This window comes from Eleutherodactylus coqui, chromosome 2 (assembly GCF_035609145.1).
Source record: "Eleutherodactylus coqui strain aEleCoq1 chromosome 2, aEleCoq1.hap1, whole genome shotgun sequence".
Lineage (NCBI taxonomy): Eukaryota > Metazoa > Chordata > Amphibia > Anura > Eleutherodactylidae > Eleutherodactylus > Eleutherodactylus coqui.
In genome coordinates this window covers 294,604,913-294,677,001 of record NC_089838.1, presented here as the reverse complement: position 1 = coordinate 294,677,001, position 72,089 = coordinate 294,604,913, and the positions used below count along the sequence as shown (strand labels likewise).

At 45.7% G+C, this 72,089-nt stretch overlaps 1 protein-coding gene across 2 annotated transcripts; it reads right to left on the bottom strand.

Annotated features, from left to right (window-relative positions):
* Positions 1–31,785: 31,785 nt before the first annotated feature.
* Positions 31,786–70,337, bottom strand: LOC136612725 (A-kinase anchor protein 8-like). Of its 2 annotated transcripts, none has more exons than XM_066593338.1 (12): positions 70,270–70,337; positions 61,018–61,135; positions 60,147–60,234; positions 59,203–59,290; positions 51,055–51,116; positions 49,570–49,633; positions 49,424–49,490; positions 46,445–46,628; positions 46,285–46,360; positions 38,240–38,370; positions 34,999–35,094; positions 31,786–33,625 (listed from the first exon to the last, which is right to left on the bottom strand). In XM_066593338.1, exons 1-12 carry the CDS (start codon positions 70,286–70,288, stop codon positions 33,266–33,268), a joined length of 1,353 nt encoding a protein of 450 aa, XP_066449435.1. In that variant the 5' UTR covers positions 70,289–70,337; the 3' UTR covers positions 31,786–33,265. The 2 variants fall into 2 exon arrangements, with proteins under 2 accessions (XP_066449435.1, XP_066449436.1); XM_066593339.1 differs by having other exon boundaries at positions 49,570–49,630.
* Positions 70,338–72,089: the final 1,752 nt, after the last annotated feature.

Sequence of the window (72,089 nt, the reverse complement as noted above, 5' to 3'; positions counted from 1 at the left end):
CAAAAGAATTAGCGTCCAAATTTTACGTGCGGAATGTAATTTTTTCACTTTCCGGTGTCATAGAAACGGGAAATTTGGCAGGAGCATTGATTATGTCATAAATAGGAAAAGCTAATGGGTCCCAACTCGATTATTCAATTCTATGTGCAAAAGAATTGACGTCGAAATTTTACGTGCGGAATGTAATTTTCTCACTTTCCGGTGTCATAGAAACAGGAAATTTGGCACGAGCATTGATTATGTCATAAATAGTAAAAGCTAATGGGTCCCAACTCCATTATTCAATTCTAGCGCAAAAGAATTAGCGTCCAAATTTTACGTACGGAATCTAATTTTCTCACTTTCCGGTGTCATAGAAACGGGAAATTTGGCACGAGCATTGATTATGTCATAAATAGGAAAAGCTAATGGGTCCCAACTCGATTATTCAATTCTATGTGCAAAAGAATTAGCGTCCAAATTTTACGTGCGGAATGTAATTTTTTCACTTTCCGGTGTCATAGAAACAGGAAATTTGGCACGAGCATTGATTATGTCATAAATAGTAAAAGCTAATGGGTCCCAACTCGATTATTCAATTATATGCGCAAAAGAATTAGCGTCCAAATTTTACGTACGGAATCTAATTTTCTCACTTTCCGGTGTCATAGAAACGGGAAATTTGGCACGAGCATTGATTATGTCATAAATAGGAAAAGCAAATGGGTCCCAACTCCATTATTCAATTCTATGCGCAAAAGAATTAGCGTCCAAATTTTACGTGCGGTATGTAATTTTCTCACTTTCCGGTATCATAGAAACGGGAAATTTGGCATGAGCATTGATTACGTCATAAATAGTAAAAGCTAATGGGTCCCAACTCCATTATTCAATTCTATGCGCAAAAGAATTAGCATCCAAATTTTACGTACGGAATGTAATTTTCTCACTTTCCGGTGTCATAGAAACAGGAAATTGGGTACGAGCATTGATTATGTCATAAAAAGGAAAAGCTAATGGGTCCCAACTCGATTATTCAATTCTAGCGCAAAAGAATTGGCGTCAAAATTTTACATAGTAACATAGTAACATAGTATGTAAGGCTGAATGAAGACAATGTCCATCTAGTCCAGCCTGTCTATCCTACTGTGTTGATCCAGAGGAAGGCAAAAAAACCCAAGGCCAGAAGCCAATTAGCCCTTTTGGGGGAAAAATTCCTTCCCGACTCCCGAATGGCAATCAGACTGTTCCCTGGATCAACCCCTAATAGTTCCTACCTGCCTATATACCAGGATTGACACTTAACCTAATATTTATATCCTGTAATATCCTTCTTCTCCAGAAAGACATCAAGTCCCCTTTTAAACTCCTCTATGGATTTTGCCATCACCACTTCCTCCGGTAGAGAGTTCCACAGTCTAACTGCTCTTACAGTAAAGAATCCCCTTCTATGTTGGTGATGAAACCTACTTTCCTCTAATCGTAGCGGATGTCCTCTTGTTACCGTCATGGTCCTGGGTGTAAACAGATCGCGGGAGAAATCCATGTGTTGTCCCCTCATGTACTTATACATGGTTATTTGGTCGCCTCTTAACCTTCTTTTTTCTAGAGTAAATAGTCCCAATTTGGATAGCCTCTCTGGGTATTCCAGTCCCGTCATTCCATGTATTAGTTTAGTTGCCCTTCTTTGAACCCCTTCAAGCACTGTGACATCTTTCCTGAGCACCGGTGTCCAGAATTGTACGCAGTATTCCATGTGAGGCCTGACAAGTGCCTTATATAGTGGGAGGATAATGTTCTCGTCCTTCGCCCCTATACCTCTTTTAATGCACCCCAAGACTTTATTTGCCTTTGCAGCAGCTGACTGGCATTGGTTACTCCAGTTTAGTCTATTATCCACTAATACCCCCAGATCCTTTTCCATATCACTTTTCCCTAGTGGTACCCCATTAAGTGAATATTTGTGACATCCGTTCCTCCTGCCCGTGTGCATAGTCTTACATTTTTCAACATTGAACTTCATTTGCCATTTTCCTGCCCAAGCCCCCAGCTTATCCAGGTCTGTTTGTAGCCGCACATTGTCCTCTGTTGCATTAATTATATTGTATAATTTTGTGTCATCTGCAAATATTGATATTTTGCTGTGCAGCCCCTTTATCAGGTCATTGATAAATATGTTGAACAGAGTGGGGCCTAGTACTGAGCCCTGTGGCACCCCGCTAGCGACTGTAGTCCAACCAGAGTATGAGCCATTTATTACCACCCTCTGCTTTCTATCATTGAGCCAATTTTTTACCCACTTACACACGTTTTCGCCCAGTCCGAGCTGCCTCATTTTGTATATTAGCCTATTATGTGGCACGGTGTCAAAGGCTTTAGAGAAGTCCAGATATACAAGATCAATAGATTCTCCCTGGTCCAGCTTAGAGCTTACTTCATCGTAGAAACTGATCAGATTTGTTTGACAGATTTGTTTTACGTGCGGAATGTAAATTTCTCACTTTCCGGTGTCATAGAAACGGGAAATTTGGCACGAGCATTGATTATGTCATAAATAGGAAAAGCTAATGGGTCCCAACTCTATTATTCAATTCTTTGCGCAAAAGTATTAGCGTCCAAATTTTACGTACGGAATCTAATTTTCTCACTATCCGGTGTCATAGAAACAGGAAATTTGGCAGGAGCATTGATTATGTCATAAATAGGAAAAGCTAATGGGTCCCAACTCGATTATTCAATTCTTTGCGCAAAAGAATTAGCGTCCAAATTTTACGTGCGGAATGTAATTTTTTCACTTTCCGGTGTCATAGAAACGGGAAATTTGGCAGGAGCATTGATTATGTTATAAATAGGAAAAGCTAATGGGTCCCAACTCGATTATTCAATTCTATGCGCAAAAGAATTAGCGTCCAAATTTTACGTACATAATCCAAATCTCTCACTTCCCAATGTCATAGAAACGGGAAATTTGGCACAAGCATTGATTGTGTCATAAATATGAAAAGTTAATAGGTCCCAACTCGATTATTCAATTCTAAGCGCAAAAGAATTAGTGTCCAAATTTTATGTACGTAATCTAATTCTCTCACTTCTTGATGTCATTTTATATGAAGGAAACGTCGCATGGTTACCTCCACGTGGTGTTTCCTGGGTAACGCAGAGAACTATGCAAAATGGTGAACATATGTTTTTCCTCAGTATCTCTAAAGTAACTATGACTTCATAAGATTTTCTGTGTGAACACCAGATAAACACCAGTACCAAATTAACTCGGGCGAAGCCGGGTATATCAGCTAGTATATACATATATATATAAAATATATAAAACATGTCTTACAGTTCATTTGTTCCAGCCGGCGTCCTCCGGAGCGGGTAGTATGGGCGGGATTGGGGGCGTGCCACACTCCGGCATCATCCCGGCGGTCATGTGACACTGGGGCGTCATCACGGCGATCATGTGATGCTCCGGCATCATCACGGCAGTCATGTGATGCTCCGGCGTCACTGCGGCGGTCATGTGGCGCTCCGGGTCATCATGGCAGTCACGTGATACCCCTTCGTCTTTTTGGAGTGCACGTTGCGTTGCACTGCCGGCACTATAGACAGTGCATGGTGTATCTAAATGATGCATCATATAATGTGCATTAAACCTAATGGAGCGCATGCAGCTGTCCACTCACAACAAATAAAACGTTTAGTGTGCACACTCTTTAAGTACAATCACTCAGCCAGTTGTGAACTCACCCAACAGTTGCCTTGTCAATTCCATATTTGGTCATCTTTTCAATAAGTATGGTATGAGATACTTTGTCAAATGCTTTACTAAAGTCAAGATATAAGAGATATACCAAATTTTCCTGATCAACCTAGTCGGTGATTCTGTCACAGAAAGAAATTAGATTTGTCTGGCATGACTTGTTTGTCACAAACCCATGCTGGCTCTGGTTAATTACTCCATTTTTATCCAAGTACTTGCATACATGCTGTTTAATAATTTGTTCAAAGATCTTTCACGGTATAGAAGTCAGGCTTACAGGCCTATAGTTTTCTGGATCCACCTTCTTCCCTTTTTTGAAAATAGGGAAAACATTTTCCCTTTTCCAATCTTCTGGGTCTTTTTCTGTTCTCTAGGAATTTTCAAAGATTATTGCGAGTGGTTCAGCAATAACCTCTGCTGCTTCCTTTAGTATCCTAGGATTTAATTCATCTGGAGACTTGAATTCATTTAAGTCAGTCAAGTGTTCCCTCACCATCTCTCTGCTTATAGGTAGCCTGTATTCTTTTATTCCCCCAATTGCCCAGGGAAGATCAGTTGATGTTCCATCTACTTTTTGAGAGAAAACAGATACAAAATATGAATTTAAAAGTTCGGCCTTCTCAACATCATTCTTAACCAATTCAACATTTTCATCTTGTAAGTATCCAATAGCATCTTTGACTTTTTTTTTGCTTGCTTTTGGCCTCTGTTGAAAGCTTCAACATTCATCATTGTTAACTTTAGCTTTTTTGACACTTGCCCTACAGTTTCTGCAGACCACATTATATTCTTCTTTAGATATTCCCCCCTCTTTCCATTTGATAAACATAATTTTTCTTCCTTTTTAACATGTGTGCAAGTTCTTTGTTCATCCATCCTGGTCTCTTAAAATGCTTCCCATTCTTCCTTCTTTTAGGGATTGTTAATGATTGTGCTTTCAGAATCTCATTTTGCAATATTTCCCAACCTTCTTGGACATTTCTGTCCTTATTAACATCCGGCCATTGGATTCTTCCTAACATCTTTCTGAGTTCATTGAAATCTGCCTTTCTAAAATACAACCTGAGGTCGGTGTCTTCTCAGGTCTACCTCCCCTTGTTATCCAAAATTCAATAGCGTGGTTACTGCCTACTAACGTGTCAGCCAACCTAACTTCCTCAATCATTCTCTCCCTGTTGGTACGAATTAGGTCCAAGATAGCAGATCCCCTTGTTTTCTCTTCTACCTTTTGGAAGATAAAGTTGTCAGTAACTAGTCTCCTCTGTAAATCAGGTCAGTGTGATGTTCTTCAGTTCTGAACATAGGAACTATATGCAATATGCTATACATTTATGGGAATTATGGTTGGTCCTATGATCATCCTATAGTTTATGGGAATTATTGTTGGATCTATGGTTGGTCCTATATTTTATGTGATCTATAGTCTGAATTACTATGTGCCTGGCCTTATATTTTCTTGTCACTAGCACTGGTCTTAGATCTGTTCATATATATTATATGAGATATGGCTGGTTCTATAGTTTATGGAAGCCAGGGATGCTTCCTTGAGTGGTACTTTTTATGCGAATTATAGATTGCCCTATCTCTAGTCCATTAGCTTACCGTCAATAATGCATAATTATTGATTCCAATAGAACAACTTTATGACTTTTCAGGGGTCTCTCACACACACTTCTTATACATGTCCTTACTGTGTTTTTTAATTTCTTTCGACCCAACAATTTACTTACATAATTCTTTCCATTTTTGAAACTTGGGTTTTGAGAATAGTGTTTCCAGCTCTTGAAAGTGTAGCCACGCCACACTGCAGTAGTGTAGATCTATGTAGAATACTAGCAATTTTACAGAACACAGGGTAGCAGTTCAGAGCATAATTGGACCAGTGTTATTACAATAATGTCAATATTTTTCTACCAGCTAATTAATATTCATCCCAGATGCTAGATAAATTTTTCAAAATGCAACTATTTCTCATAATCTACCACAATACATAAAAAGATTGAAAAACTCAACGCCTGATACATTTTTGTAGATGGTCTGTACATCTACACAGACTTTGTGTCAAGTCCCGCCATGGTTTTATTCCTGTAGACAAAGTCTAAAAAAGTTGTGAAGCAACAGATGGGTTAGGCACTCAAAGAACTGAAAAATCACACAAGGTTTCTCACGATTGAGGATGATGATTATTATTATAAGTCTTAGGAAACAATTCAATGACACCTGAATAAGTCTTTATGGCAAGAGGATTCTTTAACAAAGTTATTGATGTTCTATTTCAAACAATGAATTTAAAACTGACCTGCATGATAGTCATCATCAGCTCCTTATTAGAGCCCTCAAACATGTACAAGGTTATGTTATGAGATTTTTTTAACCTTAGGACTTTATGCGACCATCTGAATTTAAAATGTGTTTATGAAACATACAAAAATGTTAAATTGTAGATCTTCTGACATAGTCCTGTGGTTGTCAAGATTTTCTATTGATCCTTTAATCAGGTTGTATGGACAAGGACGTCTTTCTACGAACAACTATTTCTATTAGCAGTGTTATACTGCACAGTCATTCCATAGTCTAGAAACATGGGCAGCAATTATCAAATTAAATGTAGAAGATGATAAAAAAAGTTAGATTAGATTTACGGGTAATCCTTTTTTCAAAAAGTCTCCACGACAGCACCAGCTAAGATTATCTATCCTTAAAAGGACAGGAAGCACACCAAGAGATTTAAGGCTGGGTTCATACTGAGCGGAATTGCTGCGGAATTTCCATGTGGAATGCCCACACGGCCATTCCACCTATGGCTCCTAGTCCTGGAATTAGCCTGCCAAGTGGACGAGATTTTGCAAAAATCTCATCCACATGCTGCAGCCAATCCGTTATGGCCAAGCCACACAAAATAAAGACGCAGCATGTCGATTAGAGATGAGCGAGCGTACTCGGATAAGCACTACTCGCTCGAGTAATTGGCTTTATCCGAGTATCGCTGTGCTCGGGGCTAAAGATTCGGGTGCCGGCACAGAGCGGGGAGCTGCAGGGGAGAGCGGGGAGGAACGGAGGTAAGATCTTTCTCTCCCGCCCGCTCTCCCCTGCTCCCCGCTGCGACTCACCTGTCAGCCGCAGCGGCACCCGAATCTTTAGTCCCGAGCACAGCGATACTCGGATAAAGCCAATTACTCGAGCGAGTAGTGCTTATCCGAGTATGCTCGCTCATCTCTAATGTCGATTCTTTTTTCATTTTCGAAGCGGCCTCTCTCCTCTCTATTGGGAGAGATGGCCGCAGCGGAAATGCAGGTGGCAAAACCGCTCCAAAACCCATGGCTAAAGGCTGCACATATCTGGTGGAAATCTCATGATTTTTGGGGGGAAATATTCCGCAAGATTTCCGTCCCGTGTGACCCCAGCCTAAAGCTTCATACCTTCCACAGTATTTATAACTAACTGGTAGGAGGTAGGAACTTGGTTAAAAAAACTAATTTAATTAAATTATTCTCTATTTGAGAGAAGAAAACTTCAAAAGGAAAAAATGGGAGGGAATACATTGGTGCTGTGCTGGAGACTTCCTGAAAAAAGGATTACCGGTAAATCTAATCTAACCTTCCCTATCATCTCCACGACAGCACCAGCTGAGACATAGGATAGAGATACTACTTTAGGTAAGAAAAAGGGATCTAACCTGAACACAATCTTATTGCCCCTGTCTCTGAAAAAATGAGTTCGAATTGACAATGCCTGAATCTCACCAACTCTACGAGCTGTAGTGATGGCTACTGAAAACATAAATTCCAGGTTAAAAACCTAATGGATATGGACCCTACTGGTTCCAACAGGGGTCCTGATAGTACCAAAAGCACCAAGTTTAGGTCCCAAGGAGGAACCAGATTTGCTGCCTTCAAAAATCTAGCGACCCAACTGACCTCTGACAACTTAGCATCATAAAAAATACTAAGCTCTGCCACCTGTACCTTAAGAGTATTAGGTGAGAGTCCCAAATTCAATCCTTCGTGCAAAAAATCCAAGATTACTACCAAATCTGGAAATGCAAAATTCAAATGCCTAATCTCGCACCAGGAAGATAATTTTTTCCAGACTTTTAAATAAATCTTATTTGTCGTTTCTTTCCTACTTGCTAATAATGTATTCCATACTTTATTTAACCCTTGTTTAGACGGAGGGATTTTTCAATAGCCATACATCCAGATGCAGCAGCCCACCCCTTGATGCCTCAGGGAACCCTGTGTTAGGAGGTCTCTGCAAGATGGCAGCAATATGGGATCGCTGATGCTTAGGTTCCTTAGCAGGGAGAACCAACTCCTTTTGGGCCAAAAGGATTGCTATCAAAATTAACATGCATTATTCACGCCTGAACTTTTGCAAAACCCTGGGAATTAGGGGGAAGGCATAAACCAGCCCCAGTCCCCAATCCTGTACTAGTGCATCTGTGCCCCCTGGGTGGTCTCTGCGGTGGAGTGAGAAAAAATCCTTTACTTTCGATTTACTCTATTCGGAGAACCCCCAACTTGCGCACTATGTCCTGGAAAGGAGGAAACTCTGATGCCCCGCTTTCCCAATCCACCGATCAACCAAGAGTCCCTGAATACAGCCCGCTGTGACATCTTGTTCTAATACAACCCACAGTTTGGATGGCCCCTCATAGCCCAGATCCAAAACCGCCTTGCAAATAGCAGCTCTAATAGAGAGGCAGGTCAGCTAGTTCCGCCCCTCCCCTCTCCTTTGGTTCGGTGAGTAGTCTAAAGCTGAGGCATGGCTTAGCCCCACCCCATACAAAGGGCGTCACTGCTTTTTGGAGCTTAACAAAGTAGTTCCGCGGGATCTATGTGGGCAGTGTTTGAAAAAGATAGAGGAGTTTAGGGAGTGAATTCATTTTAATGGTGTTGATTCTGCCAAACCATGAAAGGGTCAGCAGTGTCCATCTCTCGAAATCTTTCACTATAGCACAGTACATGGGTTCATAGTTTAGGCCGAATATTTTCCCCGGATCGGGAGAAAGGACTACCCCCAGGTACTTAATATAATCCTCGCACCAGCTCAAAGGGAACAGGGATTTACGCTGCAAAATTTTCCGACGTCGGAAGTGATATTCAGGATTTCCGATTTATTCAAGTTAACCTTGAAGTTGCTGACCCAGCTATATCTATCGAGCTCTTGCAGAATGGCAGGGAACGCCTGGCTGGGGTTAGTAACATACACCAGCAGGTCGTCAGCAAACAAGGCCACTTTATGCTCACATGTAGCTGTTTTATAGCCCTGTATATCTTTGTTTTCCCTCAAGTGCGTATAATGCCGGGGATAATGGACAGCCCTACCGGGTGCCGTTCCTAATGTTAATTGGGTTAGTTTTCCGTTTACACGAACCTGCACTGTGGAGTTATTATAAAGAGCCATTACCCAGCTTACTATCCTACTGCCCAGCCCAATCTTCCTTAGCGTGGCTTCTAGAAACGCCCAGTTTACTCGGTCGAAAGCCTTTTCGGTGTCGACCGAGAGAAGACATAGTGGGCTGTTCGCCTCTTGCATCCTTCCTATCAATGATAGGGTCCGTATCGTGTTGTCCCTGGCTTCACGCCCTGGGACAAATCCCACCTGGTCTCTATGGATAAGCCCAGAGATGAGGGGACGCAGGCGCGCAGCTATCGTTTTAGCAATGATTTTCGCGTCGACGTTCAGTAAGGAGATTGGCCGGTAATTCCCACATGACATAGGGTCTCTGCCTGGTTTCGGGATGAATTATAATGGCTTGCAGAGCTTGATATGGGAAAGGGCAGCTCCTTGAAACTGCATTAAAGGCTTTACTTAAGAGAGGAACTATAAGATTCCCACATGTTTTATAGAACCTGAGGGTGAATGCCTATCTTCAGGTTTTTAATTTCCCCTAGTATCTCTTGATCCAGCAAGTCCTCCTCTAACATTTCCCCATTCTCCGCCCGTGATCGTTGTTGGGGCATATTTTTGTAAATATTGGTCGATCGCTGATGTTTCTGCTGTCCCCTCAATGTTATATAACTCGCTGTAAAGTTTCCTGAAACATTCCAGGATGTCATTTGTCAAGTATACCTTGCCTTTTTCTGTTGAATTCATTGCAAAAACATATGACTGACTTTCCCATGGGTTTAGTGCTTTGGCTAACCAGGACCTTCATTTACTGCCAAATTCGTAGAACCCCCCCTTTATTCTATCTCTCAAGTATATATAGGCCTGATCCATGCTCCCCAAGATTTGCTGGCGCAAGGTTGAGATCTCCATGTTTAAAGATGGAGAGGCGTTAGATTTATTAGCCTGCTCCGCCTTGTCCAGCTGAGATATTAAGTCTGTCAACTTGGCCGCCCTGTCTCTCTTGAGTCTTGCCCCGTGGGAGATAAAGACTCCCCTCAGGACGCATTTCAGAGCCTCCCATTGAGTAGTCGGTGAAGTTGTGTCCGTCTTATGGATTTCAGTAAAGGTTTTGTCTGCCTCATCACCTGAAGACAGCAATCATTGCCCAGGAGGTTGTCATTGAGTCTGCATGTGTTTAGTCCCTTTGGTGTCTCCCCTCCCAGTAGAGCCCCATAGACAGGTGCATGGTCCGACCATATAAAATTACCTATAGAACTTCTAGGGGCCAAATCCAGAAGACCGTAGGATACAAATATATAATCCAATCGTCCATAACTATTGTGGGCGACAGAGTGATGGCTGTAGTCCTTGACAGCTGGATGGAGTGTCCTCCAGAGATCAATGAGTCACAGCTCAGATAACCATCTCCGCAATCTATGCAGGGCCGCCAGGTAAGGGCTGGACTTACCCGAGGATGCATCCAGGCCAGAATCCAAAAGCAAGGTTGAGGTCACCTCAGAGGACAACATGGGAATCTGAGGTGAACCGTGCCAACTTGCCCAGCACATGGCATCCATATGAGATCTGACCAATGTTGGAAAAATAGACATTAGCTACTGTTGAGATACTGCATCCCAGGTCTATTTTAAAAAAGATATACCTGCCCTCATTGTCCACTCTGGAAGCAAGAATTCTATGAGGAAGGCTCTTATGGATTGCTATAGACGCTCCGCAGACCCTGCTTTCTGGATGCACGCTATGATACCAGCTTGTATAGTATGTGTTGTTACCTTTGGGAAGGTGGTCCTTTCTATAATGAGTCTCCTGAAACAAGGCTACCAAGATCCTTTTTTTGTGCATATGTGCCAAAATCTGGCCCCGCTTAGCAGGAGCGTTCAAACCCCTGGCATTATATGTACAAAAAGAAAGACTAGCGGAAGAAAGGGGTGTTTTCATAACACATAGCTCTTGGGATGGTAATGAGACAAAGAAAAGAGAAAGCTGTGAGAACAGATAAAGATGGAAAAAATAGGAAGTCGAGTGACAGAGAGCAAACATTCTGTCGACTGGGAAGTAGAGTGGGAAAACCAACCAAGTCAATTGTAGACGACACTAGAATGGCGTCAACCCAGTAGAGGGGGGGGTCACAAGCACCAAAGCAGCCCAGCCCCTCCCGCCACCCCCTCCGGCAAGCCATGTGATCGATCACTTACAGCACAAGGAGCAACAATAATAGTAAAGCGCGTACTGTTTATCAAGTAGTTTAGTACCGCTGCAATAAAATGGTCAGAAGCCAGCTATATTAGGCACTGTTGACAACTAAATATTCGTGCAAAACCCGACAATTCGCGGAAGGTCACAAAAGACCAGGAAGGACAGCAATGAACAACGTATCCATCATCAGGAGACACTGTTGACAACTAAATATTCGTGCAAAACCCCACAACTCGCGGCAGGTTACAAAAGACCAGGAAGGATAGCAATGAAGAACGTATCCATCATCAGGAGACATTGCGGACCCCTCGGGTAGAAATCAGTCAGCATGGTGGTCTATTGAGATGACTGTCGGTTATGGGTCTGCGAGGTCCGACCTTATGCCAGGTTTCCCTGGGGCCAGAAATGGGCAGGGCGGGTATGTGTGGGTTAGTGTATTCTTCCTGTTTCGGGTGTTTTCATGATGGCCTCTTTGGCCACAATGTCGCGAGGCCTGTTGAGGTCATCTGGATTACGGCCGAGGGTCCTGTGAATGCGATCATTTTCAACCGGCTGGTCGGGGTTACGCTTTAGAAGTGAGCTGAAGAAGTTGCAAGCCCACTCCTCTGAGATGGCAACACCTTCTCGGATAGGCCCCGCAGTTGAAAGTTGTTGCGCCTGTGACTGTTCTCCAGATCATCAATATGCACTAAAATATCCGCCATTTGCAAGGCTTGTGCATTAATAACTTGGCTGTGAGCATCAAGCATGGAAAGAACTTTATCCTGAGACTCCTCAACTGTGTTTAAGCGGTTTCCCACATTTGAGCTCCTGTTGTAAAAGGGATAAAGCCTCCTTACGTGAAGCCTCCAGCCTCTGAAAGTCCCTTTTTGTGAGGAGAGATCTTAAATGTTCCTTCCAGTCCCATTCATCATCAGAGGAAGGGCTATAGGGAGAGACTGGACAAGCTGGCGTGGTTTTAGCTGCCACAGCACTTCTCCTGTGAGCCCTTTGTAGGAGACTACTACCCCCATATGGCAGAGTGCTTGTGTTCCCAGAGGGACTCATAAGTTGTGGTACCTGGCTTCCACCCAGGGTTTTCCCATGAGCTAGTGGCTGGGCTAAACCCCTAGTGTGCTCAGGGATCCCACTGTCCTGTGTGGGGGTTACTTGCAGTCCTGCATCCTGTGGATATATGGGTCTGCCAGGAGGACTACCAACCTCCTCATGTGCAGCTACAGCAGGCTCGGGGAGATCATCAAAATTCCCTTCATTCATGGTGCCAGGCTAGGGAGAGGAACCACTGTCCTCACTTATGTTTGGGCCAGCTCTGGGAGCATCGGTGTACTTAGCTACTGTGGTGAAGCTCCCTTGTCCTCTACCCCGCTTGCCTCCTCGCCACCGCTGGTGTCGATAAGGGTCGGGCGCACATTGTCTGGCGCCATTTTGAGTGCAGGAGCCGTCTGCCCACGGCTATCAAAAAACGCTCAATCTTCTGCGGCTCATCCTCCGCCACCTCCTGCGTCCTCCCTGTGAGCCTCCTCTTCCCCATAGAGTCGTCAGTGGTTGTCTGGAGCCTGCTGCTTCACAGTAAGCTGAGGTTTACCGGCGGGTGCAGCGGGAGCTCGGCAGGAAAACATCCTACTCCGGCATCAGCTAGTTCCCCCCACCCCCGACAAGATTTTTAAATGTTTTCCTTGTGTTAGACTCTGGGATCTCTGAAGGGTCTTCCAGATCGCCAAAAGTTCTCTGAAATTTGACGAATGTTTTGTTATTTCCTGGGACCAAGTTACCTGGGAAAAAAACTTCCTCTAACTGGGCCCCTCACCCTGAGCACTGGCATCCGTCATGATTGATATCACTGAGTTTGGGAACTAATCTACTCCTCTTACTAGATTGGTCCCTGACAACCACCGCTTTTTATTTGTGAAAACACTTTTTTGTCCAAGTAAGTCTGTCTTCTGTCCCAAACAGACAGTACAAACTTCTGGAGTGTCCTCGAGTGGTGTTGGGCCGATGCCACCACAGGATACAAGCTGTCAGTTTTCCCAACAGAGAGATGGCTGCCCTGATGACTTTTTTTTTCAGAGGTGGAGAGACCAGTAGGAAGAAGTTCTGTCTCCATATTACAGAGAGAAAAGAACCTTGAAGGACTGAATCTAGTGTAAGGTCTAGAACTTTTTTCTGCTGACATGGCTTTGTGTCTGACTTTTCCAAATTTATCAGCCACCTTAAGTGCTGAAGTAGTTGGATGGTAATAGTGATGTGAGACAGTACTAACTCCCTGTTGTTGGCTACTCTAAAAATGCAATCTAAATAAGAAATGATTGTAATCTTTCTCTTAAAATAGACACCAATTCTGACGTCACCTTTGTGAAGCTCCATGACGCCAAAGACATCCCGAAAGAGAGGTACCTGTACTGGAAGTGACTTACCTTCCCTCCGATGATGACCATGAACCTGAGGTATTTCTGAGCCTCGGGATGAATATAAATGTGGAAATATGCCTCTTTCAGTTCTATGGTTGCCATAAAAGCACCCTCCTTGATCAATTTCACTGCTGATCCCTCGGTTTGCATTCAGAACCGTCTGTATTTCACATATTTAACAGCTTCAGATTCACGATTAATCTGTAATCCCCTTTTGGTTTCTTGTTAAAAAAAATGGGAATAGTGGCCCATCTTTTGCTGCTCCTGGGGCACTGGTATTATCGCTCTAAGCTTTATTAAATCTCTGACTCCTCAATATAAAAGGGATATCTGGGAAGGAGGCCCTGTAAGTAATTTGAAAGGACTGTGGAGGGTTAAGAAACCCACTTTATGTGGTATCCCGCTTTTAAAATTTTTGAGATCCAAGCATTTCTGCCCATCAAGGACCAATTTGCCCGAAAATGCCTGTAAGCTGACCCGCAGAGGGACGCCATCATTCTCTACGCTTCTGAAAATCTGACTGAGCAGGGTTAAAGAGAACATTTTTCCCCTTCTGGACAGCTCCAGCCCCCCATTTTACCTTTGCCCTAATAACTCTCTTGTTGTCTAGGGCTCCAAAAAAAAGTACTTCTGTCTCTGGGGTTTTCCTTCCGGAAACCTTCCTTTTTTGTCTGATGCCTTTTCCAAAATTTTGTCTAGGTCAGGGCCAAAAAGAAACTGGCCATGAAAAAGCAGAGAGCATAACTTTCCCTTAGAGACTGTATCACCTTAACATATTTTAAGCCTGTTCTCTTGGCATCTTGTTTTGGACATGAATCTCTAACTGCCCAAGCCACACACATGGCGGCAACACCAGACCTAAGCAGAGCGGAGGCCACCTCCCGAGATTTTTTGAAGAGGTCTTCTGCCTTATGATCTATTGGATCTTTCAGGTGTGTGGCATCTTTAAAAAGTTAGGGACGTATGTTTCTCCACCTTTACAACATGATCATCAATTTTAGGAACGGTATCACAATTTATACTTATCTTATCAGAAAAAAGATAATGCCTTTTAACGCCTATAACTGCCCCCAACATCAGGCTTCTTCCACTCCTCCCTGATCATTTTCTGAACATTCTTATGTACTGGGAAGGTGGTTCTTTGCCGCTCTCCTAGGCCCCCCAAAACCTTGTCCTTCAATAGACCTCGGCATCCTAGGCTCCTCCACATTAAGCATGCACCTAATAGCCTTAATTAAGTCCTCTACGTCTTCCGAGCTAAAAAGTAATTTTCTGTATTCCTCGTCAGAGGAATCCATCATCGCACCCTCCAATTCCACCTCTGAACGCCTAAAACTTTCTTCAGAGTCTGAATTTACCACTCTACTGCAGGGTCTTTTAGTCGCCCGGGTAGTGGGTGTAAAAGAGGGAGACACATCATGAGAGGCCAGGGCCGAGCGGACTTCATCCCTCACCATTATTTTAATATCATTTAATATCCAAGTCTGCTGAGTCTTCTTTAACCAGCCGGGCTATACAGCTCTTGCACAGTAACTTGGAATATTCCTGCATTAGTCTCCTGATACAGGTAGCACATATTTTGGGCGTAGTTTTAGAGGATCTCACCTTGGAGTGGTTCGCCTAACAAAACATGTAGTGTATGAGGTGTCCCACAGGCTACTTACTACACTAGAGGTCGCAGCCTGTAAGGGGGTTTCAGACACTGGAGTACTCATCCTAGGTCAGGTAGTGCTGCAGGCTTACTTTAATAGAACTTGGATAATTGTCCTGAGACTCCAGCAGCAGCTTCTTGCTTCTCTCTGTTCCTTATTTGAATCTGCGGCCTTTCCAAAACTTCCCCCACCCCTCATCGGCGTCTTAGTCACCTGACCGAACCCCCTACCTTCCCAGCAACCACACGCTGCTAAGCTGAGGCAGGGAAAAGCAGACCCGGAAAGCAGGAGAGGGGGCCAGGTATGGCTCCCACACTTAGACGCTCTTTTACTAGAATCCGTGTTGACAGGAAAATACTGAGGAAGGTGGGGAGCTTTAAACCTCGCGGTGGGTTTCCGATCCTATCAGGGGAAGATAATATCAGCTGACGCTGTTGTGGAGAGGATAGGGAACAAAAGGAGGTATAATAGTTACAAAAGTGCAGTTGAAAGAAAAAGACACTGTATGTCTATCAAGTTTAGCCAGAGGCATGCAAAAGAAAACAATGGAAGTGATTAGTGCCATTTCTAGTCTTAGTATGTAACATGTATAACAAGGGTGTGTTCACACATTGCTGATTTGCTGCAGGTTTAATAAAAATCTTTATTTGTATAGCACCAACTTATTCTGCAGCACCTAGAAGACAACAAATTTCAATTGAATGCAACTTGAAAGTGTTAAAGTTTATATGCTTTCTTTTTCAGGTTGTTCTCATTGATGTGGACTTTACAGGATTTTTGGATCATAGCCTCTGACAACTGCTAACTTTGAATTCTTTCCTTTCAGGTTACCCGCATCACAGTACATTTAAAAATAATTTAATGAAGATATATGCGATCTTCAGAATGTGGAGTAAAGGATTATGTAAGGGCCCAATAGCTAGCGGAGATCTAAGACTTTGTCTTAACCTGACATTTCTCCTTCAAAAAATACATACTTGCAAGTACTCAAATTTCCTTTCTCAACAAAATGAACTGTTATAATTTTAGGTGGGGAGGCTGCCTCATTCTACGGTTTGTAGTTTACTCTGGAGGACAGCTGTTTTAAACAGGGGGGGAACTGTAGTGACCTGGAGGGCCTGCAGCGTGGTCAAAAAGTTCCTGGGACCTCACTATGAGCCTCTATGGGACATAGGAGGTGCCCCACTTGAAATAGGAGCTGTTATTCATGAAATGGGTATAACAGCAACACCTTACAGATTGTTGCTTTAGTTGCAGATTATTGATTGGTGCTTTAGTTACTTAGTAACACCAGAGTCTGCTTTGAAAAGGCAATTTTAAGAGTTGGAGTTTGAGAGCAGAGGAGGGCAGACGCAAAAACGAGAGCAGGAGAGGGATAAAGTGCAGTCAGACAGCGAGTGTGTCATCAGAAGTAGAGTAGAGGAGTTTCTCCCCCATCCTGAGTAAGGAAGTCAAAACCAGTCAGAAAGAGAGGCCATCATAAGAGTGAGGGTTACCTCCCCTTGCGCAGTTAACATTAGAATATAATCTACCCTGCACAAGCCCTTCGAGCCTGTCGCTGACAGCCCCGCACAAAGTAAAGGGAAAATTTTTATTGTATCCAAATAAACACCCTGAGAGAAGTAAGAAATTGGACACTTTCGACCTATCTCAATATTTCATTACCATAAGTAAGGTTTCTCTCATATAAAGGCATTGGCGTCATATACAGAAATCAGCAGTCAATCCCTAAACTACACAGACTCTTACCAACCGCCCGCTGCGCGAGTTGCTATACCTGTCAGAGTAGCTGCCACTGTGACAAAGTGTAAACTGACCCAACCCACTGGAGCTACCTCTGGTTCGCTGCAGTAAGAGGGTCAAACCTTGGTGCAACGAACAGGATAGTGACCGCTGAGACTTATTTCATGCTGGTGTACCAAATATCAAATTTTAAAAAGCCAGCACCCCATTCTTGGCAGATCATGCCAAAAGTAAGATGGCCTCTACAAAACAAAAACACTGGTTTAACATGTCTGAGTTATGTGATAATGAGCAAGCTAGCTGTCGCTCAGCCTAGAGTTAAACTGGCTTTGCACCACTGACTGCCCTATTGCCTAGGCGCCCCTTGGCTGCCACGATACAATGGAGAGAGGCATACCTTTCATAAGTTTAAGAGTAAAATGGGAGCCAGGTTCTGACTCTATCCGCTCACGATGGAACAAAAAGTAGAGATCTTGATAGGCCAATTAGAAGGAGCTGCGGCTTGGGAAGCGAAACCTGGCCCCGTGTGCCTAGGAAAAGGGTCGAAGAAATATTTGAATGTCTGCAGGGTATCTTTGACGTGCATACTATGTCAAAGATCAAAAAGCGGTTCTTCAATGAAAAAAAAACAAAAGCTGGCGAGTCCCTTTGAGATTATGCCTTACTCCTACAAGAGGATATGAAAGTGGTGGTTAAGGCTGATCCCAAAAGAGACTGACGGGGCAGATCAAGCTCTCAGAGAGCAGTTTATAGAGGGAACGTGGACCCTCTGTAGGCAATTATAAATGTTATCCGTCCAGTACCCAGCTTTCTTCAGTTTAAAGAACTGGCCATACAAGTACTGGTAACAGAACCCCCAGGTGGCCGAATTAGACGACTTCAGAAACTTTACTGGTCGGGGCAAGGAGAAATTGCTTCGATATAGCAAATGGGAACAACCCCTGATAGGCGCGCTCACAGAAGAATCCTTGCATAAAATGCAGAAACAAATGGCCGCGCTAACCAGTAATGTGGCGCGTTGTGTAAGAAGATGAGAGTTGGAGTGCCAGAGGTCCTCTCCACAACCAGTGTCCGATGAGTACAGACCCCCTGCTGGATCACTGCGACCTACCAGAGTCTATTTCCGATGTGCATGTCCCTACTGTAAGCACCGTCACCACAATGGTCACCAAGAAAGTAACTGCTGGGTGTTAAACGGACATCCTCCGGGAAGGAGGACCTCCCCCCGGGTGGACAAAGAGTAGGTTCAATCATCCCCAAGGGCATATATAAGTAGGTCAGGCCATGTCCGGAAGTGATAATATATGTGGATGGCATAACTTTGCTGGATACTGGGTAATAAATGACCACTATAAGTAATAGTGATAGTGGCCCCGGAATCAGAGTTCTTACTCTGGTGTCAGACCCATCCATGATTGCAAGGGAAAGACTATGTGTTACCATACAGTGCGGCATGGGGTCCCGCGGTCGGCGCGCGTCGCTCCGGCGTCGGCTCCAGCAGCCTGGAGCCCTGTGTCGAGGTCATCCCAGCAGCTTGGGTTGGCCAGTGGGCGGCGGCGTGGGCGTGGCCACCCGTAGGGTGCCGCCCGCACTCCTCTGTGCTTCTTATACAGCAGTGGGTGGAGTTGCCTCCTCCCACTCTCCGCCCCTGGGCGGAACCTTGTGGTTAAAAGACTGGCAGTGAACTGAGCTCATTGCCAGTTATTGGTTCTGCATGCACCTAGCCAGTCTGTCTGCGGTTCTCCTCAGCCAGTCCCTAGTTGTCGGTCAGCTCCCTCTGGTCCCCTGTTACTCAGTCTGTTTTAGTTGGTTCTGTTTGCCTCTAATCTAGTCTGGCCCAGTCAGCACTAGTTGCTATCCAGCACCCTGCCAGTTTGCCTGTGAGTTCCATCTCCAGCCTTGTCAGCTTTGTTGGTCTGATTCATCTGCCTCCTCTGTCGGCACTCTGTTCCCCCCATTAGGTAGGTTCCTGCTTGTCAGTCGCCAGGTCCCTAGCCAGGGCAGGGACCGCCGTCCAGTTGTCCGCCTGGGGTTAGCCAGGGCCGAGGCAAGTAGGCAGGGACAGTGGGGGTGCGGGAGATCAGGGCACCCCAACTGGCGCTCGGGGGGCAGAGTGCCGTAACATAATAACTGGCCCTTAAAATACTGTTTTTCTTTTCATGGCGGCGATCAGCGCCCTCGCAAACCAGCTGCAAGACCTGGTGCCGGTGATCCGGGATTTGTCAGCTCGCATGGTGGCCCAGGAGCAGTGGGCATTGTCGCAGGAGCAGAATGCCGTTACCAGTCCCGAACCCAAGTGCCCTCTTCCCGAGGTGTTCTCTGGGGAGAGGAACAAGTTTTTTGTTTTTCAACAGGCGTGTCGCCTGTTTTTTCGGATGCGTCCCCGCTCTTCCGGCTCGGAGGTCCAGAGGGTCGGGCTCATAATGTCCCTGCTGCGGGGCTCTGCCCAGACTTGGGCCTTTTCCATTCCCGAGGGTTCCCCCTCCCTGCATTCGGTGGACTCCTTTTTTCAGGAACTTGGGGGCATCTTCGATGAACCGGACAGAGTGGGGTTGGCGGTTTCTCGGTTGCTGGCGCTGCATCAGGGGTCGCTTTGTGTGGAGGATTATTGCTCCAATTTCAGACGCTATGCGGGTGATACTGCATGGAACGATAGTGCCCTGAAAGACGTTTTTATGCAAGGTCTCTCAGACGCGGTCAAAGAACTGTTGATCTCCCATCCCGTTCCCGGGTCCTTAAAGGAGGCTATGGAGTTAGCAGTGAAGGCAGATAGGAGGCTCAGGGCTGGGAAGCAAGATAGACCGACCCATAGAGTCAGGGAGGTCATTTGTCCTGTTCCCTCCCCGTCCGTACCAGTCTCTGTTCCCGAACCTATGGAACTGGACCCGCTGGACCCCAAGGAGCGACGCCGGATTCGGTTATTACATAATCTCTGTCTCTACTGCGGGAAAGCTGGACATCGGGTGATAACTTGCCCCTGGAGGCCTCAGCGTCCACAGTCTGAATCGGCAGAAAGACTTCCAGTCCTAGGCGACTGCAGGGAGGGTCGCCTAGGACCTCAGGTACGTCCTAGACTTCTGATACCCTGCCAGGTTAGATTCCGGAACTTCTCCCGCCTAGGGCAGGCGTTTATTGATTCCGGAGCAGCTGCTAACCTGATAAGTATGCGTCTCGTTGAGCCCCTGAGGGCTGAATTTGTGGCGCTGAAGACGCCAATTCGTTTTGCTAGCATTGATGCTACTCCTCTTGCTTCGGGCTTGGTTCGATGGAGGACCCCAGTGTTACAACTCATGGTGGGGGGTCGCCATTCGGAAGGTCTATCATTCCTGGTGATGGAGAAAATGTCGGTAGACATGGTACTAGGGATGCCGTGGCTGGCGTTGCACAACCCCCAATTTGATTGGGCCACTGGGGAGCTAACCCAGTGGGGGCCGTCCTGCCATAGCCATCGCGCTCCCCCTCCCCCCTGCTCAGTCGAACAGAAGGGGTACCGGTCCTCTGGAAATCGCAAAAGGAGGGGTCGCACGGGGTGCCATAAGTCTTTGTCGAAACCTGTTGTCTCTTCGGTGATGCCCACCTCCGGTCCCCCGCCGCCCACCCTGGTCTGTGATGAAGTTGAACACAAGGCCCAGGAGGTCCTGGATTCTTGCCGGGGTCCAGGAACCGTACAATATTTGGGGGCCCGGAAGAGTTTTTTGGAGTATGATAGCTCAGATGACAGTGATTTTAAAGTTAGAGATGCCTCAGATTTTGAAGGCAGCGTCATTGGTAGCGAGGATGGGTCAAAAGACAGTGGCGAATGGTTGGACATTGACTCGGAAGACGACCTGAAACATGACGATATGTCAACGGTTGGCCCTGAAGGAAATGGGGCAGCCACAGACTACCGAAGTCATGGACCTGAGGATCAGTCCATGGTGTCCGCTCAGGAGGGTCACATTCTCGGGTTGGTACAGCGTTTTCACAGCCTTTGCCTGGATAAGCCTGGTCGAGTTTCCGGGGGCCCGGAGGTCCCCCGTCAGAGGGGGGGTAATGTTACCATACAGTGCGGCATGGGGTCCCGCGGTCGGCGCGCGTCGCTCCGGCGTCGGCTCCAGCAGCCTGGAGCCCTGTGTCGAGGTCATCCCAGCAGCTTGGGTTGGCCAGTGGGCGGCGGCGTGGGCGTGGCCACCCGTAGGGTGCCGCCCGCACTCCTCTGTGCTTCTTATACAGCAGTGGGTGGAGTTGCCTCCTCCCACTCTCCGCCCCTGGGCGGAACCTTGTGGTTAAAAGACTGGCAGTGAACTGAGCTCATTGCCAGTTATTGGTTCTGCATGCACCTAGCCAGTCTGTCTGCGGTTCTCCTCAGCCAGTCCCTAGTTGTCGGTCAGCTCCCTCTGGTCCCCTGTTACTCAGTCTGTTTTAGTTGGTTCTGTTTGCCTCTAATCTAGTCTGGCCCAGTCAGCACTAGTTGCTATCCAGCACCCTGCCAGTTTGCCTGTGAGTTCCATCTCCAGCCTTGTCAGCTTTGTTGGTCTGATTCATCTGCCTCCTCTGTCGGCACTCTGTTCCCCCCATTAGGTAGGTTCCTGCTTGTCAGTCGCCAGGTCCCTAGCCAGGGCAGGGACCGCCGTCCAGTTGTCCGCCTGGGGTTAGCCAGGGCCGAGGCAAGTAGGCAGGGACAGTGGGGGTGCGGGAGATCAGGGCACCCCAACTGGCGCTCGGGGGGCAGAGTGCCGTAACACTATGAGGCTGAGCCTATTGCTATTGATGGACAACCGTTCTTAATGGCTGCCAAAAGCCTTGTTGTTGTAAGTGTCTTGCCAGCACTGGATTAGAGCCACTGTGTAGTAACCAAGCCGGTCACTGGAGAGTAGTCAGAATAGCCAGAAGTCTTATCAGGAATAAAAGGAAGGCGGTACAAATGGATGAGATGGAAGCATAGTCAATGGAAGCCAAAAAGGTCAGCAGCAGGAAGTATCGATACGCAGTACAATAGAGGAGACGGGAAGAAGAGCTTGATCACAGTGATGGAACACAATCACACACTGAAGGAGTGGCAAGGCTGGGCTTATAGGAAGTGCAATCAGGAACAAAGGCAGGGTCAGAACCAGGAAATAGGTAACTGGGAAATGCAGAACAAGGCTAAGTTTCAGCAATGGAACTGTCCAAATGCTGGACTAACCTAGCAGAGACAGCTGCCGACTTGGACACAAGAGATTGTGGGTTCAAGCCCCCTCCTTTGAGGATGGTCTCCGGACATCCCAGGTGCTGGTATCTCCTGTAAAACTCCTTTATGAGCCTATGAGCATGCACATTTTTCTCTGGCTCCCATGAGTTCTCCTCTGGCCCATATCCTTGCCACTTCACAAGATACTGTATTTTACCAGTCTGGAGTCTAGAATCTTCACCACAAATGCGTCCTGGTTTTGAACTTGTACAGGAGGGGGAGCGGGTTGATGTCTTCCCACAAAAGTGTTTTCATGAAATGGGTTTAGTAGGTTAACGTGAAAGATAGGGTGAATCCTCACGCTGCCCGGGACCTTCAGTCGGAATGCCACCTGGCTGACCCTTGCTGCAATCAAGAAAGGTCCTAAGAATCTTTGCCCAAGTTTGGGAGAGGGTACGAGCGCCTTCAGGTTCTTGGAGGCTAACCACACCTTTTCTCCAACCTGGAAGGTAGGAGCTGCTTGGCGATGACGATCGGACTTCTTATAGGTATTCTGGGCTGCCTGTAAGGTTTCTTTTAGTTGCTTCTGCGTTTCTGCTAATGCAGTCAGTCTATGGTTAACCGTTGGGATCGGAGTGTAGATAGGGAGGCCAGGATTAAAAGACAGGATGTGTACCATAGTTGGAATAGAACGGGCTCTGGGCGGTTGAGCTGTGTTGAGCATTGTTGTAGGTGAACTCTGCGGTTAACAAAATTTTGGGCTTGACAAAATTTCAACAGAAGATCGAAACGTTGCCACCTAGGACTAGGGGAAGTCTGTTTTATCCTAACTAGCAGTGTGGACGCTGCCTATTTTCTACTACTACTGAAGTTGCATAATGAATTTGGGTCCGTTCCTGACTGGGTTGGCATCCTGAACATAAATATCTGCTCCACCGAAGTATTGGTGCTTTTCATGAGTGCTGCTGGTTTTATTTTTCTTAAACAAATAATCCACCCAGTCATCCTGTAGATGTGAGATAAAGCAGCGGAGATATTGCTCGAGTCTGATTTATTTTTTCTGTCAGGCCGTTAGACTGCAGGTAAAAGGCAGAGGAGAGATTTACGGTAGTACCCAGAGCTGTACAGAAAGGTCTCCAGAACTTTGAGGTGAACTTGACCCCTCTGTCAGAGAACACATCATTCAGAATTCAGTGTAATTAGAAAACTTCCCGGACCAACAACTCCGCAGTGTGCTCAGCCGTAGGAATCTTTTCTATGGGGATGAAGTGAGCCATCTTTGTAAGTCGATCCACGACCACAAGGACATTATTCATCTCTTAACGGGGGGGGGGGGGGGGGGGGGGGGGAACAGATCCACTTTAAATCCATGGATATAGATCCCCAGGGTCTGGATGAAACTGAAAGGAGCTGTAGCAAGCCCAGGGGGCGGGCTTGTGGTGTCTTGTTCCGAGCACATGACTCATAAGAGAGGACATACTTCTTCACATCGTTCCTTCTGGTGGTCTGACAGGAGCGAAGTAGGAGTTCTGAAGACTTTGTGACCCCTAGGTGACCAGCCAGCTTGGAATCGTGCACCAATTTAAGAACTTCGAGTTGACCAGCTGTGGGAACATACAGTTGGTGTTCTAGCCTCCAAAGCCCTTCTGTAAAGGAAAGCTTCCCCGCCTTAGGAGGACATCTCAAGAATGGGTCTTTTTCGTATTCTCCCTTAAGCTTTGTTAGGAGGTCTTCAGAGTGTAAGATGCCCCAAAAATTCTTTGGGGACAGAATTGTGTTGTCTAGATTTGGCCTCTCTTCAGACACTTCACATATCCTGGACAATGCATCTGCCTTGCCATTTCGGGAATCGGGGCGGTAGGACAGAATGAAATTAAACCTGGACAAGAACAAGGCCTATCGTGCTTGTCTCACAGATAACCGCTTGAAAGTGCAGAGAAACTCTACATTTTTATGGTCAGTAAGAACAGTCACTGGGTGGGGCTCCTTCCAAAGGGTGTCTCCAGTCGATGAAAGCCACTTTGATGCCCAGAAGCTTCTTGTTCCCAACATGGTAGTTTTTCTCTGCGGGTGACAACGTGTAGGATAAAAATGTGCAAGGGTGTAGTTGCATCTCATCTACAATTTGTGGTGACAGAATGGCTCCCACTGCAGAGTCAGCGGTGTCCACCTCCATGACAAAAGGCAACTCTGGGTTTGGGTGGATTAGTATTGGTGCTGAAGTAAATAGAGTCTTTAGTTTCTCAAAGGCGGTTTGGGCCTCTGGGGACCAGGAAGCATGTGCACCTTCTTCGTGAGGTAGCTGATGGGAGAGATGACTTTTGAAAAGTCCTTGATACATTTTTCTGTAGAAATTCACAAAACCCACCAGGTGCTGTACTTCCTTCAAATTCTTTTGGAATGGGCCAATCCAGGACAGCTTTAATTTTTTCTGGGATCAATACTTAAGCCCTCTGGGGAGATGTGTCCCAGAAATTGTATTTGAGTCTGTTTAAACTCACATTTCTCTAACTTGATGTAGAGTTATCCAGGACCACCCAAAACGAGCCTGCGATGTTCCTCCAAGTTATCAGAAAAAATAAGGATGTTGTTGAGATATGCCACTATGAATTGGTCCAACAGGTCTCGAAATACATCATTGATGAAGTGCTGGAAGGTAACAGGAGCATTGTAGAGACCGAATGGCATCACTAGCTTTTCAAAGTGTCCATATCTAGTTCTAAAAGACGTCTTCTATTCATCTCTGGGGCGGATCCGCACCAGGTTATATGCTACTCTGAGGTCTAGTTTAGTAGAGACCTTGGCTGCCCGAAGCCTCTAGCAGTTTGGGAATTAACGGGAGAGGATAGCGATTCTTAAGAGTAATCTTGTTTAGCTCTCGGTAGTTAATGCACGACTGAAGAGTAGAATCCTTTTTAAACAAAGAAAATGGGTGCTCCTGCCCAGAAAGAAGCTGGTCGGATGAAGCCCTTCTTTAGGTTCTCATCCAAATGTTCCTGAAGTGACACGAACTCTGGTTCTAAGAGGTTGTAGGTATGTCCAAATGGAATAGAAGATCCAGGGAGCAGCTCAATAGAACAGTTATATGGCCGAGGAGGTCGCAGCTGGTCAGCTTTCTTCTTGCTGCAAAGTCCTGTTGATCATCTACAGGGTCTAGCACTGGTTCAGGGGTGGATGGTGCTACCTGGTAATTCTCTCTACAAAATTCTGAAGGGAAAGCAATGGTCCTTGATTCCCAGTTATAGAGGAATTGTAGGCAAAGAACCAAGGGATCCCGAGAATCACCGGAAATTTAGGGGACGAGATGAGCTGGAAGATCATATCTTGATGGTCTGGTTTCATGCGGCACTCCAGTTCAACTGCCGTGTGGCAGGTCCAGAAGACAAAAGGTAACCCATCCAGGGTTTCCATTTCAATTGGTATGGGTTTAAGTCTGATGGCAATGTCTTTGTCAAGAGCAAATTTTAAATCCATAAAGTTTCTTCTTGCTCCCAAATCCAGCATCGCTGAACACTGCGTCATCTAATCTCTTATGAAGAGCTCCATTGGGAGAACAAAATGGTGGAGCGGGGAAAGGGTCTTCACTAGAGATGAGCGAACCTACTCATTTCGAGTAATTACTCGATCGAGCACTGCGATTTTCGAGTACTTCCGTACTCGGGTGAAAAGATTCGGGGGGTGCCGGGGGGAGGAGTGGCAGAGCGGGGGGTAGCAGCGGGGAACAGGGGGGAGCCCTCTCTTCTCTCCCTCTCCCCCCCACTCCCCACTGCAACCCCCCACTCACCCACGGCACCCCCCAAATCTTTTCGCCCGAGTACAGAAGTACTCGAAAATCGCGGTGCTTGGGCGAAAAAGGGGCGTGGCCGAGTAGGTTCGCTCATCTCCAGTCTTCACACCATCTTGAATTACTGGTGCAAAGGTGTGTTTGGTGATAGCCGCTTGTTCTGTGATGGCTAGATTGGTTGTGACCTTGACTAGGGCAAGAGTCCTTTGGAACTGGTTTAGACAGTTTAAAGCATAATGTCCCGAGTTTTCACAATAAAGTCACAGATTATCAACAAGTCTTTCCTTTTCAGCGGTGGAAAGAGGTTTGAAGATGACATCGACCTGCATTGGTTCTAGTGCGGCTTCAGTCCGCAGTGGAGGACTCGATGTGGATTGGCTGAAGGAATAAGGGTGTTAGTGCCGCAACCCCGCAGTCTCTCTTTACGCCGTTCGGAAAGTTTTTGGTCACTCTGGATGAGTTAAATGAAGTCTTCCACATTATCAGGAATCTCCACTCTGGGAAGCTCATCTTTTACCCACTTTGATACCCATAAAGGAACAATATATTGCCCAATACCAGACTCTTCATACAAGCAAGTCTGATTTGATAATATAGGCCCTGGGTTGCACTTAGAGTACTGCAAATTGAATAAAATCACTCACAAAAGATGCGTATCTGCTGCCCAGAATTGAAGAGTCCTTGACCACTTTAGGCTCTACTCCTATTGCTCCACCTTCAATCCCACCAGTGGTTATTGGCAAGTCCCCATGTATGTGCTTGAAAACAGCCTTCACGAATCCTATGGGTTGGTTCAACTGTATACCCTTCAGATTGTACAACTTTTCAAAGACTTATGACCTAGACAACGCTCCATAAGAACTTTGAAACCAGTTTGCTGTACCTAGATTATGTCATTATGTATTCCAAAACCTACGCGGATCATCTGCAAACCTAAGTATTTCAGATGCCTATTACTCATGGACTCAAGGTGAAATCATACAAATGTGATCTGCTGCAAATGCAAGTCAGCAGCTGGGTCACATTGTCAGCGGCAATGGAGAATGTCCAGATCCCAAGAAAACAGAAACCGTCAAAAACTGGCCTGCCCCAAAGACTTTGAAAGATGTTCGCTGTTTCATAGGGTTAGTAGACTGCTACAGGCGCTTTATACCAACTTTTGCTTGCATTGCTGCACCACTGCAGGAAGTATTAAGAGGACATTCTAAGGAACCCCATCATAAAGCTATTACCATGAACTCTGGAGAACAATAATACATTTTTCAAGTTCAAGGAAAAACTAAATACACCCCCAATTTTAGCATATCCCGACATTACTCAGTCTTTTAATCTTTACACAGACGCTAGCCTCAGGGGATTGGGCGCAGGCCTGAGTCAGGTGCAAGAAGGGAAGAGAGTTTGTTTATGCTAGCTGCTCCCTGAAAGGCTCAGAGAAAAAATGATCAAAATTATAGCTCCTTTAAAACTAGAACTGCTAGCGCTCATTTGAGCAGTCACGGAAAAATTCAGAAAATAGGTAGCGGTGCCAGCATAGAAGGTGCAAATAAAACATTTCTTTATTCCTCCATAGTTTGCTTGAAAAAGACTCGAAACGTTGCATGTAGAGAAAGAAGTTTTGGAACAGAAGGGAGTCACCAGCTTAGCCAATTTTGACTTTAATGTCAAAAATATCGAGCTGGGAAAGCCAACACCAATGCAGATGTACTGTTTAGACTACGTAAAACTAAGGACTACTCCACAGAAGATCAATGGGAAGAGGAAGAAATGCTTGATTTCGGAATTCGGCCAGCTCAAAGCTGCTCATCTGATATTGAGTCATCGAGCAAATCCTCAGACTTTCAAAAAGACAATGAAAAATGGTTCCTGCTACAGCAAAGCAGCTCAACCTTCAGGGACTTGCAAGAATATTTGTTTTCGGGAACAATCCCAAAGTCCGAAAAACACTAGACCCAGAGCTTCAAAGTCTCTGTAGACAGAGAAAAAGGCTGTTCCTACAAAAACATCCCATGCTAAGGAACTCTACAGATCCTACCTCCGGTCCTCAAAATGTATCAAATATCGACTCCCCATCGGGATGCTAGTCAGGTTCTAGCTGTTTATCATGATCAGTCGGGACATTTCTGGGTACATAAGACTGAAGCCACTATCCACTGTCTGTTCTATTGGATAGGAATGAGAGTTGACATTGAGAAGTAGTTCCAAGAGCATGGTACCTATGAGGTCCAACAAAAAACTAGATCTGATCAGAAAGCTGCTCTAAACCCCATCATTACAAGTAAACCGTTGGAACCCTTAGACATAGATCACTTAAAGATTGCGCCTAGCCGGACGGGATATAGCTACGTTCTGACTATGATCGATCACTGTATCAAATTCACTGTGGCTATCCTTGTTAAAGCACTAACTCCAAAAACCACCTCTGGCATCGTGTGGAAACACTTCATCTTATACTATGAATGTCCGGAGAAAAATGTTCCTTGGATAGAGGTTCTGCCTTTGAATCTCAGTTGTTGCAAGAATTGTGTGGTGTCTACCGGTGCTAGAAACTTTGAACCGCCGCTTATCACCCACAAGAAAATGGGCTATGTGAAAAAGTGAATCAGACCATCCCTAGAACTACTGCGAACCATCCCGTCAAATCAAAGAGCTTGTTGGCCTGACATCCTTCCGGAGCTCATCTATTCACAAGAGTGAACTGTCTCTGTCACATACAGACATCAGTAGTCAGTACCTAAACTATGCAGACTCTTACCAACCGCCTGCTGCACAAGTTGCCATACCTGTCAGAGTAGCTGCCACTGTGACAAAGTGTAAACTGACACCACCCACTTGAGCTACCTCTGGCTCGTTGCAGAAGTGGCTGTTCAGGGGTGTAGCTAGGTTTTCTTGCACCAGGGGCAAAATTTATTTTGATGCTCTTCCAATTGGAACCTTAACAATTATGGAAGGTTTGGAGTCCTGCTTTTACAGCACGTGACAGTCGCGTGGCACACAAGTACACAATGACATTACGTACTTGCTGCAAGCCGACGATTGCCATACACCCTCTTGCCGTGTATGTGCAAGGATAGAATATGCTGCGATCCTTCTTGATCACGCATTTCATGCAACGTGAGATTAGTAAAGAATATACCCTGCGCAAGACCTGTGTACTGAATACGCTGCACCAACACGGTCATGTGAATCAGACTTATGTGGTATAAATGACGTTACTTTATTACTTTTTAATGTGTTTTATTTTTGGACAACAAAAAAAAATTTTAAAAATGATTTTGGTCATATTCTGAGCGCCACAACTTTTTTTCTTTACGGCAATACATCTGCATTTACAAGGATTTAAAAAAAAAAAATCATTGGCACCATTTTATGGTGCTTATGACTTTTTCATCCCCATTTATTCCATTTTTTGGGTTGAACAAAAAGGCAGCAATTGATTTCACATTGCAGACAGGAAAAAAAAATCCACACAAATCAGGGCTCCTTCATTTCCAATGCCTCCTTATAGAAACCCAAGATGGTAAATTCCCCCAGAGTAAGGAGGATTATACCAGCAGCAAAGAACGTTAGTGCTTTGTAGGGTTCAATGAGGATAAGGGAGCAAGTTATAGGATTGCCACGCCAGTGATGGCACAGTGGCAAAAAAAAAAAAAAAAAAAAAAAGAAGACCAACCTTTTTTTTGAAAATTTTTTTTATTTTTCTTTTGTTACGGGACCCCTGTCGCAGTCAAAATTATTGTCCAGCTCTAGCATAAACCCACCACAATTTCCCTTTGCTCAGTAACTGCTCAAGTGGCAAATTACAATTTGGGCACTTTGGGCGGCCTTTGGCCCTGGCGCCAGTCCGAACCACATATCCAGCACAACCACATATTATAATCCAGCACTGTGTGCAAACTAACCAGGTCACAGGGCCAGCTGGTCTCTTGCAGAATGACATGAAGCATGGTGAATTCCAAAAAGCGAGAAGGAAGAGCCAGCACCAACACGAGAACTAAAATTCACACAAAACAACCTCATGTATGCTATGGCCGCTGTTCCCAACATTGTCCTTGCAGTGATGGGTGGGCACCCGACTTGCAGCCGACCAAACAGAGTGCTAAGTTAGCAGCAATCATCTATTTTACTGCACTGATAAAGCCAGCTGCAGGTAAGGAGCAGTTTAGTGTTGGAGGCTAGGAGTGCAGTTTTATCTATGCTGGGTTTGGGAGCTGCAGGTCAGTAGCAGAGACCAGCTGTCAACTGTAAGTGTATAGCTAGCAACCCTTGCTTTCTCTCTAGTGCTAGGGGCATGTGCCCTCCAGCTCTCTCTAATGCTAGGGGCATATGCCCCTCCAGCTACACCACGAGTTGTCACCTTCTAAAAAAGCTGGAGCAATGATCAGCTGATTGATACAGGTTCTGGGCAGGGAATTTCTAACAATTGCATGGCAAATGTAGCATTACATGCTGGCCATTACAATGAATAGCCCTCTGTGTAACGCATAGATGCCACTGGGATCCACTCTTACAGGGATGGGGAGCCCACATTTTCAGCTCGGCATTCTGGCATATAGAGAAGAGTTCCAAATGCTTACTCCATTAAATCCACCTGTCCCCATAATAGCCAAATTAATTTGGCAATATTATCAGGTTGTTACTAACTTTGTATAGTGTCTGCCATTTTTATAAAGTTTGCAGCAAATTAAAAATCCTTAAGATCACTCCAAGAGCACCACAGACAATCCTGAAGGAGGAGAGAAAAAGCTGCAAAAGACGCCACAAACTCTTTTATATGTCCACTATTCATAAAACACCTAACAAGAATGGTATTCATGGAAAGACTGCAAAAGGAAGCCACAATGTTCAAAAAGGGGAAGAAAACATTGAGGCCATCTTAAGTTTGCCCGAGGCGACCTGGATGTTTCTTAATACTTCTTTGAAAACTTGATAAGGCACTGTACAGGAAAGATGAATTCCGCTTGGTAGAGGGGCAAATTCAATGTGCAGTGTGACGAAGTTGGTGGTTAGGGATTCCTACCAGAATTGTGCAAGGAATAGCTAAGGCAGGCTGGAGATACAATAAAGAGCAGGTGGTCCCTGTCCGTAGTCTTTTTTTCAGCTGAAAACGGATTTTTCTTAGCAAATGTCCTCAGCAAACGCAGCTGGTGACTATGCAGAACGCCATACAGCCGCATGATGTCCATATGGCAAATTCACATAACTTTTCTATATGTGGATTTACAGGTAGATTGAAATATGGATTAACCCATTCAATGAAAGTAGGTAAAATCTGAAGGTTTGCAGCTCGATCTAAAAAAGTTTTTCAAATTGATTAGGATTTTTGAAAAAGGTTATTCACTTGAATCGGCTTTTTCTTTTTATTAGTGTGGAAGTTTTCATTCTAGGTTTACAAGACAACTGTGTACTGCCTGGTGCAGGACATGTGGAAGTGATTTGTATAGCGCCAACTTTTTCCACAGCGCTTTCAGGTAATTATTTATCACCCACCAGCTGGGTACTCATTTTATCAACCTTGGATGGAAGGCTGAGTTGAGCTTGAGCCAGCTACCTGAGCCATGCGGGGATTGAACTCGCAACCTTCAGTTCATGAGCAAGAGTTTAAGACTGCATTCTGCTGCCTTAACACACTGCGCCACACAAGGCTCTTGCTCAATATATGACTGAGTTTCAATAGAGAACCAAAGAGAATCTTTTTTTACCCCCAGGCCCTGCAAAATCAGCTTATAAAAGCACAGGGTCTAAAATAAGAAATAAAAACAAACAGATTATACAACTTGTATTTTTATTTACGGCTTAACATAAAAATGACCATAAAAACAAACAAAAAAAAAAAAAACACCACCACAACTAGAACTAAATAAGAATGTGGAGAACTTGGATATCTCTGAGCTATTGTTAGTGGCCATGCCATAGACGTATACACGATTCTAACCCCATTGATGAAATGTATGACAAGGTTTGACTTTAAAGTGGTTGTCCCATCTAGACAACCCCTGCTCATATGCAGTAGAAATTCCCTATGGCTCAGAGGGGGTCAAGAGCAGATGACCACTTCTAGAGGACATTGATAGAGACAACTGCTTGAACATAAGGACACACTTCAAGGTCAATGGCTGGACAGCCGACCATCTACAGCTCCAATGGTTACACTATTATGAAGGGTGACTTTAAATTATCATTAAGCTCAATAACTAATTCTACAGCCTGAATGTCAATATGGAGTCTGAATCCAGTTTCATGTCCATTGCCCTTCTTTTGTATTATAAGGGCAGATGTATCCCATAGTAACCAATTACAATGCAATTTCCATTTTTTCAAAAGTAGTCAATTTAAAGAGTTTGTTCAAAATCAGAAAACAAAGGTTTTATCCAGTAACAGCACCACTCTTATCCTTAGGCTATGTCTGGTACTGCAGCTCAAATGTAGTCACTTTTGGTCTGCAATACCAGACAGTCAATGGACAAAAATTGGACTGTTTCTGGGGGAAGAAAAACCAAACCGTTTTTCCCTACTCTTGGACAACCCAGTTACTTTAAATTAACGCTTGAAGGATATTTTGTGAACTTCTGCAGATATCTTACAGCGTTAACATTTTTAACATGTCCATATGTTAGAATTGGTCATTATCTGCAATCCAGAACACGGTCTCTTAAAAAAAAAAAAGAAAAAAGGAGTGAACCCAACGGGAGCGGATGACTAAAGAGGTTTGCTAACAGTGACCCTTTTCTATACGTCCCATCAGGGTGGGTTCACTCAGTGTTCTTCAGATGGGCAGCCACAATTTTTCATGTGTGCCGATCCCAAAAACTACTTCAAAACACGGCAATGTTTATAAAAAAAAACAAAAAAAAACAACACTACGTGAAACCATCCTTCAGACATACATACATGATAAAAAGGCTCCTTCTTATACAGCCCCCCCCCCCCATATGCCAGTATAGAGAGCCGCTATGGAAGAGCCGTTCAGGCAGAAATGGGGTGCCCATGTATTACATTGCTTGTGACTCAAATTGGAATGGCCAACATGTGATGCTACATTTCCTTTGTGCCAGCTGCAGAGGACAGAGCAATTAGATGATTACCAGGTCAGATTCTACTTAAAAATGGAGTAGATTTAATGAGATTTAAGGTCAAGCAGCAAGTCTGTACTCCCTATTAAGGGTCATTTTCTTCCTCCAAATGAAGGTGGTATAATGTAAAATAAAAAAAATTAAAAAAAAATTCACAGTAAGATAATACAGGACCTCATGGGGCCTCAGCCGCCTCTTCCTCCTCCTCCTCTTCTTCCTCCTCCTCCTCAGCAAACACAGATGGGACAGTTGAAGAGGAGGAAACAGTCTTGGATGGGGTTTCAGGTTTGATTACCTCTGGTTCATTTTTAGGACACATCTTAGGAGATTCTTTGTTCTCATGAGCGGGACTGTCATCATGGTTAACTGGAACCTCTTGATCATCTTTGGTATCAGCAATGGGGTCTTCATCATTAGCATCATCAAAAATATCATCATCAGCAGCAGCATCGTTGTCGTCTTCCTCGGCAACAAGGATTTCATTTGTGCTGCTTACTTGCGATGAACAGGCTGGGACCTTAAATGGATTCTGATTCTGGAAAGACATTACAAGGGATATAGGTTTCTGTCTATGTGCATGTCCCTGCTATTCGCTGAAGCATGTGGCTGGCTAGGATCCTTATAGAGCAATATGCAGGTAACCGGTGTTTGGGTCTACTGAACCTGCTCCCCCTAATCTTAGGGCGCTTTAACACGGGGCGAACAGTAGGGCGCAGATGCCTAACCGGCTCCCAGCTAAAATAGTTCTTGTGCCTTTACACAGGAATTAGCATCACTGAGGCTGCTTTCACATCTACATCAGGGGTTACGTTTTCCTGCTCCGTTCGGGAGTAGGAAAGACGAATTCCCTAGCCAAACGGGTCCGTCTTATGACGGAACCAAACAGCGCAGAATGGACCACACGGACTATAATGGGGTTCGTATGGCTTCGGCTCAGCTGACTGGCAGTTTACTGAAAGAAAAACCGCTGCATGCGGTGCTCTTTCATCCAGTATTTTATGTTGGATCGGTGCCCGGAGGTTCCAACGCATATATGAGGGCAGCCTAAGTGAATGGAGGCGGAGCGGGCCGGGAAATCATTCTAGCCCGCGTGCCTCCATATACAGTAAACTGGTAATCGTTTATTAATGAATTGCTGCCTGTTTACATAGGCAGAACAGTCATTCAGTCGGTGCATGCATTTAGACGGGATGATTGTTCAGATTTCCTAAGAATCTCAATGATTTACCGAACCGAGTAAAAGGGTTCTTATAGCAGGGAGAGTCTTTTGCTTAGTAGGACCAAATAACTATATATAAATACATTAAGGATCTCTTCCATGACCTGTTAATACCCAGGACTGTGACTGTAACAAGAGGGCTATGTCTAGAAGAAAGCAGGTTTCATCACCAACACAGAAGGGGGTTCTTTACTGTACGAGCAGTGAGACTGTGGAACTCTCTGCCTGAGGACGTGGTGATGGCAAAATCCATAGAGGAGTTTAAGAGGGGTCTGGACACCTTTTTAGAGCGCTATGATATTATAGGATAAAGACAAATAACCGACGGGGTTGTTGATCTGAGTCTTGGAGTCGGGTAGGAACTTTTCTAATGTTGATCCAGGGATTATTCTGACTGCCATTATAGAGTCGGGAAGGACTTTTTCCCCCACCTAAAATGGTCTAAATTGGCTTCTGCCTTTTTTTTGCCTTCCTCTGGATCAATATTCTATGTTACTATTAGATCTGCAAATAGTGTTCACCTATGAATTTTGTAGAGCCACTACTTCCAGCATGGTCCAAGATGTATGGACAATATTTAATTGACGAGGGGCCTCCACCTTATATTATAAGCATGTTAAATAGACTCACAACTACTATCTCTGTACAGCAGCAAGAGTATTACACAGCTGGACACTATAGTCACTTACCCTGCGATATTGTGCGATCATTTCCAAAACTTCTGCATTCATTAGAAGTTCTTTTGCCGCTGCACGACTATTGCTTTTTGCTTTCTTCAACAAAAGCTGATGAAGATACAAAAATTTAAGAAACGGGTAAGAAAGTCTTGCAGAAATTATCAGATGTAAGGCTTGTTGCACAACTCACATTGGACAACACAGACACCAATCACTCTGCATGCTGTCCGATATACACGGACACTGCACGTCTACAGTTAACACCCTAAGAGGGCATGGGCTCATTCAAATAAAGATGGTGGAATCGGAAAGTTTTTTTTGTAGCATTTACACGTCAAAAGACATCATCATTTGAGCGAATTTTGAGTGATAAATCGCTGCTTGTAAATGGGGCTTTAACTTGGTGCCTGCAGGAGTAATTAACTCGTTTGTATGCGAGCAGGACCAGCAGTCAACTAGGATATGGGAAAAAAAATAAAACAGCAACATAGGCAATATAAACAACATGAAAACTATTAAAAACTGACTCTGCATAGCACCATGTGCAACCGAAAAGAGATTATTCCAACGAGGAGGAAAATAAGTTAAAGTGCTAAGATTAGACTGGGTGGGTGTTGTGTTCCCAATAAACGAGACAAGATAGATTTTATGGTATGTAGAAAAATCTTCTATTCTCGTTTGTATCATTGGGGATCACAGTTGAAAACCGTGGAACGTTCTACAGCAGTCCCTCGTAGGTGGAAAAAAGTATAAAAGGACGCAAGCGGTCAGTTTATGGTCGTCTATACAACTCTTCAAAAGAGGGAATCATCCATAGATGCAAAAAATGTGTACCTGGTAAAACCTTGAAAAGGTGTGAAACAAGGTCCACGTAGTGGCCTTACACACTTAAATAGCAGAAGTACTACCGTTAAGGCACCTACTGCCCAAGTGGAATTGTCCACTGGAAGGCTGAGCGTGAATTAGCCAAATTGTATACCCTCGAGGGAGGAAACCATCAGCCCCAGCACTCTCACGTAGTGACGAATGGTCACAGGAGTTTGCAGGGATTGTACCCATTTCTGTAGGTGAAGTAGTTTTTGGCGGCTATAGGAGGACACGGGCTTTGGCCATGTGAAAGGAGAGACCCAGAAAATCCAGACACTGATCCATCTGAACCTGGACAGAGCGTGTCTAAAATGATGTGCAGACTTTGCAGGTTGCTCGACTAGGTCGGGGCTTTTACCATGTCATTGAGATAGTGAAGGCTATCCTCCACTCCAAGGGAATAATGGCCATTCACTCACACCAGAATCTTTGAAGACTTGGCCATGGCCAGTCCGAATAAAAGAGTAGTAAATTGAAAGTCGACCAGAAGGCAAAGAAAATCGTCGATGTGCTTCACAGATGTAGACATGAAGCTGTAGGCAGCCTTGATATCGATGGATGACAGAAACTCCTTTGTTCCATGAAAGCAATGACAAATTTCAGAGACCCCATGCAGGAATGGAAGAATTTGACATACTGATTTAGCTTCTTCAGGTGACCGTGCCATCCTTCTTGGGTACCATGAAGAGATTGGAATAAAAACCCATAAAGCTTTGAGAAGGAGAAATTAGAATGACGATGCCTTGAAAAGATAGACAACTATTGCCCAAGCCACTGCTTTAGCCCTTGAAGGTGACCGGCGCTGAAGAAGCAATTTGAAGGGATGGCAGAGAAGTCTATGGGTTAACCTAAAAAGACGACCTCCTAAACCGAGACATCTGAGAAGTGGGCGAACCAAGTCTCCCTTAATTGGGAAAGTCTTCCCTCACCCTGGAGGGATTGGGTGGGGGCCACCCTTCATACAGAAGATTTACTGGAAGAGGACTTTGAGGGCCACGGCTTAAATAAGGGCCTTTGTTCCTGGGTTTCTTACTATCTGAACTCTGGGGGCTAGAGCACCAAAAGGAGCGAAAACTGGTTTTGTTCTTCTGCAGAACATTTGCACATTTGGATCTATTTTGTGGTAGGTGGGAACTCTTACCGCCAGTGGCCTCCAAGATGATCTGATCCAGTATGGCTTTGAAAACTCTTGAGCCAAAAAGAGGAAGGCCTGTTAAGGACCTCTTGGAGGAGGCATCTGCATCTCATGATTTTAGTTACAGGGTCCAGTGCTGATGCAGGTGACCACTAGCTGAGAAAGTTGCCACTGATGTAGTAGGAGCCTGATCTGTGACCTTAAGGGTATCCCTCACAGCATCTGTCAGGCTATCCACCATAGTGGAGAGTTGAGAGGCCTGTTTGATCAGATCAGAAGGGCACTGTGGTCTCTGGAAGGATGAGCCTAGCGGGTTCCAGGAAGGGCTGGACAGGATGATCATGCAGGTGATCTAGATGATTGCCTTGAGAGAGAAGGCCTAGTTCTCTTCTGTAGTCTACTACCAGAAAGGTCCTGTGTGAAGGAGTCATCTGCATTGGACACGTCATAAAACGGTTGACTGTAGAATGGTCCAGGCTTTCTAGAATTGTGGTAGACGCCATAGTACTGTCCAAGACAGTCTGTGACAGGGACCATGTCCATTCTGGTTTATGGGGGCTGGACAAAAGGGGTGCTAGTAAATCGGTTCTATGGCAAGCTACTGCAATGTAATGCAGTTAGGACAAAACAACGCTAACTGCTTTTTATGTAAATTTAGTATTGCAACAAGTGCATGTATAGTATATGGCTCAGGATTGGGTAGAGAGGAAGCCCTCCCGTAAACAGAGCACTGGTTTTGAGACTGCACAGGGAGAATTACCGACCAGGCCTGAAGCCAGTGGTCCACTGCTAAATGGTGCCTTTGTCCACATGGGAGGCATAAAAGCAGAGATAAGACATGCCTGCGGCACGAGTAATGGCTTCAGGAAAGGAGAGTACCTCTCCAACCGTGGAAAACCTGCTTAAGGCTTGAACATGCCCCCTTTTCTTCTGACCACCGGGCAGACATCAGAACAGTCATCTCCATTGCATTTGCCCTACTCGTTGGGGTAAGAAGAAAAGTCCTGACTCTCTCTATTTCCTGGGTCTAACTGCTTCTCAGACTGCTGATAAAACAGGTCTGCCTCCTACAGTTACTAAGTGAATACTAGTTAGCTTAGTGCCTGCAGGAGGGGTACAGCAAGTAGGAGCAGCTAACACTTTTCTGTGCTTGGTGTCCGCCTCCTAGTGGCAGTAGCTATACCCACAGTCTTCAGCCGATCCCCCAATGATACGGACGAGAAATACCTTTATATTCAAGTTGGGCCGTACCTTGCGATTCTCTTCATGGGTGTCTGTTTTTATGTGCGCTGTAAAAAGATCTGCGACATCTGGGATGAGAACATCACATGCCCGACATTGTATGGCTTGGACACGATACAAGTAATGGTCCTGATCTATTCCTGAAAGGGACAGCAAAATAAATACACAACAGTGTACACAGAGAAGAAGGATCTGCATGGCATACAGTAGAATCATAGAATGATAGAGTTGGAAGTGACCTCCAGGTCTATCTGGTCCAACCCCCTGCTCAGAGCAGGAATTACTAAATCATCCCATACAGATATTTATCCAGCCTCTGTTTGAAGACTTTCATTGAAGGGGAACTCACCACCTCCTGTGGTAACCTGTTCCACTCCTTGATTACCCTCACTGTCAGAAAGTTTTCCAATATCTAATCTGGGTCTCCTCCCTTTCAGTTTCATCCCATTGCTTCAAATGAGAATAGGGCTGATCCCTCTGCACTGTGACAGCCCTTCAGATATTTGTAGACAGCCATTAAGTCTCCTCTCAGTTTTCTTTTTTGCAAGCTAAACATTACCAGAACCTTTAACCATTCCTCATAGGACATTATTTGCAGACTGTTCGCCTTCTTGGTAACTCTTCTCTGAAATTGCTCCAGCCTGTCTATGCCTTTTTTAAATTGGGGTGCCAAGAACTGGACACAGTATTCCAGATCAGGTATGACTTAGGCCGCCCGCAGACGACCGGGTCGGATCCCGCTGTGAGAATTCTCGTAGCGGGAAGCGGATCCGTACCCCTGCACCTGCACAGCCCTGCAGCTCACCCGCACCCGGTGTCCCCTCTGCTCTGTGGTGTGCCGGTTGCCGCCCATCCGACGCATGCGCAGAGTGGAGCTGGCGCGTCACCAGTGACATTTCTGTGCGGGCCACTGCATGACCCGCACAGAAATAGAACACGCCGCGATTTGTTTTCCGTGCGTGTTTTCATGCGGACAAATAGCGGCTGTGTGCGTAGGATTGCATTATCTAATGCAATCCCATGCAAGCGGGGCACGGGGGGAATTCTGCGGGAAAATCCCACTGCGAAATTTCCGCTCGTGTACAGGGGGCCTAAAGAAGAGTAGAAAGGACAATTCCCTTATGTGATCTAAACTCTATGCTTCTCTTAATGCATCCCACAATTGTGTTTGCTTTTTGCTGCTGCATCACATTGTTGACTCTTGTTCAGTCTATGATCCATTAGTATACACAAGTCTTTTTCACATGTGCTGCTGCTTAGCTCAATTCCTCCCATTCTGTATGTGCTTTTTTTCAGAATGGGAGGAACTGGGAAAAAGTACAAGTGAACATCTCATATTTGCCCTTATCCACTCCCGGCTTGACTACTGCAACTCGCTACTCAATGGCCTCCCCCGCACTAGACTCGCTCCACTCCAATCCATACTAAATGCAGCAGCTAGACTCATTTTTCTATCCAGTCGTTATTCAGACGCCTCTGTATTATGCCAGTCGCTGCATTGGCTGCCCATTCACTGCAGAACTAAATTTAAACTCCTCTACCTCACTCACAAAGCTCTGCATGGCGCTGCACCAACATACATCGCCTCCCTACTGTCAGTATACCACCCAGCGCGCTCACTCCGATCGGCTAACACACTCAGACTAAACTCCCCTGTAATACGAACCTCTCATGCTCGCCTACAGGACTTCACCAGAGCAGCACCCATCCTCTGGAATGCTCTACCCCAAGGCATCCGGACAATTCCCGATGCACGAAATTTCAGACGTGCCTTAAAAACGCACCTCTTCAGGGAAGCATACCAAATCTCCTGACCTAGTCCCTCGCCCCTCCCTATGGTGCCCCACCCTGTTTGCCTTCTAATAAATAATCTGTACATGAAATTTCCTATTGCCTGTGTTCCCCACCCCCTGCACCTCCTGTACCACCCTCAACCCATTTGTGTCTAACCCAATGTATCTCACATTGTAATTGTTGCAATTGTTGTATTGTTTTGCATTTATCCATGCCTGAAAGCGCTGCGGAATAAGTAGGCGCTATACAAATAAAGATTTATTATTTAAGTTTAATTTTTAATTATTCCAGCAAACCATCCTTAAAATACGAAAAAAGAAAAAAATACATTTATAAGGATTTCAAGGAGGTGCAATTTTGGCACTGAAACACTGTCAAAGTATGTGAACCTACTCTCATCCTGAATTTTGGATTCCTATCCTTGATGCTGGACCTCAGGATCAACACTGTTCTATGTATAGGCAAACCTATCTGAAGTGCATTTTCTCTACATTCTTTTATTGCTTTAAACCTTGTACATCTCCTGAAGTGCTCGAACATTTAGCGCTTTTTGTTTCTCTATTTATTCCTGTGACCAAGACTATCTTTATCCTTGGACCTGGCCCCAAGCACTCTCCCCTGTGGAGGCCTTTCTTGAGACAAGGTTGATGTGGGTTTCTGTGTTGACTCCTTAGGCTATCTTGGTTTGCCCTACCAACAAGCCGTTCACACCAGGCAAGTCTCCTTTCCCTTTCATTACACTGGTTATTGCCTTATCTCTGAGTGCTGCCGTATTGCTAATAATTTTTTGTACTCTGCAGTTCTATATATATGTACCATTTAAAAAAACACCTTAACAGAGCTAGTATACTGCACTCTTACCGTAAGCATACTAAGGCCTGGTTCCGGTAAGAGTGCAGTATACTAGCTCTGTTAAGGTGTTTTTTTAAGGGAGTATTCACTAGGCTGCCATGGCAATTATCGTTAACCCGCGATCATGTCGAAGGGGCACCACTGGATTTCTAAGCTGGTAGCAGAGTCTACGTGGAGCTTCTCTCAAACTGCAGCAATAAGACTGTCCATGATTGAGTTCTGCTCAACAAAGTCCAAATTAGGATCAAAGAGCAGAGAGGGGAGAGGGAGGCAGTAAAAGCTGACAATTGGACAGCAGACACACAATGATAGACCTTGCCCTTTTACACAAGACTGCTGCAAGGAAAGTTTTCCAATGGAGGCGAAGTGGGCAGCCTGGTTGGATGTTTGGGAGACCTAGATAAGGTCAACTAGTGTTAGAAACAAGATTTGTGCTCAGTTCTGCAAGTTCAGAGTTTATGGGGACTGGCTAGAGAGGAGGCACGTAGGGAATCCCAGCGTTGCAATGGAGGACCCGGGCCGCCGCTAAGGGGGATCTAAGAGGGAAGGACAGCCAGACAAAAAAAACCCCAAAAAAACACAACAACAAACCTTGTGGAAGGGTTCTCGAGGGCTAGAGAATGAGAACACCCTTTAGACAGAAGGATTACCAAGGAAAGGAGACAGATGTGTGGAGGGATAGGATGGAGATGACGAGGTTTGCATGTCACAATACTCCTCTTCGCATGGACTCCCGGAGACTACCAAAAGAGTCACTCCTTCTGCATCTTTATACTCTATAGAGAGAGTATGCTAGAATGGAGTGGAACACAGGGAAGATCATGAGGTGACCCCATGGCTGGTGGGTAAAAGTCCAGGTTCTCTGTTGCCCAAGACAGACATGGTGGCCATCTTAGGGCATTTGGGAACGGTGTCAGATTAAAATAAGTCTCTGGGATAGGAAAAACGTTGTTTTTCCCCCTAGGACGGAAGGAGTCCACTATACCTCTGAGGTTATACTTATCCAGACCCCGTTCTCAGAGATCCATGAGGGTATTTGGGCAGAAGGCTCCTTTAAGCTTCCCAGTTCCTGAGCAGTGATGGTCATGAGATCTACAGGAAATTAGCACATGTATACACAGATTCCTCAAGACAACAGCTGTTCAGGAACTACATGGACAGCCATGCTGAAAGTCACCCACCACTTGTACACCCTGGGGTGTGTGATTGGCACCTTCTGCAAAACAAAAACAGGATTTTGTTACCTACCATGACATTTCTTTCTCATCACGTTCATTGAGAGACACAGAAGACCTTGGGTATAGCTGCTGCCATTAGGAGGCGACACCAAGCAAAGAAAAAGTTTGTCCCTCCTACCAGCTATACCCCTTCTGCAGGCACTAAGCTAAATCAGTTTGTTTGAAAGCAGTTGGTAGACTTCAGACTACTACCTGAAGTCGAGCCATAAAGACTATAAGTAGAAAGATAGGTCTAGGAAAAAAAGTCAGGCTGGGAGGAATGACCTTTGAGAAAATGTCAGCATTAGTAAAACAACTGGGTATTTGCCGTGTCCCCCAATGAATGCGACGACAAAAGAATTTTATGGTAAGTAACAAAAATCCAGTTTTTTCGTCCATTTTATTGGGGGACACAGAAGACCTTGGAACGTTCCAGAGCGGGAAAAGGGGCAAGAAAAAGATTTAACTAGCCTGTTTCCAGTGGGCACAAATAAGAGACAGGTCCATGAGCAGCTAGCAAGTAACACTTGCTATCCTTTGTAAGCAAACAGAACGAAGGCTGAAAGCTTTCTCGTTACTAGGAAGCAATTATCGTTAGTCTAGAAAACACAAATTTGTAGGGGAGATTGACTCGATCCCTACAGGAGCTAAGAGACAGGCAAGAAAAATTAAGATCAAAAATACTGTGTGCTTTGTAGTTTGTTACCGCCTGGAGAATGCACACTACTGTGCTGAACAAGCCAGCGAAGAGAAAAAAAGTTCCGTATTGATCTTTCTAGATGGCATAACGCCCGGTCTGGACTGGGCTGTTCTTGACAATGACACTGACCCTCCATCTGCTTGCTTTGGATGCAAAAGCTAAAAAGGCAGCAACATGGAATTAAGCTCAGCATTAAAGATGGTCTGAAAAACAAAAAAAAACCATGCTTGTAAAAGGAAAACGAATACGGGGAAATGTACTCCTTATACGTACCCCAAAAATGCACTAGCCTTAGACATTACTGATAGTAATGGACTATATAAACTTCCATGGAGAGGGGGCGATGGAACCATACTCGCCAAATCCCATTTACTCACCTTGTCTTTATCCTCTTCCCTTTGGCTTCCATAGGGCACCAGTAAGGCCACCAATCCAGAGACTATAACTTAGCAGTGAGAAATCGCTGGATAGGGTAGGGAGCAGCAGGAAATTAAGGTGACCCCATGGCTGGCGGGAAGCAGAGTGGTTAGCGCCACTCTGTTCCGATTTGTCTTCGTGGAAGACGGGGGGGGGGGGGGGGACTGTGTCTGATGCAGCACTGTTTTTCCTCCTCATTTAGGGACCCTCAGGAAAGTTAACTCATGCCTGATAGCCAAGCAGAGGAAAAATAAACTAAAACGAAGAAAGAAAAAAAAAACACAAGAAGGAGAAAGAACCGGAAGGTCTGACTCCTACGGACACCAAGCTAAAATGGATTTAGCTCAGTGCCTGCAGGAGGGGTATAGCTGATAGGAGGGACTAACGTTTTTCTTCGTTTAGGGTTGCCTCCGAGTGCCAGCAGCTATATCCAAGGTCTTCTGTGTCCCCCAATGGTACAGAAGAGAAAGCTGTATTTTCAATAATCTTCCTGAAGGATTCCTTTAACAAAAAGGAACATTAAGAAGAAAAAGGAGGTTCGAGGTGGGGGGATTTAACACTGGAGGAATTAACCACCCCCCTCCCCTTAAGTGCATGACTAGGAATTTGCGCTACTAAGCCAAGGTAGGTTCTTGCATCCTTCCTCCTGGCTGCTGAAGAATGTTCTTTGGTCTTAACATGAGAGGGATATGTGGTAAGACTGTCCACTTCTTGTCCTAAAACTTTACTGCTGAGCCCTTTATCTGAACACATGGTTTGCTTTTCTCGCATGCTTTTCTGGGTGATCACAATAAATAGTTATTTAAAGGGGTTGTCCGGCCATAAAGAATGAATCTCATTACTTCTGTTTGCCCAATACAATGCACTTTGTAATATACATTGTGCATTGTAAATTAGGCAAACAGAAGTTATTCACTTACCTTTTGCAGTGCCCCCCCCCCCCCCCCCGTGTTGCTCCTCGGTTGAAATTGGTTCCGACAAGTCTCTTCTCCTCTTCTTGTCGGGCCAGCTCCAGGCGTTCTCTGCACGGGGACGCGCTTCTTCTACTCCGCGCATGCGCAGTAGATCTTCTTCTGCCGGCTGCTTCAGGAAGCTCTGGTCTGCCTGCAGGGGACGTGCGTCCGCGGGATCTTCAGCTGACAGGTAAGGGGAGTGGAGGAGGGGAAGTGGAGTGCCGGTCTCTCACGGGGGAGGGGTGCTGCGAGCTGTCAGTAGTCAGGGGCGGGGGTGGGGAGGTGTAGGGGTGACAGACCTGTCAGTCAGTAGTCCCGGGATGGGGGTGAGGGGGAAGGTGGGGGAGCTGCTGATCGGAGCCGTCAGCCAGTGGGGGGGGGGGGGGGAGGGGGATGCTGCTGGTCGGAGCTGTCAGCTGGTGGCTTGTGGGGGAGGAGGATGCTGCTGGTCGGAGCTGTCAGCCAGTGGGGGTAGGGGAGGATGCTGCTGGTCGGAGCTGTCAGCTGTTGGCTTGCGGGGGGAAGGGGGGAGGCTCTGCTGGTCGGAGCTGTCAGCTGGTGGCTTGTGGGGGAGGGGGGGGGGCATGTGTGTGGGGGCAGTGTGGAGGGGGCGGTGTGTGTGTGTGTGTGTGTGTGTGTGTGTGTGTGTGTGTGTGTGTGTGTGAGTGGTGCTACTTTCACTTTCAATAGCAGAGGATCGCGATTCTCTGCTATTGAAAGTGCTGCTACAGATCACGATCCTGCTAGAGCTGTGACAGCTGTTAGCAGGAGATTCCTTCATCTCCTCAGCATGTCCCCTCATTACTGGACACTGGGACAGGGCTGTCACAGTGTCCAGTGATGAGGGGACATGCTGAGGAGATGAAGGAATCTCCTGCTAACACCTGTCACAGCTCTAGCAGCAGATCGCACTGCTCTCCCTGCCCTCTCATTGCTCTGAATGGGACCGGACGGCTGCTGGCTCCATTCAAAGCAGTAAAGCGTGCATGATGCCGGTGCTCCAGTCATGTGACCGGTGTCATCGGGAGCGCGCACGCTGAGGAGAGAGGCAGCAGTGCATCATGGGAACTACCCAGCGGCGTCATCTTTGAAGAATTCTTCAGGCAACTTTATAAAGAGAAGAAAAGGAATGAAAAGGTAAGCAGAATATCGATTTTTATGGGAAAGGCTGTTGTGTGGGATGCTTCTACTCCACAGGGCATTAATGGGGGGAAAAAAAAATCAGTTTCGGCGTCGGACAACCCCTTTAATGCTACATCAACAGGTTGCTACTAATGTTAAACCTCATCAGATGATGCATTTTATATAATATGGTTTTTAATGGAACTTGGTGTACTTTGTAGTAGAGTCTTATTAAATCTTTTGGTTGCAGAAAGTAAGAAGCGTGGACACTAAACCCCTAAAGGGGTTGTCCAAGTAAAAACTTTATATGAAAACCGCCTCCCAATGGCAAAAAAATAAAAATAAACAAACATCTCTTTGGCAATTTTCACACAGCCGAGAAAATCTGTGCGAGATTTGTGCGTTTGCGAGCTGCGCGATTATGAACCCCCACGTCCTAATCTTTGGGTGTGCCCTCACATCGCCCACTATTTTCAATAGGGCCAGTGGCAGGACTGCATGCTAGGTGCACACGAGTGCGATGCGATGTCTCCCCATTGAAAATAATAGCAGACACTGTACAATCCTCCATCACGGCTAATCACTACTTCCCCATAGTGATGCGAAAAAATAAATAAATAAATAAAAAAAAATAGTCTTGCATCCGCAGGGAAGTCGCAAGTTGGCCTGATATAGCACTTGCACGTGTGAAATTAGCCTAACTCATCTCTCCCTAGACGTCACGCACTGGTGGCTCCGGATCTCCCCTGCGACATGGTTTACAGGCTGCAATTAGCATGTGAGGTCCCATGAAAGTCTGACTGCAGCCTGTAAACAATATGTCAGCGAGGAAAACCAAATGAGAGTAAGAGCTCTTTATTAAGTTTTTGCCATGGAGAAGCAGTTTTCACATAAAGGGTTTTAACTCTGACAACCCCTTTAAGTCTTTTCTCTAAAGGAATCAAGTGGGAACTGAGAGTAACCTATTAACAGGCATGTGCCAAGAATATCCCGTCATACCTTTTAATGCATCTTTGATGGGATTGCGCATCTTCTGTTGCAAGGACATTTTCTTTTTCTTATATATAAGGTATTCCTAGAAATACAAATACCACAGTTAACCCCCTCCTTGCCAGAATAGAGAAGGTTCCCAAGACCCATTCATAGGCTTCTCTCTCACATGCAGGAAGTCCACTCTTTGTCTGGGGAAGAAGATGTACAGATGTTTTAGGACCTCTCTATGCAGGGGGCCATAGAAATGATTCTGGATTTCCTTCTCGTCTGGGGTATCATATTGACACAAGTCACATGAGAACATGATGTTGATATCCCCTCGCCCTCCACAGCTATTCACGACATTGGATCTGATGACAAACAACAAAAGGAGAAGTGTTATATAAGCAGGCAGGGGACGATACTAAGAGCCAGGTAGTCAATGTGCCTCAATATTTGCAACTGCAGCCTTAGGCTGTCTGCAGACGGGCGTGCCAGACCCAGCGCGAGGATTCTCGCTGCAGGACCCGACCCGAGCGCCTGCAGGGGCCAGCGCGTACTCACCCGCGCCCACGGCTCCGGCTGTTTGATGTGCCGGCTTGCCAGGCAGCCGGTGCATGCGCAGACCGGAGTCGGCGGCCGGGGAGTGACGTTTCTGTGCGGGGCTCTGCGAGAAATAGAACATGCTGCGGTTTGTTTGCCGCGCGATATTTGCCCGTCCGTCTGCATAGGATTGCGTTTGTTAACGCAATCCTATGCAGGCTTCCAGGAGCGGAAATTCCGCGGAAAATCCCGCCGCGGAATTTCTGCTCGTGTGCAGGCGCCCTTACTTTCTGGGTTATTCCTCAAGCACTAATTAGCAGTTCTCCAGAACCCAGCAACAAAACCCATCACTTTTACAATAGGAAAGGCAAACCGACTTCATAGTCCTTCAAAATTCTTTACAAAGCAGTGAACGTAGCCAGGCCAAAGCACAGCACTGGACAAGAATTACAGGAGCTTTACCTGCCCCTACCAACGAACGTCCTTGAGACAGGAACAACACTAGGGTTCCCCAGGAGTGGCAGCATCATTGCAGGGAACCCCAGAAAAAAAAAAAAAAAAAAGGTGGGAATCACGGCTTTGAAGGGGTGCTCCTATCTCAGCAAGTTATCTGCTATCCACAGGACAGGGGCTAACTTTCCGATTGATGGTGGACCAATCCAGATGTATCACTCCTGGCATTAAACAGTGGTAGCCATACACACGTGCCGCTATGCCATTCACATCAATAGGAACTTCCGAAGATAGTCAAGCTTAAGCGCTTGGCTATTTCTAGCAGTTTCAATCACATCAATGGGACCACCGGTGATAAGAGCACCTAAAACACTGCCATCTCCTACAGTCCCACTATAGTGAATGGAACGGTAGCAAGCGTGCATGCATAACCACCGCTGTAATAATTTCGAAAACACCCCCGATGTAATTTCTCTGCATCGGTGCGAGTCCCAGCGATCCTTCCCCCCACGATCAGCAAATTATTCCCCATAGTGTGGATGAGGTTAGCTTGATGAGATGAGAATAACTCTTCAAGCTATGAGACTACATTTTTTAAAGAGATTGTCCTACCTGGACCACCTCTTAATATTCTCCATTAGTGTATATGGATATGACAGGAAGAGATTTCCCACTAACTTGACTAGTATGTTATGAACTGTTCTCTTGCTCTGGCAGAGTCCATTTTAGTTACACACACTGACTAAAATGGGCACCATTAAAGGGGTTGTCCCGCGGCGAAATCGAAAAAAAATTTTTTCAATAGACCCCCGCATTATGCCCTGTTAAAAAGAATGCATTTTTTAATTTTTAAAAACAACATTTCGCTTACCTGCATCCCCGTTCTGCAGCTTCTTCTTTTAAAGATGGCGCCCCTGGTCTTCTCCCACGGTGCACCGCGGGTCTTCTCCCATGGTGCACCGTGGATTTTCTTCTCCTCTCTTGCGTTCCACTGCCGATACAGCCACCTCATTGGCTGATCGGCACCACGTGATGGAGGCGGAGCTATGATGACGACGCGCAGAGCAGCTCTCTGGCGCGAGCGCGCCGGAGCGGCCCCATTCACCAGGCAGAAGACCGCACAGCGCAAGCGTGTCTAAAGCAGCCAGAAGACACAGAAATTAGACGGAGCCATGGAGACGGGGACGCCAGCAACGGAGCAGGTAAGTGAATAACTTCTGTATGGCTCATATTTAATGCACGATGTACATTACAAAGTGCATTAATATGGCCATATAGAAGTGTATAACCCCACTTGCTGCCGCGGGACAACCCCTTTAACACTACGCTTCCCTTATGAAACGCGTTGCGGTCTGCAGCCTTCACCAGTGTTCACAGGTTTCAGCAGCTAGATCTGTGACAATCAGCCGATTGCTAGGCAAATCTTTCAAGAAGGGGGTTGTCCAGTTAGGACTGGGCATCATTCAACCCTCATACAGACGCTTAGAAATCATGTACCTCCATCGCCATTGGTAAAGCGACAGTCAATATAAGGCCATTATACCCACTGAAGTAGCAGCAAAGGGTACCGGTCATCAGCTCAAGTTGAAAACGCAACTTCAATGGCCAGTAGAGGGATGAAAAAAAAAAAAAACAAGAAAAAAAAAAAAAAAAAAAAAAAACTTAAATGCTTTCCGTTTTCTTAATTAGCTTGTGTACCTCTGCAATTGGGCTTTGAACCTATAGAGTCATGCTAATGCAACTCAGCAAACCAAGTCTCCCTCTCTCGTCGCAGCCACAGTTACAGAGGAGACCCTATCTATTAAGACAAAGGAGGCGTGGGTTACTTTTTATAAGTGTGTATCTTTTCAGCCAGATGACTGTTCGCTCTTCATTTGCATACGACTTCGGAAAACTTTAGAGGCTAATTGCAGAGCTACACTGGCTCATTAGAGGACATGAGAAATGACGGATTCTTTATCCTCTGCTGACCAGTGCGGTTAGTGTTAGGGGTGAGATGCTGGTGACAGGTGTCCTTTAAATAGGGACAAATATGTAAACTCTACTAAAAGATTATAAATCCAAGAACAGAAGCAAACTAACACATTGGGCGTTATGACTGAAATTAACTATACGATAAGCAGGGCAAGTGAAGGAGACACGGCCACTAATATGTATATATGCTTCTTACGTCTCTGCAGGAACGTTCGCCTCATTTGTCTTCATCTTCTTCTGTAGTGGGGTTGACGCATCAGCATCTAGTAATGGACACCATTCTTAGGTCATGAACATAGTAAGAGGACTACCTTATAATACAGCAGTAAAGGAAATAATTACCTCTGGTCTCCCCAACAGGATTGCGTTTCTTCATATTTCCGTTTTGGGTTTCAGTCTGCTTCTGCTGCAGAATAAGAGGAGATATTGACAGTTAGTGATATTTCTGGAGAAAGTTCTAAATTAGATGCACACAGCCGGAGAACATTGTATTCTGCATTGTGATTGGGATTCTGGGAGGTCCAAATCAGGTTCTTCAGCATCTGTTGTCGTTCTTTTGACTGAACGTAGTTTTTGCAAAGACCGGAGGTATACGTTAGGTCATTATCATGCTGTAATGTGAACCCACAACCAGTAAGTTGCGTGCAGGAAGGGATGGAAGGGCGCACTGGGATGTTGTGGTAGTACTTCTGGGTCCACGATTCCTTCAATTATAAGTCTGTCACCAATCACAGCACCTCCAAATCTTCCCGAAACCATAACAGAACCTTCTTCATGCTTGACTGTGGCATGAATGAAAGCAGGAAGAACATGCTCACCTGAACTAACAAACTTTCGCCCCTTGGACACATCAAACTTCAATCCATCTGTTAAAATAACCTCCTTCCACTGACTAGTGGTCCAGTTCCTTAGCTTTTTAGCCTAAAATAGTCTTTTTATCAACAGGATCAAAGGCAACCAGTCATGGTTTTTGAGCCCTATAAACTACATTTTGGGGTGCCAAGTCCCAGGAACAGGGAGTCTGGGGAGCAGTTTTTTTTTTTCATACTCACAGGGCGCTCTGTTCCAGTGCGGGGTCCTTGCAAAGTTGGCTGTGTGCGCATGTGCTCTCGCATTCTCAGAGTATGAGAAAAACTGTCACCTGCCCACAGAAACCAATCACAACACAGCTTTCATTTCATACTCTGCTCTTGAAATATAAAAGCTGCGCTGTCATTGGCTGCTATGAGCAACAAAGTTTCTCTTTTAGGCCTCATGTCCACGAGAGGGAGCCCACAGCGAAATCCTACCCCGCCAGCGGCCGAGGACACTATTTAACTTGTGCGGGTCTTCTGCGTCCTGACCGGATCTTCTTTCTTCTCCACAGGTGATGTGTGCCAGCAGTACGTGCACAGTTGGAGGTTTTTCTCCTCAAACTGTTTTCCCATGGGATCTATGGCTTGTCTGCAGTGTCAGCTGCGGGTGGGCCGCAGATCGGACGGCTTCTATTGACTTCAATAGAATCCGCAGTAAAATGGAGCTTTCTGCGGTTTTCTGGACTAAAAAGGTCCGCAAATCAAATCCACATGCTTTAATGCATTTGCGGATGGCCGATGTATCCCTATGGGCTGCTTGATTTACGGATCTTCCATGTGGATTCCGCAAATCAGATCCACCCGTGGACATGAGTCCTTACACCGGTTTCAGAACTGCAGTTTAAGGATATTCACACAAATGTGAAAAGTATAAAAACCAAATTCCCACTTCTTTAGAAAAAAAAAAGCAGTGGGACCCCTCTTCATATGTAGTCTCTATAATGCTCCATCCGTCAATGGCCGCCATACTCACTTGTGTAACTCCTGAACTTGATGGCTGGCTGACACTTGGTGGGTTTGGCTGCTGTGGACTATCTGTAAGGAGCAATGACAATTAAAATAAGTGTACATACACGATACTAAGGGTACTTTACACAGAGCGAAAAATCGTTTGCCCTCGCAAAACTATAACAGCCAATTTAAACACAAAGATAAGTCATTGTATTTTTTGACTTGGTTTGCATTCACTGGTACAGCGAACTGAAGAACTGAGTAATTGGTGTTTAAACCGAACAATTAGCGAACACGCCAACGATTATTTTTGTGCCTGCATAAATTGAACGATAAACGAAATAATTATCTTTAATCAATTAATGGTTGGCTGTGTTTACACTGAACGATCGCCTAATTCAAACCATCCAGCGATTTTTTTTGGACCATAATCGTTCCGTGTAAAAAGGCCCCAAAACAATATGAGAGGCTGTCACAGCTCCACACTTACCATTCACATCTATATATATAAAATTGAATGTATGCCTGCGTGTCTGTCTGTCCTTTATGCGCTACTACACCATTCATCCGATCGCCATGAAACTTTGGGAAGTTGTTGAGTACACTCCTGGGAAGATTATAGGCATAGTACAACTATCCTACGATAAATGGCGCGTGTGCGAGCGTCGTCGACAGTTACGCCCCCCCCCCCCCACGTAGATCGTTTGATTTCCATCATTGCCACCAATTCTCTCACTTCCCAATGTCGTAGAAACATGAAATTTGGCACGAGCATTGTCATAAATAGGAAAAGTTAATGGGTCCCAACTCGATTATTCAATTCTAAGCGCAAAAGAATTAGCGTCCAAATTTTACGTACGGAATCTAATTTTTTCACCTCCCAATGTCATAGAAACATGAAATTTGGCCCGAGCATGGATTATGTCATAAATAGGAAAAGATAATGGGTCCCAACTCGATTATTCAATTCTAAGCGCCAAAAAATTAGCATCCAAATTTTACGTGCGGAATCTAATTTTCTCACTTTCCGGTGTTATAGAAACGGGAAATTTGGCACGAGCATTGATTATGTCATAAATAGGAAATGTTAATGGGTCCCAACTCGATTATTCAATTCTAAGCGCAAAAGAATTGGCGTCCAAATTTTACGTACGGAATCTAATTCTCTCACTTCCTGATATATATATAAATGAATGTCTGTCTGTCTGTCCTTTATGCATTACTACACCATTTATCCAATCATGAAACTTTGGGAAGTTGTTGAGTACACTCCTCCAAAGATTACTGGCATAGTACATCTATCCTACGATAGGTGGCGCGCGTGTGAGCATTATCGACAGTTATGCCCCCCAGACAAAGATTGTTTGATTTCCATCTCAAGCACAAAAGCAAAAGGCATTACGAGCAACGGGATGAGTGTTCAACTACAAAATGATGCATCCGCCGAACGTTTCGCAAGACAGTTGCTGGATATTGAGAATGCTGAGGTAAAATGAAAGCTGTGCTGTGATTGGTTGCTATTTCTTATACTGCTGAGGTAACATGAAAGCTGTGCTGTGATTGGTTGCTGTATATTATACTGCTGAGGCAACATGAAAGCTGTGCTGTGATTGGTTGCTGTATATTATACTGCTGAGGTAACATGAAAGCTGCTGTGCTGTGATTGGTTGCTGTATATTATACTGCTGAGGTAACATGAAAGCTGCTGTGCTGTGATTGGTTGCTGTATATTATACTGCTGAGGTAACATGAAAGCTGCTGTGCTGTGATTGGTTGCTATATATTATACTGCTGAGGTAACATGAAAGCTGCTGTGCTGTGATTGGTTGCTATATATTATACTGCTGAGGTAACATGAAAGCTGCTGTGCTGTGATTGGTTGCTATATATTATACTGCTGAGGTAACATGAAAGCTGCTGTGCTGTGATTGGTTGCTATATATTATACTGCTGAGGTAACATGAAAGCTGCTGTGCTGTGATTGGTTGCTATATATTATACCGCTGAGGTAACTTGAAAGCTGCGCTGTGATTGGTTGCTATCGAGATATATAAAAACGAATGTCTGTCTGTCTGTCTGTCTGTCTTCACAGCAACGCGCGACAGGTAAGCTAGTCAATTATTAAAACTCAAGATACAGTAAAACCTCTGCTAACGTTGGTAATCCGCCCGAAAACAAATTGGCTGAAACGGTTGCTACTCAAGGTAATTATTTTTATAGGAATCAATGTAAATCCAATTAAATTTGTTCTAGACATTCCAAAAAAAAAAAACCCCATTTAAATGGAGAAAAAAAATATGGTCTTTATCATCAAAAACAATAAATGAATATAAAAGTCTACTGCAAAGAATAAACATTGAACATGTTACTGTGTGTTATCTGTGGAGTTACATAGGACTGCAGGTCACATCTCCTACATGATCTGTCCTCAGCATTATCACTGTGTTCTCTATGCTGTTACAAAAGGACTGCAGGTGACATCCGCTGTACTGCAGTACATCATCTGTCCTCAGCGTTATCACTGTGTTCTCTGTGCTGTTACATTGGAGTGCAATTGTACAGCATTGTACTAGTGTGTTACCATGATGGAGGAAATAGGTTGCATTAGCAGCAGGAGGAGGAGGAGCCAAGCATGAGATCACGTGGGTTCAGCAGTCAAGTCACGTGGGCCGGTGTTATTAGACGCAACCAATGTTACCAGAGACAAAATTTTGGTTAAACACAAAAAGAAAAAAAAAGCCTTAGGCCTCATGTCCACTGGAAAATTCCGTGGCGGATTCGCTTTAAATGGTATTTTTTTTGCATGCAGATATCCGCACACATTGCTATCAATGTGATAGCAATGTTGCGGAATCTGCGGCAGAATGGAGCATGCCGCGTTTTTTCTCCCACGCGTGAAAAACGCAATTCTTTTAAAATTCCATCCGCGGGTGCAAAAATCAATTTAATGGGCTGCGGATGGCCAATGATTCCCTATGGGCAAAATTCGCAATTCCATTTAGCTAGTGGACATGAGGCCTTACTCGAAATCAGCCTTAGCAGAGGTCAATGCTAGTAGAGGTTTTACTGTAAAAAGATAAGTAATGTCCCTACGAACGCCACTTTTAGATGAGCTAATTCCCGTTTGAATGAGCTGGTGACGTCACTGCTAACTCGTTTGCACCCGTGCAGCCTGTTTAGACAAGCAGATCATCGAGTCGTTCAGCGCTTCACATTCCTATAGGAAACACCAAGCGGGGAGCATTTAAATGCAACAAGAAGTGAACGAGCCAATGATGATTTTCAGTCCTGCTGAAACTGGATGAATGAAAAGTGAACAATTTTCGTTAGCCTTCACTCGTTTACTTTCACTCATTTGGACGCTTTTCTGAACAATAGTTACGTCTAAATGCACCTTAACCCCTTCGTGACCAAGCCTGTTTGTGCCTTAATGACCAAGGCTAGTTTTGGAAATCTGACATGTCACTTTAACATAGAATAACTCTGTAAAGGTCTTGCATATTCAAGTGATTCTGACCATTTTTCGACACATATTGTACTTCATTTAGGTGGAAAAAAATAGAATTTCTGTATGTTTATTAAAAGTGACAACATTAGGAAGATTTTGAATTTTATTTTTTCACATTTTCAATTGCAATATCTCAAATCTGTGCAAACATGCTGTACAAATTTTTGATAAGCTATATATTTCCATCTGTTTACTTTATTCTGGACACACATTTCAAAAACTTTAGTGTTTGTTTAACCAATTAGGAGACATACAAATTTAACATTTTGAGGAACGTTTTCCTACACAAAGCCAAGATTGCAAAGGCTCATAGGTGTCAGAATGATAGATACCCCCACAAACGATCCCATGGGTGTTATGAGTATTTTGACCCCACAGTTGTTTTTATTTTTCAGGAGTTAATGCAATTCAGAGGAGAAAACAAAATTTCTTACTTTTGCAAATAGGTCATTTTAAAAAGGTAGTTTTTTTTTTTCTATAGTGCACATTAAAATGAGGATTTGCACCCCAAAATGGATACCCCCCTTTGTGCTGTGTTTAGAAAAATACCCACTGTGGCCCTAATCTTATGTATGGCTGCTAAACGGGGCCCAAAATGAAAAGGAGCAGAACAGAAATTTTGCTTCAAGGTGATTTAGGCCCCATAGCACACTGGTAGAGCCCTTGAGCCGCCAAAACGACAGAGAACCCCTTAACGAGTTTATCTAAGGGTGTACTGCATATTTTAACCCCATAGTTTTTGAATCAATCTAAGCAAAGCAAAAGGAAAAAAAAGATTTTGGTAGGAACGTGCTGTAAAATGTCTTTCTGGTCCTGTTCATTGGGGGACACAGCAAGACCTTAAATATAGCTTCTGCCACTAGGAGGTGACACTAAGCATAAAAGTGTTAACTCCTCCTAATGGCTATACCCCTCCTGCAGGCATTCAGCTAGCTCAGTGTTTATGCAAGCAAGTTGAGCAGCCAAGTAGGATAGGACAACAATAGATAATAAATAATGCTGGAGAACTGAGAACACTCCAACCCAGAGGAGTACATGTTACAGTCCTAATAGTAGACTAGGTGGATGCTGTGTCCCCTAATAAACAGGAAAAGAAAGATTTTACGGCAAGTTCTTAACAAAATCTTGTTTTCTCATCTGCATCATTGGAGGACACAGTTTTGATCTTGGAACGTTGCAGAACAATACCCAAGGGGGTGGGCAAATATAAGAAGCTGCAGGTGTAATGAAGTGCAAATCAGTGCTGTAACTGCGACTATAATTAGCGAGTGCCTAGACATCCAGCACGGTCAGAGATGGAGCATAAAGGGACCTGAATAACAGTCCCATCTACCTACCGGGAGAGAGCTTTTGACGAGGCACCCGCTGTCCGAGAAATGTGTGTCGTATCATGGCCTGAAAATATAACGTCACTGGCACGGTAACCCTATACTGCCGAGTCAGTGCAAGGAGTCCACCTCGGAAAACAAAGGATACAACCAGGAGTACCAGCAGAGAGCCATGGTGACTGAAGAATGACACTTGAGACAGGTACTCTCACGCAGTCACACCAAGCCCACTTGCAACTGGCGCGTTCCTCAGGACGAGCCACCATCGAGAAAAGTGCCCACTGAATTCTTTACTGTAGTGGATCCCAATACCTCAGCAACAAGGGAATATGCCACAGGTCGATAACGACCGTCTTCTGATGACAGTCTTTGCTACAAATAAGTATCCAGAACAGAGCTGTGGAGCCATCAGCGCTGAAACTTCAGACAGCTGGGAGCCTTCTGACTGCTGAACCAGTTGTACGAACCCTTTCACATAAAACCAGACTGTCAATGTAGCCTCCACAGTCCCGCCGTGAAAAAGGAAGTGAGCTGATTCCATACGTCAATGAAGAAGCAACTCGTTGCGTTCCACAACCGCTTTTGGCTGGAGTCCCATGTTCACCATTGCTGAAAAGCTTGCGGAGGAAGGTTCTTGGTTTCCCAGTTCGACTATCTTAAAGAAGTCATAGTGTGTGTGTGTGTGTGTGTCTCCAGAGCACCAGCACCGCTCTCTGGCCCCAGTCTGTAAAGTTGAAGCGCAGCCTGGCCCAGATGCTGTGCATCTCTACAATCGCTGTCCATGATGTTGACTGTCTACTTAGCTGTAGAGGGAAAAGGACTCGTATGAAGAGATCCTTCAGCCCAGTGAGCCTGTGACAATGCCCATAGAATCCACTTTCTGCATGAAACCCATGTGTTTCCGAAGAAGTCTAGCCTTGGAAATGGCGAATGACTGAGTAGCAGTAGGTTGGCCCTATACAAGATATCATGGCAACCGCTTGAATCCATTAGGCACAAGAACAGTTGTTAGAACGGCAACAGTACACCAGTACGGAATAAACACTGGTCCCTTTATCCCGCTCTACTACAGATGTTTCCACAAATACTAAATTGAAAACCGTGCAAGTATAGACCATTTTAGTCTCCTGCAAGCAATAATGCAGGAAGAACAGCGCCGGAGCATCACCGCGTGCTTCTGGATCCAACCGAACTGTTTTGAATGCTGGACGTGTTAACTTCCCCATATGCTCCGTCCCGCAAAAGGAATAGAATGAACTTGTCATTGTGTTGTTGCCGAGGGCCAACGCCCTACGCATTGCACCTCGTATATGGTGACAGCGTAGTATGCAGCTGTGGATGGCCCCAGACTGCGGCTCTCCTGTAATCAGAGATTGCACTAAAGCTGCCTGCAAGGAACTGCAGGCGGTCATCACAGGGCTGCTAGCCGATAGGTAACGGTCCAGTGCGGGTGCTAAACTGCTGCAGCGTAGGGATGAGAATGTGTTCGCAGGATTCCTGTGAATAGTACTCTTTCCGTATGGAAGGTACCACCGGTCTCAGCAAGCCCTGAGAAATGCCAACAACCAGTTCAACAAGGCATTTCGTAGAACGAGACTTATTCTGGGTAGATGTAAACCTCGTACTGCAGTGAAAGTGCACATAGTACATGGTTGTGGTCGCCCCTGTCCACATGTCATCCTGGACACGTACACTGCGGTACATCTGGCTTCAGGGAACTACCGATAGGCAAGACTCAACCCGATGTGGAGCAGACATGAGGAACGATGAGTCCAGAGAATCCCTGTGCAAAAGGACTCATTTCATATGGGAGGTAACACAAGTGTCAGCAAACCCAGATTCACTGAGGTGGATTATGCAAGGAGGAGGCGAGTCTGTTGTGTTGTGGTGGTAAGCTGTGTATGGAGTGGCCAGCAGACCACCATAGCCAAGCCTGGGGCTCAATTACAGCTACCTCTGAAGAAACTGTGTCAGGCACTGGCCACACCACCACACAGGCAGCCTCACAGCCACTGTAGCGGCCACATAAAATCCTACGTATGGGAAAACCATCTGGCTACAACAGGGCCGGTACGCAATGCAGGATGGCCAGGTCAGACGCATCCCAGGTGATGGCCACCAAGGCTCCTGCTACAGGGGCAGACCAGCAAGGGAAGAGATACTCACCTAATTACTTAACTACTCTGCCAGTGTCCTGATGCTGGGAGATTCTTCCTCAGTTCCAGCAGTGAACCCCATCTACTCACTGTCCTTTAGAATGGATGGCAGTCCCTCGGGATAGGGAATCTTTTGGCTGACGGGTCACTGTCAAGCAGAGCCGATGTGCCTCCTTTTCTTCTTGGAGGTCAGACACTTGCAGTCTGCCCTCCTCACGGGGAACAGCGAGAGTCCTGCCTGCACTGTGTGCCCACATTTTTGTAGTTCTGAAGGACCTTGATTGAAGACGTCTGCCTCCTACAGACACCAAGCTAAAAACTAATCTAGCTCAGTGCTTGCAGGGGGAAGGGGGTATAGCTAGTGGGAGGAGTTAACACTTTTATGCTTAGTGTGGCGCCTAGTGGCAGAAGCTATACCCAAGGTCTTTCCATGTCCTCTAATGCAGGGGTCCCCAACTCCAGACCTCAGGGACCACCAACAGGTCATGTTTTCAGGATATCCTATAGTAAGAACACCTGTGGCAATGCCTGAGGCACTGACAATAATTACATCACCTGTGCAACACTGAGGAAATCCTGAAAACATGACCTGTTGGCGGTCCCTGAGGACTGGAGTTGGCGAACACTGGTCTAATGATACAGACAAGAAAAAATAAAATCCAAAAGACACTAATAAGAAAAAAAAATTATATATATTAATTACACATATACACACGCAGTTTATTGACTATTGCCCAAATTATAAGAGTGGTGGGGTTAGTCACACAATCCCTGAGGGTCTATAAATGAACCTTGACCAGACAAGATTTGTTTTCTCCTGATTTATTGACTAAGCAAAGGTCAATAGGGTCAATAGTAAAAAGACCGCATCTGCATGTAAGAATGTATCCAGTAGAATTAATCTGCAAATGCTAACCATCCAATACGAAGGAGCACTTAATGTAATGAGGAATGTATATGTATAAGAACTGAGCGCTCCTTGCATTCTGGGAGCATTATCTTGGATTGTGCTGAAGGTGGTAAGGCTCCAAGTCGGCCGTGTATAAACAATCTTATAGCAAAAATGCACTGAAAAACGTTATCGACTAGTTGCAATTAGCAACTCCTGCCTCTTATCTGCATTCAACCTCTGGCCAGCTACGTCACTGTAGTGTAATTACTGATGTGTCGAGTCTCACCTTCAGCTTTTTTTGATTTTTCCTCCTGTTTATAGAACGGCTTGCGCTTGAATGTGGGATTTATCCTCCTCTTCTCTTTATTTCTCCACTAGAAGACAAATACAGCGATACGATCAAACATTACGTCCTTTCGAGGCTTCATACTAGTGTTCAACCCCTTATGGATCATGGCATTTTTGGCAGATGATAAACCCTCTTAAACCCGATAGCCACGAGTCTGGCTTCTCGCTCAACCTAACATATCCCAAGCAGCAGCTGCTGCAAATGAACGGCTGTCCATGCATTGAATGCACATGAGAACAATTGTCTGTTTTGTTATACAGAGCGGAATCCCTAGTAGTGAATATGGGCAGGGGTTGCTATTAGAGATGAGCGAACGTACTCGGATAAGCACTACTCGTCCGAGTAATGTGCTTTATCCGAGTATCGCTGTGCTCGTCTTGAAAGATTCGGGGAGCTCCGCGGAGCGGGGAGATCTTTCTCTCCTTCTCTCCCGCCCGCTCTCCCCTGCTCCCCGCCGCAACTCACCTGTCAGCAGCGGCGCTCCCCGAATCTTTCAAGACGAGCGGAGAGATACTCGGATAAAGCACATTACTCGGACGAGTAGTGCTTATCCGAGTACGTTCGCTCATCTCCAGTTGCTATCCATTATCATTATTCCATATCCTAGCAATATCCCTTTAATATGGCAACGTTTTTTTTAACGCCCTCTTATGATGGGTGAGCAGGCATTAAAAACACCACTTGAGTGTAGGTCTACGCGGCCCCATTGAAATCATTTGGAGTGCTGTATCGCGATTAGCTAATCGCAGTAAGAAGCGTCCGATGCAAGAGAGGCCTCATGTCCACCATCATAGGAACCTATAAATGCTCTGAGTTGGGGGTTAATAAACAAGTATTATGGATGCAGTAAGCCAGTCTAATAGGAATAAACACCGACTTACCTTTGGTTGTGATGGTTCAAATGGTGCCCAATGTGCACCTCCATGCATATCATGATTGTCACTTTCCAGGTCATGATAGGAAAGAGGTCTGCAGAGAAAAGGAACAATGATAATTATACATAATTACTAGTAATTATTCTTGCGGCACACAGCTCTGCTATATTCACACCACACATACACACAGCTCTGCTACGTACATTGTTCATCCCATGCAACAGGGATCAGAAGCAGCACAACAGTGGAGATGAAGTACCTGTGATGACGTCACCATCATGCTCTGCCCCTGATCACATGACGATGACACACATCCCAAGTGAATAACTTACATGCTCCGCCCCAGATCACATGACAGTGACGCACATCCCCAGTGAATGACTTGCATGCTCTACCCCTGATCACATGATGGTGGCATCAAAGGCTCTGCATCTTTGTGCAGATTACAGGTGTACTACAAACCCCCTGCGGCCTCCGTTGCTATGGAATACTAACAAACACCCAGCCAGACAGCAGCAGTTTGCGTACAGGACCTGTAATGTCCCTGTCATGTGATAAGGGGAGGAGCATGTAACTCCCTTACTGGAGATAAAATACCTTTGATGACGTCACTGTCATGTGATCAGAGGTGGCGCATGTAAGTCACTCACAGACGGATAGGTCATTGTTAGTAGTTTGACTGAGGTCAATAGCGGCGTGGGAACGATTCGTGCAAATCCCTTTATCCTCCAAACACCTCCTCCCTCATTACTATTTTATTAATGGAGTTGATGGCTTAGGAGGGGACACTCGACTGGGTCTGTAGAGCAAAACGCCTCTAGTGAAGGGACTAGGAGGGAAAAAAAAAAAAAAACACAACTCGGTTGTGATAAGCTACCTGCTATAAGTCTGAAAACTAGAAGGCCTCATGCCAAATCCTTGATCCATTCTGGAGAAAGCCAGATCGTTTGACAAACTTCCGGAAAAGCTCATTGATGGACGATTGTAACTAAAGCCTGGATAAAAGAACGAGATCGGGATAAATAAGAGAGAGAAGGTAACGACAATAATGAAATAAATGGCAGGCAAGTAAATACACCGTTATTCACTCGGGCATCAGCGAGTCGCGCCCGATGGTCTCAGACACGTACTGCGCAGCACCTGTCAGTGTCCGGGAGAAAGCGCACATCTGCATGTTCATTTCGCAGCAATGCTGCAAGAGCAAAGTCACACATTGCAAATAATGGGTTGTATCATCATGTGAGCGTCTCAACGCACAAAACATGCACGATTTTCAGGCCCGTGTGAACGCAGCCTCAGGGCGGCTTTACACACAAGACGACTTTCAGGCGCAAAAGTGTCCAACAGCAGCCATCGCTCTTGTGCTTTCACACATAGTTGCTAATCGTTCAATGGATGGAACTCCCATTCACTGCGAACAAGTCAGTCGTTGAAAGATGAACTGCTGCCTGTTTATGCTGCGCAAGAAGTCGCTCACGAGTCACCCTATGGAGGCGAAGCGACTAGTTAAAGATGTTTCGCTCAGTACCACGTCGGGCCCTGTGTTTACACTGGACTACCGTCAGTCACAATTGCTCATTTCACCAATAGTTGGCCCATGCAAAGTCACCCTTATACCTCTAGCAGGCGCCGCAGGGAAAATAAGCAGTGAATGGCAACCCATTAACTCCTTCAGGACATGGCCTATTTTGGCGTTGAGGACTAAACGATTTTTGGTAGATTTTCATCACCATTTTTCAGAAGCCATAGCTTTATTTTTCCGTCACCGCGGCCGTATAAGGGCTTGTTTTTTGGGTGGTGAACTGTAGTTTTTATTGGTACCATTTTTGGGTACACAGACTACATTGTAAAACTTTTATTTATCTTATGATCGTAGGGAGAGAAAACGCATCAATTCTGCCATAGAATTTTTTTTATTTTTTTTAAAGCAGTAATCATACAGCATAAATGACACACTACATTTTTTTCTGCGGGTCAGTACGGTTTCAACAATACCAAAATTCTTATATTTTTTTAGGTTTCTCCACTTTTCTGTGATAAAAACCCTTTTATTGCAAAAATTTTTTTCTAAAAATCACTTCATTCAAAGTCCTATAACTTTTTACATTTTTCTACGTACGGAGCTCTATGAGGGCTTATTTTTTGCGAGACGAGCTGTAGTTTTTATTGGTACCATTTTGGGGTACATACGTGTTTTTTTTTAAATCACTTTTATTGCATTTTTTGGAAGGCAAAATGCTAAAAATTTGTATTTTGCCTCTTTTTAGCGCTTTTTGCCACTTTTTTCTCCGATGCACCCCTGCTGTTGCATTGGGAGGCCAGCTTTCACTGACAGCCGCTGCCGGATAGCGCGAGATCTGTCATGATCTTGCACTATTCCTATGACGTAAGGGTACTTCATTTTGCGTGAAGTACCCCGCTCACATGACGTACCTTTACGTCATGGGGAGAGAGGGGGTTAATGACATCCACCATACCGCGCAGCAGGTGCCAGATTACACAGTGGGGGCGGCTGTCCTTGACAATGTACACCCAGCCACACTAGTGATAACCAATACCTGCTATTTATTTAAATGGCCCAACAGAGGGAGGGGGTTTCCTGTCATGAATGGCATAGTTCACATGGTTCAGTTACCATGGCTGCCTCGGGCCTTGTGAAGGTTATGGATGTTTTAGGCAGGATTAAATAGAATGCCAGTTAATCTATGATAGACTGCAATACTGAAGCATTGCAGTATATATTGTACATGTGATGAGACTGTCGCCAGTTCAAGTCCCCTATGATAACAAGGGAAAAATAAAGAGAGGCCGTCTGCAGATGGTCGGGTCGGATACCGCTGTGAGAATTCTCGCAGCGGAATGCAGACCCGTGCCCCTGTAGAGACCTGCGGCTCACCGGCTCCTGGCGTCTTCCATTTCCGCTATGTGCTGGCTGCCGGCCAGCCGGCGCATGCGCAGAGTGGAGCCGGCCAATCACTACTGACGTTTCTGTGCGGGCCTCCGCGAGGCCCGCACAAAAATAGAACATGCCGCAAATTGTTTTCCGCGCGTGATTTCACGCAGACAAATCGGGGCTGTGTACATAGGATTGCATTTTCCAATGGCAGCGGGCACAGGCGGAAATTCTGCAGGAAATCCCGCCACGGAATATCCGCCTGTGTGCAGGGGGACAAAGGATGAGAATAAAAATCCTTTAATTATTAGTAAAAAGAAGTAGTTTTCAGGTATTAAACTAATGACAACCTATCCTGAGGACAGACCATTAGTTGACAGGCGGGGTCCGTCGCTCAGGAATCCTGCTGATTGAAGTGCCAACGCCACTCGAATGGAGTGTCATACATGGTATATCCACTTGAATGGGACTGAGCTACTTGTGACCGACGAACATGACATCACAGGCCTGAGAAGCGGCCGCGGTGCTCACATAAAGGCACATTTAGACAACGATTATCGCATAAAAGCCGTCTTTTGAGCGATAATCGTTGTGTGTAAACGCGCCCATCTTGTATTTCTCGTTACCTATTCGTTTATCGGTGTTCTTCAGTCCGCTTAAAATCAATCGTTCGGCAGTTCGTTTTTGTTTGGTTTAAATGACATTCGTACACGGATTTGAGGGGAGTGTTTAATCGTTTGGCGCGGCGTACATTCAGCCGGCTAAAGGCAGAGCGATTGGCTGTCGGCAGGACAGAGCTTCAATTTCAACACGCCCACCCAGTGCTCAACCATTAGCCGCGCCATTGTGACGTACCCTGCAAGCAGCAACCAAGACCATTGGAAAATTAATTCGCCACTTCAAAAGCACCGGCTAAGGACTGGGATTCACGGATTAGTTTTACAAGAATAACATTGTTTGTATCACCTGGTGTTTTTCATACAACTCTTTCACAATTCCTTAACATAGATCACCTATGATAGGCGTCTTTTTGTTCATTTTATATTAAAGACGTCTAGTTTCTGTCACCGCTAAACAGCTTTTTTTTTTTTAAGGACAAGATAAGCGCAGCTGCGATTTTCACGAGCCGATACAAGGAAGCTCTTTCTCTCCCCTCATTAAATGCACATGTCTTTCAAAGAAACTACCGCTCAATTATCGTTTAATGCCAACGCTCCCCAACGATAATCTAATGACTGAAGTGCCCGGCCGCTGCATCCGTTTTCCAACGATTTTCGTTAGGTTAAAACATCCGTCTTTAAAACCATCACTCACTTTAGATCGTTATAACGAATTTTGAGCAATGATCGTTGTGTCCAAATGGCCCTTATGTGACATGGCTTCTTCAGGCATCAGACTGGCGGTGGACGCCCGCAAATACACTACTGATGATGACCTATGCTCAGGGCAACTCAGCAGTAGTTTAGGCCCCAAACAACTGCATTATTTTCCCATTTCAATCCGCTTTTAAAGTTTTACACATTTTCCGATACATTCTGCACCACCCTCAGGATAACTCTGAAGACCCCACAAGAGCACCGCCGGCCGCTTCATTCCTTTCAATGGGAGCATTGCCAAGTACAACCTTTGGTGCTCCCTCTCTGTGTGCATGCCCCCCAGGTCCTACCCGCCTGTTCCTAGACCACTTTGCTGCCTGGCTCCCCCACTTCCTATCCTGTGAAATCCCAACCGTCATCCTTGGTGATTGCAACATTCCTACTAACGACTCTAGCTCATCTGTCTCCCGGCTTTTAACACTTACCTCCTCCTTTGGCTTATCACTAATCTCTGACTCCCCCACTCATAGAGATGGTAACACTCTCGATTTAGTTTTCCTCCGTCTCTGCTCTGCTCTGCTTCTTACTTTACTAACTCCCCCCTTCCACTCTCGGATCACAACCTCCTCTCTTTCTCAATCAGGCACCCTAGCATCTCTCCTGACCCTCCTATCTATCGCACCTCTAGGAACCTCCAGTCTGTCCGCACTAAACAGTTTGCCGAAACTATTCAGTCCTCCCTATCGCCTATCTCTCGCCTCCCCTGCCCTAACCTGGCAGCCAAATATTACCACACCACCCTCAGCCGTGCCCTGGATGAAGTGGCACCGCCTGTGACGCGAGCTGTCAAACGCAGACCACGGCAACCGTGGCTCACGTCCCAAACGAGCTTCATCCGGCGGTGCTCTAGGTGCGCCGAGCGGCTGTGGAGAAAGTCAAAGCTGCCAGCAGACTTCCTCCACTTCAAATTCATGCTTAAAACGTATAACCTAGCCCTTCACCATGCCAAACAAGTTTATTTCACATCCCTTGTCTCCTCACTATCCCACAACCCCAAACAACTCTTTGAGACCTTTCACTCCCTCCTCAGCCCCAAGGAACAGGCCCCTGCGACAGACCTGACTGCTGGAGAACTAGCTGCCTATTTCAAAGAAAAAAAAAACAAAAAAACGACCACATTCGAAAAGAAATCTCTGAAAGCTGTATGGTTAGCCCTGATCCCAGCTTCATCAGCACTGCACCCAGCACCTACTCACTATCTACGCTAGAACCAACAACAGAGGAAGAAGTCTCCAGGCTCCTTTCCGCTGCCCGCCCCACCACCTGCGCTAGCGACCCTCTCCCCTCTCACCTCCTCCGCTCCCTTTCCCCAGCTCTCATTACTCACCTTACCACAATCTGCAATCTCTCCCTAACCTCTGGCACTTTTCCCTCCTCATTCAAACACTCCATTATATCCCCTCTGCTTAAAAAACCAACCCTGGACCCGACTAATGCTGCCAACTACCGACCGTCTCAAACCTGCCCTTTATCTCCAAATTACTGGAACGCCTGGTCTACTCCCGCCTTACTCGCTTTCTCTCTGACAACTCGCTCCTCGACCCCCTCCAGTCTGGCTTCCACTCTCTACATGCGACCGAAACTGCCCTTACAAAAGTAACAAATGACCTGATGACTGCAAAGTCGAGAGGTGACTACTCCCTACTAATCCTCCTTGACCTGTCTGCTGCATTTGACACTGTCGACCATAATCTCCTTCTCACTATGCTCCACTCTATTGGTCTAAAGGATACTGCTCTCTCCTGGTTCTCTTCCTACCTCTCTGACTGCTCTTTCAGTGTCTCCTTTGCTGGTTCTATCTCTGCTCCACTTCCTCTTGCTGTTGGGGTACCCCAGGGCTCGGTCCTTGGTTCCCTTCTTTTCTCTATCTATACTGCCCCAATTGGACAAACCATCCACAGATTTGGCCTCCAATACCATCTCTACGCTGATGACACCGAACTATACACCTCCTCTCGTGAGATCTCTGGACCATTCCTCCAAAATATCACCGACTGTCTGTCCGCTGTCTCTAACACTATGTCCTCCCTTTTTCTCAAACTTAACCTCTCTAAAACTGACCTCCTTGTCTTTCCACCTTCTAACCGACCTCCCCTCAACATCTCCATTCCAGTGTCTTGCACCATCATAACCCCCAGACAGCATGCCCGATGCCTTGGGGTCACACTGGACTCTGACCTCTCCTTTGCCCCCCATATCCAATCTCTGGCCCAAACATGCCACATGCACCTCAGAAATATTGCTAAAATACGTCCGTTTCTAACCACGGACACGCTAAAGACACTCGTGGTTGCCCTCATCCACTCCCGGCTTGACTACTGCAACTCGCTAATCATTGGCCTCCCCCGCACTAGACTCGCTCCACTCCAATCCATACTAAATGCAGCAGCTAGACTCATTTTTCTATCCAGTCGTTATTCAGACGCCTCTGCATTATGCCAGTCGCTGCATTGGCTGCCCATCCACTGCAGAACTAAATTTAAACTCCTCTACCTCACTCACAAAGCTCTGCATGGCGCTGCGCCACCATACATCGTCTCCCTACTGTCAGTATACCACCCAGCGCGCTCACTCCGATCGGCTAACACCCTCAGACTAAACACCCCTGTAATACGAACCTCTCATGCTCGCCTACAGGACTTCACCAGAGCAGCACCCATCCTCTGGAACGCTCTACCCCAAGGCATCCGGACAATTCCCGATGCACGAAATTTCAGACATGCCTTAAAGGGGTTGTCCCGCGCCGAAACGGGTTTTTTTTTTTTCAATAGCCCCCCCGTTCGTCGCGAGACAAACCCGATGCAGGGGTTTAAAAAAAAAAAAAAAAACGGATAGTACTTACCCGAATCCCCGCGCTCCGGTGACTTCTTACTTACCTTGCGAAGATGGCCGCCGGGATCTTCACCCACGGTGGACCGCAGGTCTTCTCCCATGGTGCATCGTGGGCTCTGTGCGTTCCATTGCCGATTCCAGCCTCCTGATTGGCTGGAATCGGCACACGTGACGGGGCGGAGCTACGAGGAGCAGCTCTCCAGCACGAGCGGCCCCATTCAGAAGGGAGAAGACCGGACTGCGCAAGCGCGTCTAATCGGGCGATTAGACGCTGAAATTAGACGACACCATGGAGACGAGGACGCTAGCAACAGAGCAGGTAAGTGAATAACTTCTGTATGGCTCATAATTAATGCACGATGTACATTACAAAGTGCATTAATATGGCCATACAGAAGTGTATACCCCCACTTGCTTTCGCGGGACAACCCCTTTAAAAACGCACCTCTTCAGGGAAGCATACCAAATCTCCTGACCTAGTCCCTCGCCCCTCCCTATGGTGCTCCACCCTGTTTGCCTTCTGATAATTAATCTGCACATGAAGTTTCCTATTGCCTATGTTCCCCACCCCCTGCACCTCCTGTACCACCCTCAACCCATTTGTGTCTAACCCAATGTACCTCACATTGTATTTGTTGTAATTGTTGTATTGTGTTGCATTTATCCATGCCTGAAAGCGCTGCGGAATAAGTTGGCGCTATACAAATAAAGATTATTATTAGTATTATTATTATTATTATGCATGCAGGGTCTCCTCTCTATTCATGCGGGACCCCCCAACCCCAGCGGTCGGATCCCCACTGATCATAAAGTTATACCCTATTCAGTGCATAGTGGACAACTTTACGATTTGGCACAACCCCTTTAAGAAGACCCAGCAGTTCTGCCATGCGACGGCGCCAGGTAACTTGTAAGTCCTGACATGACCGCATTCCATTAGCACGCCGTAGCAGAGTGAGGGCTCCTGCGTAGATATGATCATAAAGATGGCGTGATTGCGCTCTGAAAACATGATCACATGCTTTTGCGCGCATTTTACTGTTCATTTCTGCACTGCTGCGCCTGTTTTTGAACCGGCACAGCTGCCCGATTAGGCGGGTTTTACGCAGCTAGGGTTCTCATGCAAGGTTTATATGTTGAGACACGCACGAATTGGAGCCCCATTCTTTTGAATTGGGTCATAGACATTACCGTGGTAGTACAATCTTTGGGCGTTTCCACGCATCTTCCATTGTTTTCAATAGGGCCGGCAGCGACATCGCACCGCGGCCTAGGTGCAATGCACGGTATCCTCATCAAAAACAATGGGAGACACTCTTTGACAACCGAGAGCCGCAGCGGAGGAACGCTACTGCCCCGAAGTGTTAGGAAACATATTTGATACAAGAACGTCTCGCATCAGCGGCGAAATCGCTTGTCGGCGAGTGCGATATCGGGCGGTGATAAGCAGCTCAACATCGCACTCGCTCCTGTGAAAGTAACCTTAGTCATTGGTGTTAGCGATTAACGCATGCGATTTTTGTACAGACGGGAAGTGGATTTGCGCACCCCCATAGACTATTGCGCCTTGGATGCACAAATGCAGCAGGCTGCATATTTTTTCTACCCAACAGAAATGTGGGCACAAAAACCCTCAGTGTGAGGGAACCTACTGAAATCAATGGGTTCTATCGTCTGCAGTACGCGCGAGCAAAACCGCACGCAAAATAGCCCGTGCACATTGGACCTTAGGGCTCGTTCGCAATTCGCTGTTTTGGTCTGTGAAAAACTGCGTGCGTTTTTGGGGCAAGTGTGTGTTTTTTTATGTCCGTGTTACATGTTCATTTTTGACGTGCGCAGAAAATAAAAAAATGCAGTGACCGTGCCCAAAGACCTCATTGGACGATTTAGGTCTGCGAAGACGGACAAAAAATAGGAAAAACTGAAAACACCAATTTAACTGAATGGGTCTCTGCGCTTCCAGTATAAGATAGGCGATCCATGCAGAAAATACGCCTCTGTGAGCGGGCCCTTATAATGCAATCACTGACCGTCGCGCTAGCCTAGAAGCGGAAGTGTCACAAAGAGCGATCCTCGAGGCGCAACCGCACGGATGAGGCTTCTACGTGGATTTTGGTGCGTATTCTGTGCTGAAAATTGTGAATTACGATATTGCGTCTGATCTACCTCCCGCCGGGAATCGGCGCCGTAAGTCCTACGATGCAAGCTTCCCATCCGCAGAATTGAAACCTGCGTCACGAACAAATACATAGGGGATACGTCAATTGTGGACGCACAGATAAACGCAGTAAGTAGCCACACGGGGATCCGCCCCTCTTAGTAGGGTTAACCAACACGCTAATTCACCGCAGAAATCGGCGCGTCGGCTCCCGGGGTCGGTCACAGGATCCTTTCAAATCAGCATCCGAACGCACATTAATATCACGCAGAGCTTCATCGGAGCGTACGGCTGTATTCACAGCGGCGAGTGCGATTTCGGCCTGGGAAAAATGCAATTTCCGTGCATTTTTATGGCGCGTTTTTCTCTCCTCTCCCCGATGACATTTTCCATAGTAACCTGCGCTAAAAACATTGTATGCAAATTGCTGGGACTGCAATCGCGATACGTATTTTTGAACGTTTCCGTAGAAAATAGTGGGAGATCCTGGAAGAAGAATTGCGCAAATATAAGATGCAGTAATTTTTGTAACTCAGGCAATCGGTCAGAAAGAAAAATCGCTCACATAAATGATTTTCCCGTGCGATTCCGGTCTCAGAATCGGGACGCAATTTGCACGGAATCCTGGGGTGTCCTGGGGTCCTTCGTAATATTCACATACCCTAATAGGCCGTATAACATGGCCAGGGGCTGTCACAAAGCTTGCATACAAAGACCCCTAGGGCTGCACACTCCCACTAGCTCTACCACGCGTCCCTTTACATTAGCAGTAAAATACCAATCGCACAATACAGCACCAGGAACTGGCAGAGACAGCTGGGATTTGTAGTTCCCCTCCGCTCAGGAAGGGGCCCCAGTCTGCGTGCTCACCCCAGTGTCTATCCTCCATGGTTCCAGCGTTCTCAGCAGCTCCTCTTCCGAACCTGCACACTGCACATGCGTAAAACAGCCGACCATATTTCATTCAGGATAGGTCCGTCTCCGCGCCTATCACCCAACGCTTGAATGCTATTGGCTACGTCCCGGATGTGACGTAGTTTGATTTCTCTGAAGCTCGTCCCGACATCTTTACTGTGGGAGTTATATTTGTATGCGGCCAGCTATGATAATAAAAGGCCGGTGCTTTTATTGTTTTATTTATTTATTTATTTTAAACAAGCCCATCCTTTCTGAGTGCGGTCAGCCGGAAGGACTGTGTGTGCTTTACAACCGTCCTCCTTTGTAGGGGCGGGAACTAACTCCTGTCTTAATGCACAGAAGAGGTGCGAAAGATGTACAGTGAGTCGAGAGACGGCTCCCCTGGTCATCCGCTGTAGTGAACAGCAAAAAAACTAGAGGTCATAGCAGTCAGAATAGGAGTATATGCGTAGAGGCTAGAGTGGAGTTGCTGGAAGGAGGTGTGACGTCGCTGGTGAGGTGCCGTGTCACGTGGCTCTAGCACCGGCGGGCTTTGAAGACAGGAGTGTTTCTAGAGATTGGTGAGGAGTGTAGTTGATGGAAAGCAGATCTGTGGGGCAGTTGAAAAGTATATGTGGGTCTGTGGGAGGCACAGGAGGGGTAAATTAAATGTATGTGGGGGGATAGCAGGGGGTTGCCACTTTTGACAGAAAAATACCATCCAAGGTACAAATGGGTGTGGTTTATCACAATGCGTGCCTTTAGTTCCATCATTCTAGTGTCTCTGCTAGATAACTATGTCCCCTCAGTGGCCCCGCTAGTAATAGTGTTCTGCTTAGGGGACCTCCGGCCGGGCAGCAACCCAATACCATCAGGCATTTAACCCCTAAGTGACCAAGCCAGTTTGCGCCTTAATGACCAGGCCAAATTTTGGAAATCTGACGTGTCACTTTAACATAGAATAACTCCGTAAAGGTTTTGCATATCCAATGATTCCGATATTGTTTTTTCGACACATGTTGTACTTCATTTAGGTGGTAAAAATAGACTGATAGAATTTGTGTATTTCACTGGAAAAGAGCCAAAAATCCAATATCTGAAAAGGTGCAGAGCAGGCACGATCGCCGCTAAGCAACCTACACTATCTCACTGTAAAGTAAATTAAAATCACAGGTGAGGGGGAACACAAAAACATGTTTCACACATAGAGATTGTGTCGGCTTAGCGGTGATCGTGCCTGCTCTGCACATAATCAGGTACTGCATTTTTGGCTATTTTCCAGTGAAATATGTTTTTGTGTTCCCCTCACCTCTGTGATTTTAATTTACTTTACAGTGAGATCGTGTAGGTTCTGACAGACGCGGTGTGGCCTTGCCGTTTGGCCCATCAGCTTATGCGTCTTGGCCAAAATGCTAACACCCGCATTTTATTAGTATCAATAGTTCCTTTATGCAGTTTGCTATAGACTTCTGAGGGAGCCCCAGATGTCAGCCAGTGCGGCCCACTGTTGAGATACGGGACAACCCACTGTCACGTCAGTGGGAGTTGTAATCCTGTATTGTGGTATGCACCCATCTGTTGGCTGGCTTCTGTGATATCATTCACATTGCAGATTTAGTTGCATGCAGTCGCTCCTCCCCAATCTGGGCTGGGTTGAGTGGGTGGCTGCATATAATTCTGCAGTGGACAGTTTAGCTCCTCTGGTTTATAGTCTGGCTTGCTGCATATTGTGCCGGCCTTCTGGCCATTGCCCCTGCTCTGTAACTTATCAGGTATTGCATTTTTGGCTCTTT

Bases quoted from the DNA above. Each gene is read 5' to 3' on its own strand.
- LOC136612725 (XM_066593338.1), bottom strand. The intron at 60,235-61,017 runs GTAGCTTATCAC...TTTTCTCTGCAG, and splicing joins AGTTTTCAGACTTATAGCAG to ACCTCTTTCCTATCATGACC. The intron at 59,291-60,146 runs GTAAGTCGGTGT...TTTGTCTTCTAG, and splicing joins TTGAACCATCACAACCAAAG to TGGAGAAATAAAGAGAAGAG.